The 60,948-nt window shown below is 33.0% G+C and overlaps 2 protein-coding genes and 1 long non-coding RNA gene across 3 annotated transcripts; 2 read left to right on the plus strand and 1 right to left on the minus strand.

Annotated features, from left to right (window-relative positions):
• The first annotated feature begins 3,299 nt into the window (after positions 1 to 3,299).
• LOC105789309 (protein PTST, chloroplastic) lies at positions 3,300 to 7,881 on the plus strand. The gene is made up of 8 exons (XM_012616659.2): positions 3,300 to 3,382; positions 4,659 to 4,692; positions 4,824 to 5,133; positions 5,334 to 5,423; positions 5,881 to 5,949; positions 6,871 to 6,976; positions 7,060 to 7,261; positions 7,644 to 7,881. The coding sequence occupies exons 2-8, from the start codon at positions 4,673 to 4,675 to the stop codon at positions 7,744 to 7,746; spliced, it is 900 nt and encodes a 299-aa protein (XP_012472113.1). The 5' UTR covers positions 3,300 to 3,382; positions 4,659 to 4,672; the 3' UTR covers positions 7,747 to 7,881.
• Positions 7,882 to 8,883: 1,002 nt separating this feature from the next.
• LOC105789297 (uncharacterized) lies at positions 8,884 to 10,043 on the plus strand. The gene is made up of 2 exons (XR_008197973.1): positions 8,884 to 9,060; positions 9,739 to 10,043. It is a non-coding gene; the product is annotated as an uncharacterized LOC105789297 (long non-coding RNA).
• Positions 10,044 to 37,483: 27,440 nt separating this feature from the next.
• LOC105789285 (DELLA protein GAI) lies at positions 37,484 to 39,588 on the minus strand. The gene has a single exon (XM_012616615.2). The coding sequence runs from the start codon at positions 39,394 to 39,396 to the stop codon at positions 37,750 to 37,752; it is 1,647 nt and encodes a 548-aa protein (XP_012472069.2). The 5' UTR covers positions 39,397 to 39,588; the 3' UTR covers positions 37,484 to 37,749.
• Between the last annotated feature and the right edge of the window lie 21,360 nt (positions 39,589 to 60,948).

Here is a 60,948-nt window from a genome sequence, read left to right on the forward strand (position 1 = left end):
TTTAGGGATGGCTAGAATTCGTTTGCATATGCCTCTTAGGTTATAGTGACGACTATTCCGCCAGTAAAGGTTGTTTTCAATGTTCACTATCCACCATAACTTTTCATATAGTTTAATCCATCAGTAAATTACTATATCATATACTGACAAATTTAACAGCGGTTTCTGTCGGTAAAACTCATTTTGAGTTTTTTATTTTTGTAATCTATTATCAATATATAATAAAAATCTGATAGTAAAGATGAATATTTTATTTTTTCTTCATTTTTATTGCCTTATACTGATGGTATCTACCATTAGTATAGATTTAAAATTAATCAATAGAATATCTAAATAGTTTTTAATTAATTTTAAAACATTCTTCATAATTAAATTAATTGTTAATATAATAGTAATTATATAAATAATATTAAATGCAAGATACAATTAAAGTGTTCATATAATGATGAAAATATTGTCTTATAATGAATTTCCCGGAGTTAACTTAATTATTAAAGACAAACCATAAATCCCAAATGTAACGTACTTGGTGACATCTCTTTTCTCCGTAGCTCATACCCCACAAATTGATCTATACATCAAGCAACATTTAGTTTATTTTCCTACATCAAATACAACAACAAATCAAAGGATTACTTATTTGTCGTGTAATCTATTATAGTATTCTTACCTATTATGCAAACATAGCTGTACAAGTCCAGGCATATTAGATTAGGGCATCTATAAGCTAGACTCAACGCTCCTATATCACCAACATTATCACACCAAATTTAAAGGTTGCAATAGTTTACAGTTTTTCCCAATAGTCTGTGCATGTAATCAATTGAAACAATTCATTTTTAGTTAGCAACAATAACTATTCAGAGTACTATTCATACCTGCAATGCATGGTCAGTTGTAGCTCAAACACATCCATAAAGATTTAGTATTTTAAGTTTTTGACAAAAGTTAGTCAAATATTCAAGAGCTTCATCACTAAAAGATGTGCAACCACTGATTAAGCTTCGTAATGTTAGGACAACCATAGGCCAATGCGTACAAAAAGTGATCACTAAGCTTGAAACTTTTGCTTAGGTTCAGCTCCTGTAGATCATGACAAAAGTTTGCAGTAGTCTCGATAACATTGTCTTCAAGTTGCTTGTCACATCCCAAAAATCGGGTTAATATAATCAAGTTTGTGAACCAAAAGTGGTCACACCCCGATTTTTGAGGTTATCTTTGTGTGTTTTTTTAATAAAATGAGTTATTGGTTTAATGGTTAAACGTTAGTGAAATTGTCTTTGAAACCCAAATTCGAATCCTTCTTTCTCTTTTTCTTTCATTCCTCATCCAGCTTGCGCCACCCTATTTTCTACTCCCTTGAGTTGAGCCGCCTTTCTCTCCTCATTACTCCACATTATCGCCACATTGCCACCACCTTACACTGCTGACCTACCGCACCACCATCACCATTTTTCTTCCTTTCTCCTCCCATTTTATTTTCTTTTTCCAAATATCCTATAACTATACAAGAACTCTGTTGAGTTTTTCCATTCCAATCTATTTACGAAAGAGTTCAAATCTGGTCGACTCGTATTATCATTGATTATTGGACTAATCACATCGTAAATCCCAAATTTTAACATAGCATCTTGGCAAAATCTGACCAGATTTGCGTCATAGGAGTACTAAGTGTCGAAGTTGTACATCGAATTTGCAATTAAATGTGTGAGTTCTAACCAATTAAAGACTGTGGATGTTCTATCCATAAATAATATATGTGTATATTTAATAATAATATTTGTAGAAACTCTTGCTGTACTTATGACTAATCAGTTGCATAAGTATTCTTGGTGAAGCGATCAATGAGTGATAAATCCTTTATTAAGATTGGCTAAAAGTAAGTACCCCTGATTTACGAAACTTGTAATACCAATCATGTGTGTAAGGACATTAAATGATGCTATATTGTTTTGGTGTGATATGTGATGCTAAAGCATGTCACAGTTCTGTTATTGGTATTGATAGCATGATAAATCATGTTCACCGATACTAATATATCTAAATGCATGTTGAAGACATGCCTACTGTTTCTGTTAAAATCGATAACATGATAAAAACATATTTACTGATACTGAAATACTGGATGCATGATAATTCATGCCTACTATTTTTGCCACTGATCGCATGTTAAAATCATGCCTATTGTATTGTTTCTAGTATTGTTATTACATGTCATACTGCATTTCATTGGGGTCAGGACGATTTTGAAGTATGGTATTTTGTCAATGGCTGCTCTCAACACATGACAGGTAATCAGTCTTATCTCACTAATTTTGAAGATTCTCCTGTTGGAAGGGTGACTTTTGGTGACGGGAAGAAAGGTCAAATGCTTGATAAAAAAACCTTGAATGTTCCTGGCATGCCTCATTTGAAGAATGTGTTGTTGGTGAATGATCTCAAAGACAATCTAGTGAGCATCAGTCAATTGTGTGGTCAATGTATGTTTATTACTTTTACAAAGGGCAAGTGTATTGTTACTACTAAAACTAATGAGAAGATCATAGAGGGTGCTCCCACTTTAGATAACTATTACAAGGTGGTGCAATCAATCAATTGCAAAAGAGCTATTGTATCAAAATTAAAGTTATGACATAAGAAGTTTGGGCCTGATAACTCTAAGCCAGTCAATACACCAATATTTGTTAATGAAAAGTTCTACACAAATGCTAGGGAGTGGTCACTTCCCCAACCACATTTAGAAGCATGATTGGCACTCTACTTTATCTCCAAGTTAGTCATCCCAATTTGGGCTTTAGTGTTGGTATTTATGTTAGATATCAGGTCAATTCTAAGGAATATCATGTCAAGGTAGTCAAACAAATTATTAGACACGTGCATACTACCTTTGATCTTGGCATTTGATTTATTAAAGATAGTACAATGTACTTAGTGGAATACAATTATGTTGACTGGGTTGAGAATATGGTAAATGCAAATATTCGAATTTTTAAATTATAATGGCTCAATAAGCATGTAACATTTCTTAAAAAATATCATATTTTAAATTAATATTACATCATTTAATTAAATCTATCTCAAAAAAATAAAACTTTTTCTCAAATATTAAAAAATAAACTAATTAACTGAGTTTACTAACTAATTAAGTGATGTTTAACAAACATAATAACAACTTAATTTAATATCATTCGCATATTCAATTTTCACTAGATTCGGCGCGTGTAAGATTTAGATTCACACGTGCAACATCGCACGTATTCAACTTTTTGTATGCCAGATGTCAAGTAAAGAAGCCTTAACACTTTTAAAGCTGAACATTCATAAATACTCGTCCAACAAAAAGCTCTCCTCTCCACAGTCTCAGAGCTAACTCCGATTCTCTGTAAGTTCTCTTTTTTATTTTTGTTAATTTTAACATTTTATTTATGTAAATGCTTACAATCAACTTAAATTTTAGTTCTTAATTTTTTTATAATTACTGGATTAATTGTTTTCAATGTGTTTGATTAAATGCCAACGTGGGGAGGATTGAAATTTGGAAGCTGTTTCTTTTTCATTGTTCTTTGAAGAAAATTAGGGTTTGAAAGATATAGATTAATGGGTAGGATATCAATTTGGTAGGATTATACTTATTTGATGCTTTAAGTGCTGTTAGATGCCAAGATTTATGTAAAAATTGCTATAAAAATGATATATTTATGTCTTTTTGTTAATTCCTTTGAACTGCAAATATCGTCTGATTTTAATCCAAGAAGATAGGTTTACAAGTAATGAGAATTGGGTCTTGGACTTCATTTTAGTTTTACGCAGGGACAAAGCGAAGTTTATCTTTGGGGGAGGGGGCTCAATTAAATTATAAAATCTTAAAGAGGTCAAAGTACAATTTTATCTCTGTATATCCTTGTTATTTTAGAATTTTAAAGGGATTAAACTGAATTTTTTTAATCTTTGGAGGGCCAAAGTGTATTTTTACCATTAAATTAACTTATAATTTAAAAAACTTGAAGGGAAGCATTGGCATAGTTGTGGCTAGAGTGCCCTGTAGGGTAATTTTGATTTATGTTAGATACATCAGTTCCTCCATTTGGTTTTCTTTTAGCAACAAGCGCAAAACTTAAAGGTCGAGTTGCATTAATTCCTTGAGAAGTCTGTAGCATTATAATATTCTCTTTTTTGGGTATTCTTCATTCCGTTTTACAGTCCATGTTTGGGGTTCGTGGCTGCCCCTCCCGATAATGTCTTCTCCAAGATTTGAACCTGCGCCTCCCCTTGAATGCAATGTGTCTTACCATTGCACCCAACACTTGTTAGTAGCATTATAATATTCTCTGATTAATGATTCAATCCACTTTCATGTGTAAATGTTTTGAGGTGTGGTGATTGTCACTAATAGAATTATGGCACAGAAGAAACGGTACTGTTATTAGCATTTAGCACTCTGTTATGGTGTCTTATGTTATATAACTGGGGAAGCAAGTATGAATATAGCTCTGCCCTTTTGGAACTGTCGTTCTGTCCCAAGTTTTCATTTTTTTGATGCTTTATTTAGAGATGCATTTGTGAACAAAAAGGCTTCTTTACTTGTGGTAACAATTTTTATTTTACTTTTTCTGATAAATTTCTACTTCTAAGCTTTGTTTTTGGTCATTTTCTCTTAGGAAAATTCCTTGGAATGGAGATTGCTACTACAAGGTAGGCTTTTGTGATTATTATATTAGATGTGACAATGAAGTTTTGTCTGAATTTTACTTTGCTAATTATAAATGGTTCTTGTTATGCTCGCTTCTCATTATCATGCTTACATTTCCTTGTGATTTTGTCAGGTGTTGCCCTGACAAGCAAGTGTCATGGTTTCCATTAAACCTCAGAGTATTAGACTGGGAAAATACCCACAGATTTCCATGTAATTTGAGTGTCCGGAAACTAGTGATGAGTAATCAAAGGTTGGCTTATTTGAGTATAGATTCTAGTAGAAAGCAACATAGGAGCCCTATTGTCTGTAAGACATTTGCCATCCATGCTGGTTTGGAGGAATCCTCATCTCTACAGTCAGAAGATTCTTTTACTGAAGATGAGCGTACTTCCGAAGATTCACCAGAGCAGCTTCTTGCTAAACCACTAAGCAGTGAAGAGGTAAACTTGCATAATTATTTGTAAATACACTTTTCTTTTTTTGCTAAAAAAGAAAATTTTAAAATGAATAGAAAACAAAAGGCAAATGGTAAAATCATCAACCAAAAGGAGCCTTGTGCATCATAACTTGTTTGAATGTAATTGTATATATATTTTCACTGAAATGTTTAATTTAATGTGTATATGCCATTGTGCAACAGCTGAAATCCCTACTGGCTGACTCTGAGAGGGCAAAGCTCACCAAAAAACTAAGTGAAGCTAACCAGCAAAACCGCTTCCTAAAACGACAGGTTTGTACATGTATATATTGAGTTAAGGTCTTAGCTTAGATTTGGCATCACACTGAGGAAGAAAAGGTTGGCCAGCCATGAAATAGGGATATTGCTTATTTGTTCTCCCAATGGAAATTTTCTCTCTTTTAATGTTAAAAACTTTTGTATTACTGGCTTGAAGAGAGTTCTGTTCATTTAAATGTAAATAGGAAGCACCAAGTTCAGCAATAATGTTCTGAAGAATTTTGGTAAAAGACAAATTGATGCCCAAAACACTTCATGAATAGAGTTTGATCATATTCTACAATCAAGGTTTTTATATCTCTAAACAACGAAACAAGCCAAGAAATTTCGTGACTTACGTGATATCGCTTTTACAGTGAAAATTGTTAACAGTGTAAACCTACTGGCATTAAACCCGAGCCAAAACAAAATGCCTTCACATCACAAAGTGACTTGTCTATGCTGTCTACAGTTATATATGAAAGAGGAGGCACTAGTCAACTTCAAAAGTGAACTTGCTGTCATGGAACTAGAAATTCAGGTTAATATTCACTTCAGTTACTTTTGTTTTTTCATTCTATATATATGCTCTTTTCCTTTTTCTTATATTGTGGATTGTTAATGCAATCTTATTGAAAGAAAATGTTGACACTTTTCATCAATGCCATGTATGAGGTACTAGTGATCAATCAAATTGTAAGGGTAAATTCTTCTGGTTCCAAGCTTGGAAAATTTTCTTGTCTGTATATGCTTTTAGATTTTTAGTTTTAGAAATTCGTGTCGAGGCTTAGACTTTGGAAGAGCTATTGTCACTGGTGCTGGTGAGGCCAAAATGTTTTTCATATACTTTGAAAATCGGTACTTTACAAAATTCTTCATGCAAAACTTTTCCCTTTGCTGGAATGATGATGCTTTAGATTGAGCAGTTTTTTAGTATACCACTCCTTTCATAATATGGGAGAGCAATTGCCCTTGGCTCTGTCATAGTTACACCAAAATCTTTGAGTTTTATGTATGCAAAATTGCAGTAAAACTACCATGAAGGTTCTTGTACTAGGAGTCCGATTGTATTTTGCCTCTCTGCTCAAAGAATGGGTAAATTAGTCCTTGTACGTTAGATTAAAAAGCATGTCCTTTTGTTAAAAATGTCATCCATTTCTACCGTTAAAAACTGATTTTTGCACATCAAGATGAGGTACTAGTAGAAATAACCAATATACTCTTTGATCTAATATACAGGGATTAATTTGCCCTTTTTTGTGTAAAGGGGGCAAAATACAATTTGATTCCTAGTACAAGGCCCTCCATGATGCTTTTACCGCAAAATTGCTCATTCATTATGCCTGTGATTGTTTTGTTAATTGTTCCAACTGGTTAAGTCATCTAAGCATATTTCTTGGCCAAAACCCTTTTAAAGTTAAAGCTTCTGTTATTAGATTTGCACATTGTTTTTCATTTACAGGCATTAGTCTTGCTAGCAGAAGAAATATCTAAAGCTGGCATTCCACAAGGTTCTAGAAAAATCAATGGGAGATACATTCAGTCTCATCTTCATACCCGCTTAGAAGGTAATGGTTCCCTTCTGAGTTTTGAGCAACAAAATACTCTGTTAACCAACTTTTATGATTTGTATCTTTTTCTGTGTGTGTAGCTGTACTTGAGAAACTGAAGGAACAGCTAAAGGATGTGGATGCCGTCCAATCCAAGGAAATACCCTTATTCTGGTGTGGCATGGCCGAGAGCGTACAAGTTATGGGGTCATTCGACGGATGGAGTCAAGGGGAACACTTATCACCAGAGTTCACCGGTTCATTCACCACGTTCTCCACCACATTATTTCTTAGACCCGGCAGGTATAATCGATCCCTGTGAACTCAATGCATTAGCTGTTACATATTTCGATAAAAGTACCATGAAAACCTCTATAGTAGGGAGTCGGATTGCAATTTGTTCCTGGGCAAATTAGTCCCTGTGCATTAAATCAAAGAGCAAATTGGTCCTTTCTCTTATCTATTTGTATTATGACATGTGGCGTTTCATGTGTACTTCATGTTGATATACAAGGATCATTTTCTAATAGTAGAAATGGATGAAAATTTTAACAATCTAATGTGGGGGGACTAATTTGCTCATTTTTTAGTAAAGAAAGCAAAAGGCAATCCGACTCTTAGTAGAGGTGCTCCCATCAAATTTGCTTTTAAGTATTTCTAACTTTCGATTTCACATTTAATGAAGGTATGAAATCAAGTTCTTGGTGGATGGAGAGTGGCATCTATCACCAGAATACCCTACCATTGGTGAGGGATTAATGCAAAATAACTTGCTCATTGTAGAGTAGAGTCGAGTATTGGATACAGGTTTATGTTGGACAGATATGCGTAATTTTTTTTTGTAGTCACAGTCAAATATGTGTTGAATACAAGTATACATATTATTAGGGAAAATGAAAAGATTTTAGCCTACTTTGATGCAATGATTATGAGCTTTCCAATAGTAAAAGATTTTAGAATCTTTCTAATAATAGTACTAATAAATAAAGAAAAAGAAAGAAAGGACATTTGTTTGAAAATTAGTGGAATTGAAAAGGGGGATTTTTAATAGTTGAAAAACAAACCCTTAGCTCTTGAATTTGGGAAAGCTAAAAAGAAGCTTTCATGCATTGAGGGCCCTCATTGTTCTTCTAAAGAAAAGAGGCTGAGTAGTTATCATTATGCACTTAGATCCCACATAAATGTTATTATTTTATTATCATTTTCATATGAAAATATGTGTTGAATTGAATATAAATATTATAAAAATAAACTTCAAAATTATAGATAACACAAAGTGTAAAGTGTTGGTGGAAGCCATCAAAATCAATGGAACCACAATTTAAGTCCTTGGTTGAGATTATTAATTAAGAAGATAATGACCCAGAAGCCAATGGAAATCACTAGCTTATTAAATTAAACATAAAAGTTGGATATGCTTATATATATTATAAGTTTTATCAGTGATGTATTTAAAATATAAATATAAATTTAAAAATAATATGTAATAAATAACGAAACGTCTTGACTTTTTATTTATAAAAGTGTAAGTTATTATTAAGAATAAATAATTAGTCTAATGGTTAAGTAGTATAGTAATTTGAGTTCCGCAAAATTTTCTTTTCTTTTTATCTTTTAAGCCTGTGCCGCCTATTCCCTTGTCAATTTTTAGATTTCAGTTTGACTCAAACTCTGAAACCTGATTAACTTGTTTATTCAAAAAAAGAAGAGATTATTTGAATTATCTAAAAGCTGTCAGCTTTCTTTTTAAAGATTAAATTAATATTATTTCTTCTTCTCCTTACTATTCTTTTTTTTACTGTCATTGTCACACATTCACCCTCTATTGTTGTCGTCCAATACACCACCACCTTTGCCATCGTCCCCCATATATTTCTCTTCCTCTACTCTTCATTATTTTCCTATCGTCGCAGATTTGTGTAAGTGCAGAATTTTTCAATTAAGTCTAAATAGTTCTCTTTATATTTTATATATTCTGATATGGCTGAATTTGATGAATTATCCTTTCCTTGGTGTTTAAATGTTCAAGATCTGGATCCAAATCATACGGATCAAGCGTAGCATTGGAGAGTTTGTTTGCAAGTCGTCATAAGCTAGTTTAGGTAAGTGGTAATTTTCCACTTCAGATCTTAAGTTTCAATTAAAAATTTGTTGCATGGCCGAACCCTATGAGGGCTTTAGGGAGCTGATTTTTTATGAATAATTTTCGTTGTGTATAGATCTAAGCGAGTCTTGATCAGATTTAAGTCCTAGAGCTATGGATTTAAGTTAAGGCTTCGTGTTTACATTTATTAAGTGTAGGTCTTCCCTAAGTCTAAATAACCTAAAACTTAAATAAATATATTTAAATAATGTCATTTGATTGCTGATTTTGGTTTGGTCGAATGACTTGAATGCAAATAAGTGAAGTGTCGAGCAATGTACGTAATTAAATAGAAAGTCTAATTGTTAAATGTCCTATTTGGGTGATGAAATTGTGAATGGAATGCGTGTATAGCATGCTAAATTTCGTATTACTATTTAATGTGCATGTAAATTTGCCATGACTGAAATTGTGTTATATACGTAATTATGTTACATACCATGTATGACATTGACTGTATTGAGAGCATGTACACATGCCACTGATTCTGTTAATTGAAAGTATGCAAGGCATACCTCGATATTGTTTACCGAAAAACATGATAAGCATGCCATTGTACTGAACTATTATTGATAAGCATGATGTGCTTCACTAATTGTATGCTATAATTGCATTTGCATGGGGTGGGATGGAGGAGTTTCGTGGAGAACCAGACGACATTTAAAATCCACAATATTGTTGTCAGTACACTACACCGGAGATTTGAGGAGATTGGGTGATTTATTGTGCTTTTACTGGTAACTTGTGTGCATTTTTACAAACAATTTTATCTGCATACTGTTATTGGAGTTCAGATGAGGGTTCTGGGGAACTCGTGGTGGTAATGGATGAATGGGTAGGATTATTGCATTGAATCATTTAGCATGCTATACTCAAATGTTGTAATGCCATGACAAATTGGTTGATCTGTTTAATAAATGAATGTTTGTTTGATTGATTAAATGCTTATATTGTATGGACTCACACTGGGATTTTTAAGCTCACCCCCTAGTTTACTCCTTACAAATAACCCTTAGGATTAGGCTCGAATTCGACATCCGGATCTTTCATTAAAGATTTTCTAGCATTAAAGTTTTTTTTTAATTACTTTGGTATTATTTCATTTGGGACCATAATTTTTATTTAAGTATTGACTATGGTATAGGACATTCTGAACTAGGACTTTTGCATGCATGAGTTTTAATAGAAACTAAACAAATTTGAAAATTGGTCTAATATGACTTAAAATATGGATTTTTCTATGAAAATAAAACACAATAATTTTTCGCTGCACAACAATAAAACTAAGGTTTTTTTGATGTAATCAACTAATCTTTATTTCAACTAGTCTTTCTCGACTTAAAATAAAGGATTTTTCCCTTATTTTTTATAAAACACAGTAACCTTCATCGACTAATCTTTATCGAGTTGTTATTGACACAATAACATATGATATAATTTCAACTAATCTTTATCAACTTAAAATAAGGGATTTTTCTAATGTAATCAACTAATCTTTATTTCAGACGGCAAGACCTTTTAATAAATTGAGCTTAACAGGGGACGACCTAATTAACCGGTGTTTTTAACAAGTTTTATGCAACCATGCTAAGTTTTCCGGAAACTTAACAAAATAGTGATTTTACAATCGGATATTTTTTCTTAGCCATTTCGGTGGCTAATGTAACTTTCAGAATTCAGTCATAATGTCTAGGCCGAGTTTGGGATGTTACAAAATTAATTAACAATAATGCATTCAATATGTATGATATTAAAATAAAAAAATAAATTAAATAATAAATATGCATGATACAATTAAAATGTAAATATTATCTTAAAATAAAGTTTTGCTTTAGTGGTAAAGTAGCATAGATTCAAATTCTATCATATGTAAATTTTTATTAGGTTTTATAAAAAAGTAAAGAGACCTCTTGAATAATATAACTTATTTTAAATATGGAAAGGCATTTTCGTAATTTCTCTAATCGAGTTAGTTTCTAGTTGACTCAGTCAGAGACTTAAATAATGATAGAGATTTTTTAGGGATAAATTCCTTGAATTTAGCAACCTCCTTGAAATCTTTCTTGGTTCACATTACTCATGAATTTGGTAGTTTTTTTCTCAATTTGATCCTTAAATTTGTATTTCATTAAAGTATGATGTGACACTTTAAAATTCTAGCACGTCTTTATTTGAAATTTTTTTTAAAAATTTATATAAAATCACAATTTTTCATTATTCGGACCCTAAATTTGAATTCTATTAAGGTGTAATGACGTGGCACTTTGAGATTATGCCACGTCATCATACCTTAATAAAATCTAATTTTAGAGACCAAATTAGGAAAACTTGTCAATTTCAGGGGTTAATGTGAACCCAAAAAAAGTTGAGACCAAGTAAAAAAAGTTATCAAGGTGAATGACTAATATATTTAGCTGCATGTAAATTGTTAAGTTGTGCCTCGTATTCTTCTCCTAGTTAAACTCTGCTCTATTTTCCCAGTTAGACTCTAATTATGATGCAATTTTCCAGACTTGAAAGGTTTGAGAAATGGCTCAATTGGGTTGGATCGTCTTGAAAGGGTTCAATGGGTGGAAACCTCGACCCATAGTAGTAGTAGCTAAAGAACCTTAGCTATATTAAAGCTAAGACCTGCTTAACTCACAAAGCTACTAGAACCTAGGTATAAGTGAAGTCGCCATACCTCGGGATGGTGAACGGAGTGATAAGACAATTTGAACGCCACGAATAAATTTTAATTCTGATATATTGTGTCTTCACCTTACAAAATGTTCAAGTCTAGCTTTATATAGACCTATAGGTGACCTTTCAAATTCGACACCTAATGTATACAGAATAGCTATTAACACATTCATTCAAAGCAATTAAAGGTTTGATAAGTTTGGTTTAGTTCAATGAAGAACCGAAGAGAAAATTTCTCACACATAAATTTTAATTCTGATATATTGTGTCTTCACCTTACAAAATGTTCAAGTCTAGCTTTATATAGACCTATAGGTGACCTTTCAAATTCGACACCTAATGTATACAGAATAGCTATTAACACATTCATTCAAAGCAATTAAATTCGGTCATGACTAATGGAAGATATTTGAAAGGTCATGTCTCTTCACTTGTTTCGTGTATAGTTGAAAAGTCATGTCTCTTCACTTGGTCCATATGTATTTGAATAGTCATGTCTCTATACTTGATGAAGGCTTAATGATACTTTAATGAGCAGTTTTGTTGTCCCTTCATTTCTCTTTTGTTGTCCCTTTGTTTTCCTTTTGATTGAATGCCATAATGTTTGTGCAAAGATCTCTTAAAATGGCATCATAATGAGCTTTGAAGGCACGAAAACCAATTAGATTGAAAAGCCATCTTTGTCCAATGAATAATCACCTACAACAAGAGTAAATAGACTTTAGACATTTGCAATCTTTTCATATTCTTATTCATCTATAATCTTCACATTAACATACTATAACTCACGCATTTATGAAGAGAAACAACCAAAATAAATAACACACTTCACAGACTTAAGAAACAAACTCATACTTAACATAATTAACATGTAAGATGCATAAATGCATGACTTAATTAAAATGCAAACTTATTTAACATATGAGTTTCATAATGCATGACATAATTAAAACACAAACTTAATTAATATATGAGATGCTTTTATGCATGACTTAATTAAATGCAAAACATATAATGCAAGACATAATTTAAAGATGCAAGCTTATTAAACTGAAAACTTAATTAAAAGTCCTTTAAATTGTCCCATGATTAATCAAACCCAACAAAGGTTTTATCCAACTCTTGAATCAACATTTGAATTTAACTTGGCCCAACCAAAACAAGAATAATTTGAACTTGATTCAAACGTCCACACATAGACCCGATAAGTTCTTCTTTGACCCATTTGGCTTGGTCCCCCATAGTTGGCCCAATTGGAAAATGTAAAAGTTCAATCTTGGATTTGAACACTTCTTGAATAGCTGGACCTAGAAAATTTAGTCCATATTCATCTTGTTTCATCTCATCAAGATTGGATTCAGTCTTCATGCGCGAAATCATATCAAATTATTCCAGGGATATTTCAGTATCATTAGAACTATAATTTAAGTCTATTTAAAACGGTCATTGTATCTCTACTTTGATGTGCCAATTAGCAAGAGGTTTTTTTAGAGCGACAAGATGTAGTCGCATAAGTGTTTTGGTTAGAGTTTTGTGGTAATTATGGAGAGTATTTTATACCCCTTTTGTGAGTGCCCTATAATATTTAGGGTTTTGTTTATCGATTTGCTCTTTAGGATTTTAAGCTTTGTGTTTAGAGTTTTGGGTAATGTACATGTTGTACATTTAGGTTATTTTCTCCATATTGTACTATCGTTCATTTAATCATTTAGTGAAAAGTTGAATCCTCTTTTGTTCGTAGTTTTTTATCCTCTACGGAGGAGTTTTCCACATGAAATATTTTTGTTAACCCTTTTTAACTTTTCTTGTTCGTCATTTATATGAGTTGATCCCCAAAAAATTGGTATCAGAGCTATGGTTCAGCTTCCACAGATCGACATGTTCGATGGCATAATGTCTTTGGATATCGAGAAGTTCAACGAACCACAAATTTTAGTTTTTGACAATTTCAAATAATTATGGAGGTAGTTGATGTGGCCAATAACAAGGGTGATGATTCATTGTTCTCCACATATAATTCCATTGAAGAGGTAGTCGTGTCAGATGTCAGAATGTGCCTAATTTAGAGAAGAATTTCATCCCCTTTTGGTCTTTAGGACTCGAATGGTTCATCGAATGTTTTGAGGCAAGGTTGGTCACAGAGGGTTACTCTCAAGTGGAGAGAGCTAATGTTTTCTCTCTTATTCGGGTATTAGTGGCTCTTGTTGCATTACACAACTTTGATTTGAAGACTTTGAGTCTTTCAGTTTTCAAGTTCGAGCATGATTTAGACTTGGTTGACATTCTCTAAAATTCGAGTTAGGCCCGTGACGGGACATGGAAAAGGAGGCATGGTAAATACGAGTTAAGGTGGAGATTTGCAGGGTGTGCCTCGCATTCTTCTCCCAGTTAAACCCTGCTATATTTTCCCAGTTGGACTTTCATTATTCCTAAGATATTTTAGTATGATTAGAACTCTAATCTAAGCTTATTTAAAAGGGTCATTGTATCTCTGTTTTGAGGTGCCAATTAGCGAGAGCTTATTTTTTAGAGCGACAAGATGTAGTCGCATAAGAGTTTTATTGAGAGCTTCGTGGTAATTATGGAGAGTATTTTATATCCCTTTTGTGAGTGCCCTATGAGATTTAGCGTTTTGTTTATCGGTTTGCTCTTTGGAATTTTGAGCTTTGTATTCAGGGTTTTGGGTAATGTACATGTTGTACATTTAGGCTATTTTCTCCATATTGTACTCTCATTTGTTTACTCATTTAATGAAAAGTCGAATCCTCCTTTGCCCATAGTTTTTATCATAGAAGTATAAGTTGCCAAAATGAAAATAAATAAAAAAATTAGAGGGGGGTCAGTCAAACTTCTGTAATCTGTAATGTAACTTGAATGAAATAAATAGAATTTGAATGATGAATGAAAAGAAAATAATAAAATCGAAATCATAATAAAAAAATATAATTCTAAATTATTAAATCAATAATTTATTTTTCTTCGGTGGAGTTTTCTACGTAAAATATTTGTGTTCGCTCTTCTCTACTTTTCTTGTTCATCATTTATATGGATCGATCCCCAACATAAATCCAGATCCTGCATGTGAATTAAAAGCCAATAATATAAAAAAAAATGTTTAAATTTGATACTTTGAGAGAGTAGAGGATGATATATATCAACAATTTTTAAAAATAAATACAAATGATTTCATTTTAATATACCTTATCAGGTATTCTTTTTATAAAAAATAAAGTCTAAAACTTAAATATTCATTTTAATATACCTTATCAAATATTCTTTTTATCTGCTTTGCAATGTGGACCTTCATAATTCTCTTTACTCCATTTAGGTTTAATGGATGAATTGCAATAAGTTATAAAATAAAGTCATATCACAATTAGGAAGCCAAAGTGTCAAAATGTAGAATTACAAGCTTTAAAGGTTGTCGGCTCCTACGGCACTAATGTTACAAATAATAGGCTGCATTCATAATGCCAAAGACTTGGCTCCAACATCTACTGGTCAAACTAAAGGATTCTGGTATGTTCCTCGATAATAAGATTGAGGTTTTAAAAACTTTAAAATGCGATTAAATTGGTAAGATAAATAAAATCTTATTGGTAAGAGAAAAATAATATCATTAGGTAGTAATTGAAACCAATGTTAATTATGACATGTGGTTGATTGTTTATTTTCAAAGTGACACTTAGATTAACCTCAATATAAACCAATCATTCACTCATTCTAACACTATAAATTAAAATTAATTCCTCATTTCCACTTTTAGTTAATTAATAATAAATGTCCTAACAAAAAAAGGTTAACCTTTTGAATGAACTTATTTACATTTGGTGCCTCTCCACTTCCTATAGTGGTGGAATTAATTTAACAATTCTACATTCAAAACACTTGAAAAATACATCATAAAATGTATTATGATATAAATACAAACAAATATATGTTATATGAACCTTTATGCCATTTTATTTTTCTTTTACTTTTCCTTCTTTGAAACACTACTTTAAGTTTTTTTTTTTAATCTTACAAAACCATATATTTATATTTTTGCAAAATTTTATATATTTTAAGTATTTTAAAATTTTCTAAAATGACTTATTTTAATGAGGTGTTATGAAACAATATGTTTACTATTAGTAAATCAAATATAAATAAAAATAAAATAACATTTAGTCCTGAATTTGACATTTTTTCTCAACTTGATCTTTAAATTTCTTTTGTCTACATTAATCTCAAAACTTGGCAACTCTTTTTCAAATTGATCCTCAAATTTGGATTCCATTAAAGTGTGACATGGTACTTTGAGATTGTGTCACATCATCATATAAAAGTTTTAAAATTTTATAGAAAATCTAAAAAAAAAATTCATATGATGATTTGGAACAATATCAGAGTGCAACATCATCATATACCTTAACTGAATTCAAATTCATGGAATAATTTTGAGAAAAGCTGTCAAATTCCAAGACTAATGTGAACCAAAAAATTTAGAGACCAAATGTGAAAAAATTATCAAATTTAAGGATTAAATGTTAATTTACCCCGACTACTATTACAGCGTTCAGCTTTTTATACAATGTCATTCATCATCTAAAACAGTGAAACTAATGAGCTAAAGGGCTAAAACCGAGAGATAAATTCATGAATGGATAAATCTTATCTTCTTTTCTTTTTCTTTTTTTTTTTTTTTGTCATAGCTATTAGATAGTGTTACCCCATGGCCACATATAACCTTAACACTAACCTTTTACCTTTTTTTAAATAATAATAATAATAATAATAATAATAATAATAATATCTAGGACTAGGTTTTTTCTTTTAGGACAAATCTTCCCTATAATTAATTATTTTGTTGCTATTATTGCCAATGCTAGTACGGAATGTGTTGCCATTAAGTTAGCTAGTAATTTAGAGTGATGTTGGAATCGGATTAGATTAAGTACTTAGATTAATTGAATCGAGAATCATTTGGTATATCAATCTAGACAAAGGGATTGAATCAACCTTTGAATGAATCGTTCAAAATCATTAAAAAATCGAAATTTGGGATAGAAATAAGTGGTTGAATCAATTTATAATTTTTTTAATTGTTTATTTAATTATCGTCAGACCAACACTTAAACTAATTGAATTGACTTGGTGACCTGACTGATTCGATAATTGATTTTATTTTTAAAACATTGCTTAGACTTGGCTCAAATGTAACCTTTATTGACGTTTCCATGGTTTCTTTTTTTTATGTTTTTCTTTCAATTTGTGATTAAATTTTGGGTCTCAATTTTTTAACACCCAAACCCGACCTAGTCGTTATGGTCGAATCTGAAGAAGTTACATCAATTCGCTTGAAAAACCAATTTAAAATCTAGCTTAGAAATCGTGTGATCTAAAATCTTAATTTAGCTAAGCTCATCCAAGTTTCAGGAAATTTTCAAGTTTTAAAACACCTATTTCCAGCCCGATCTCTTAATTAAAATAATTCGAACCATCTTATATGGAAAACCAATCCGAGCTCCCGCATGTCGTCCGGTTCTAAACTTGTTGGTTACCTGAAAGAATAACAAACAAATAGTGTAATTTACGAGCTCTGTGTGTAACATATCCCAAGCAACAAATCAGCTATACATAAATAAACAGATACATTTTCATATACAAATTCAAACATATTCTCATATACTATTTAGATATATTTTCATAATAAGATACATATTGGAAATCATCCATATTTATAGAAAGTCAAAGATATGGATATCAGAAAGATATGGGTATCAAAATCTGAGATTTAAGGCACCAAAAGTGGGATTGAGATTTGGCATAAGATAATTGCAATTTTGATCCCTGAACCTCAACTATAAATAGGCCTAACCATTTCTCTTCTTCATCATCCCAAATTTGCCATTCTCTACTTAAGGCATTGTTTTTCTCTCTCCCTCTTTGTAAATTCTCACTTGTATTTTGGAGTGAAATATATTTGGTAGTGCTAGAGGATGTAGGCAAAATTTGCTGAACCTCGTTAAATTCTTGTGTTCTTTATTGTATTATTCTGCATGAATTGTGAGTGTGATTGTAGTGATTTATTGTGCTATTAAATTACGATTGAGGGATATTCTGGCTAGGAAAGACCTGGTACTTAAGCGATCCTTGTGATCCACCTCTCTTTCCTGGGAATTGAACTTAGTGTGATTTTTTAATATAATAATTTTACTCTTTTACACACTTCCACACAACAATTGGTATCGGAGCTTGATTCGTACTTGGGGAATACGATCGTTCACGGCATTGTTCACGTACAATAGTTGGGATTGAGGAGAAAAATGGAAAAGGCATCGCCATCAGCAAAGGTTACTGTGACTAATGCAAAATTTGAAGTAGAGAAATTTGATGGTACCAATAATTTTGGTATGTGGCAATGTGAGATCCTGGATGTCTTATGTCAGTAAGAGCTGGATATAGCCCTTGAAGAAAAACCTGACAAGATGGATGACAAGGAGTGGGCCAAGATTAATAGACAAGCATGTGGAACAATTCGCCTATGTTTGGCCAAAGAGCAGAAGTACTTTGTCATGAGGGAGACATCAGCGAAGAAGTTGTGGGATACACTAGAAGAAAAGTTTCTAACAAAAAGTCTTGAAAATAGGCTTTATATGAAAAAACAAAATTTATCGATTCACGTATTTATTTTAACAGACTTGCTAAATTTAGATGAGAAATTTGAAGATGAAAACTAGGCATTATTGTTGTTGAATTCTCTTCCTGATGAATATGATCATCTTACCACCACATTGCTTCATGGGAAGGATACGATCACATTTGATGCAGTCTATAGTGCGTTGTATAGATCAGAGACTTGAAAGAAAGATAAAAAAAGATCACAGAGATACAACTACAGAAGTCTTAACAGTAAAAGGTCGTTCGCACAACAACAAATCTGGTAGAAGGAGTAAGTCCAAAAGGAGACTTGCCAAAGATAAATGTGTTTTTTATCGTGAGAAAGGGAATTGGAAAAAGAATTGTCCTAAGTTACAAAAGGGCAAAGCTATTTCTGATGCATGTGTAGCAGAGCATGATGAGGAGTCAGACTTTAGCTTGGTTGGCATGGCAATGGCATGTCATACAGATGAGTGGATTTTGGATTCGGGATGTACTTACCATATGTGTTCTAATAAGGACTGGTTTTCTAGTCTTAAAGAACTAGAAGGTGGAGTTATTTTTATGGGCAATGACAGCGCTTGTAAGACAATGGGAATAGGTACAATCCAATTGAAGAATCACGACGGTTCAATTCAAGTCTTGGCAGATGTTCGCTACATACCTAGCTTGAAGAGAAATCTCATCTCATTAGGGGTCCTAGAATCTAAAGGGCTCACAATCACTTTGAAAGATAGATTACTAAAGGTAGTAGCTGGGGTATTGACGGTGATGAAAGGTACAAGAAGGAATAACCTGTACTATTTAAATGGAAGTACAGTTATTGGATCAACATCAATAGCTTCTTCGAAGAATGCAGATTCAGAGGCTACCAGGTTATGGCATATGCGATTGGGACATGCTGGTGAAAAAGCTTTGCAGAGTTTGGCGAAGCAAGGCTTGTTGAAAGGTGCAAATTCTTGCAAATTGGAATTTTGTGAACATTGTGTTCTGGGCAAGCAGACGAGGATAAAATTTGGTTGAACAATTCATAATACAAAAGGAATTCTGGACTACGTTCATACTGATGTGTGGGGACTTACTAAAGTGGCTTCTTTGGGAGGTATGCACTATTTTGTTACTTTTGTTGATGATTATTCAAGAAAAGTATGGGTGTATCTAATTAAAAGGAAAAATGAAGTTTTAGATGCATTTCTGAAATGGAAGAAGATGGTGGAGACCCAGACTAATCGAAAGGTTAAACGACTTCGATCAGACAATGGTACTGAGTACAAAAATGATCCATTTATACAAGTATGTCAAGATGAGGGCATTGTACGACACTTCACTGTTTGAGATACACCACAACAGAATGGGGTGGCAGAACGTATGAATTGGACTATACTAGAGAAAGTTTGATGTATGTTGTCCAATGCTGGATTGGGCAAAGAATTTTGGGCTGAGGCAGTTACATATGCGTATCATCTAATTAACCAGTTGCCATCAGCTGCAATAAATAGAAAAACTCCTATGGAGAGGTGGGCTGGTAAACCTGCTACTGATTATGATTCTTTACATGTTTTTGGTTCCACTGTATATTATCATGTAAAAGAATCTAAGTTAGACCTAAGAGCAAAGAAAGCATTATTCATGGGTATAACTGGTGGAGTAAAAGGATACCGTCTCTGGTGTCCTGATACAAGGAAGATTGTTTTCAGTAGAGATGTGAATTTTGATGAATCAACCATGATGAAGAACAAGGATTCACAAAAGGATAAGAAAACCAGTGGCACTTTGCAGCAGGTGGAGCTTGAAAAGGTTAATGATGATCCAGCTAATATTGAAGGAACAAATGATGAAGAAGTTTCGACCCAAGAACTTCTACAGCAATATGATTCAATTGCATATAGGAGGCCAAGAAGAGAGATTCGTATGCCTGATCGCTTTGATGATATGGTGGCCTATGCACTTCCAATTGTAGATGATGATATTCCTTCTACTTACACAGAAGTAAGAAGTAACCCTGATGGTGTAAAGTGGAAGCAAGCTATGAATGAAGAAATGCAGTCTCTTCATAAAAATAGGACTTGGGAGTTGGTGACACTACCCAAAGGAAAGAATACAATTGGATGCAAATGGGTATATGCAAAGAAGGAAAGATTTCCTAGTAAAAATGAAGTTCGATACAAGGCTAGATTGGTAGCAAAGGGTTACGCTCAGAATGAAGGAATAGACTACAATAAAGTGTTTTCTCCAGTTGTGAAGCATTGGTCTATTCGGACTTTGCTAGCCTTGGTTGTGCAATATGATCTTGAACCAGTTCAGCTGGATGTGAAGACCACATTTTTACATGGTGATTTAGAAGAGGAAATTTATATGACTCAGCCAGATGGATTCAAGGTTGCTGATAAAGAAAATTGGGTTTCCAAACTGACAAAGTCACTTTATGGATTGAAACAATCGAGGCAGTGGTATAAGCGATTTGATTAGTTTATGAAAGAGCATGTTTAACAGTTGAAGAAGGCACTATCAAGTGTTGTTGACAAAGGCAGAGAGAATTGTATGAAGATAAGATTATTCGAATCAAATCTTTAAGGTGGAGATTATTGGAAATCATCCATATTTATAGAAAGTCAAAGATATGGGTATCAGAAAGATATGGGTATCAAAATATGAGATTTAAGGCACCAAAAGTGGGATTGAGATTTGGCATAAGATAATTGCAATTTTGATCCCTGAACCTCAACTATAAATAGGCCTAACCATTTCTCTTCTTCATCATCCCAAATTTGCCATTCTCTACTTAAGGCATTGTTTTTCTCTCTCCCTCTTTGTAAATTCTCACTTGTATTTTAGAGTGAAATATATTTGGTAGTGCCCGAGGAAGTAGGCAAAATTTGCAGAACCTCGTTACACACCAATTTCTTCCAACTAATCACACCAATTAGGACTACAATAGGCCATCAATCCAATCACACCGAGTCGTGGTGGTTTTCACTCATAAAGGTGCAGCTGAGCTGTCAAACATATATTGCGGTTTAACCGCCAAAATTGCAGTAATACTGCCAGAATACACTTCCTCCATCACATATCAAACTCATCCCAATGCACGTGCATAAATAAACTACCACATATATTCCATAAACAGATGTCATGCATACTTTTCATACATAATCATGCTTTCGGAGTTATCAGAACACAAATCGTACATATATTTTTCAAATGTCTTACTTGTATCACATACAGACACAAATCAACAGATGTCACATTTCAAGTCTTATTTAAGGCAAGCGAACCCCACGAAAAATATAATTACAAATTTTGGAGTCAAACGACCCAACTGGCCTAGCCCGTGCGGTCCACATGGTCGTGTGACCCACACGGTCTGGCACACGGCCGTGTGATGTCGACAGAATGCTTTTTAACTTTACACCATTTGTTGTTTTTTCGAGTTTTCCATTACACAACTGAAGCAATTTTTATGCTAAATCAACAATTGCAATTACTGGACCTAAAATTAAGAGTTAACACGACAAATTAGCCACAAGGAAACAAAACCAAATCACTAACTCGACTACGAACAATTGATCACTCACTTCTAATTTCACAAACCAACCCTTCAACACACGAAAACTTACCCAACAACAGTTGTAGCAACCCCCAAAATTTCCTTCACTTGCAGAAAAGAAAATCGTGTGCCTCACAGATTTCTCCTAACAGAACAAGAAACACTTAGATTGCCCAAATGATCAATCAATCAAATCACCCTTGAAGATAACGCCCAAAACAGAATTTTAAATGGATTACGCAAAACTTACCAAATGATAAAATGACCGTAAGAGAACTAGCACACTCGCACAATACCGCAAAATAGCCAACTGACAACGGATTTAAAAGTCAAAAAGGAAATAATTGAAGAAGGAAAAAGGAAAAAGAACAATGGCAGAGAAAAGTTTACTTTTGCAATAGCATTAAGCAAAAACTGAAAAGAAAAAAGGCAGGGTAATGGGAATAGAGAAAATTGGAGAGAAAAATTAGGAGATTATTCTCTTTTTTTTAAAAACCACTCACTCACTCCCAAGAAATTTGATTAGTTATACTTATTAGATTTTCCCCAAAGTTATAAAAAAATAATTTTCACTTTGCACACAAGACCACTAAACTAAAAAGCTCATTCCTATCATAATTGAGCAAAAATAGTTTATTAACCAAATGTTCAAATATAAGGGTTGGGACAAAAATAGCAAAAATTTGATGAAAATGATTCAAACCCAGAACTTCTTACATACAAGCACAACACTTAACCACTATAACAAATCAATTCATTTGACAAAATTCCTACAACCTGAATTCAAAAATAAAATCTGACCACTCCTGATTTTACTAACCCAATCTTTTTTAACCCAATTTTTAGGATGGGACATTTTATATTTAAATATGAGAATAAAAAATTATAAATATTAAAATTGAATGTTAAATTTATTTTACTCTCACAAATTTGTATGCATAAAATTGATATTTTAATCTTAATATTCTCCTATGCTTCAAAAAAGGTAATTATTTGAGTTAAATTCGATATTCAACCAATAAAGGAAAGTGAAAATGTATATATGAAGGAATAGTCAAAAGTTTTAGTTGTTGAAATAAAGAGGGTGAAGTCAAGAGTTTTATAGTGAAGGGGATAAACAAAATTATAAAATTTTAAAAGGATTAAAATTTTAAAAAAATTATGGTAAAAGAGTTTAAATTAGGCATTTATTTTTAGGAAGAGCTAATTGAAGAGATGCACTTCTATAATTTAATTAAGATATTTAATTACGAACAATGAGTTCTCTCTGTGAAAACTCTGACTTTGAAAAATCCATTACTGAGGAGTTGATCCCTAAGAAAGTTCGTTTCAGAGGCGGAAATGTTGGTACAATAATAATATGTTGATCAACTCATCCCTGGAAAACCTATCTTGTGGAAGGATATGCTTGTCGGCAATCGTCAAAGGATACTTTTAATGATTTGGAAGGAAAAGATGATCTAGATATTTTGGACAGGGACATTCAAAAAACATTTTTGAATGGCGTACCCTCCATTTCCTTCTCGGATAGGATTCATAAAATCCTTATTCAAGGTATGGAGAACACAGTGATTTTAAAGCTTCTTGGTCGTAACATTGGTTTTTCGGTTTTGCAGAATAAACTGTACAATCTGTGGAGACCTTTAGCGGCTTTACATATGATGGATATAGAAAATGGTTACTTCTTGGTTAAATTCCAGAATAAGTTGGACTGTGAAAGGGTGCTTTTTAAAGGTCCTTGGATCATCTTTGGTCAATATTTGACGGTTCAACTTTGGACGTTAGCCTTTGATCCTACACAAGCTTACCCTAGTGTTGTGATGGCATGGATTAGATTTCCTGGTTTACCTGGTTATTTATACAATCATAAAATCATCACTGAGATAGGGGAAACGGTTGGAAAAGTGGTTAAATTGGACATGAACACGGATAGTAGGACTAGGGGACGATTTGCTAGATTGGCTGTTTATGTTGATTTGGAAAAGCCGTTGGTATCCCATATTTTGATCAACGGTCGAAAGCAGAATGTTGAATATGAATCTTTATCTACAATCTGTTTTCACTGTGGGAGATATGGACATGTGGAGAATTCTTATCCTTTTAAAATTTCTGAAATCCCTAGTGAAAAGGAGAATGCCCCGTCAAAAATGTCATCGGAGATTCAAAACACGGTCAAGGTTGGCGCTGAGAAGGAATACGGGAATTTCAGACCATGGATGATCGTTGAAAAGAAATTAAGGCAGAAAATTAGAGAAAACGTGTAAAATTCCTTTAATAACCAATAGATTGAAAAAGAAGGATCCTGATTTAGAGTCCTTAATAATAAAGATTTGTACAAAGAGGATTTTGAGGGATTTTTGCCGGATACCAGGCGTTATAAAGGAAAAGAAATTTCACATGGCAATTCTATGGGGAAAGATTCTGCTACTTTCTATAATGGTCGAATAGAGGGTAAAAAATAGTAATAATAATAGTAATTTAAAGGATGTGGGTTTGATGGAGAATGGTGGCCCTATTTTTAAAGTAAATGGTAAGCCAAATTCGGAGCCCAGTAAGTCTAGTTCTAGTTTGAAGGAAAATTTACACAATATAGAGAAGTCTGTTAGTAGTTTGGCATTGGGGTCATACCTGTTGGTTAGGCCCGGGGAGTTTTGGATCTTTCTGATCCGGATTTGGTAGCCCATCATTCTTCTGCTGCTGATGGAAGGGACAGTCAGTCTTTTACAGCAGTTGAAATGCAAACAACCCCAGGTGATGGTATGGGTCTCGGACTCGAAGGAGAAAGCTCTAAAAATCGGCCAGTTTTGGAGGATACAAGGCGAGATAGTATTGTTGTTTCACTGGATGTTGGAAATCTTGACTCTGGTAGACATTCGGCGGTTGTATTTCATAAAAGCATCCAAACCAAGGAAAATAACAATGCTCATCCCCCTAATAATTTTGATTCTTCTCTAGTGCTCTCCTCTGGTTCGGGTAAAGCTTTTAAAAACAGAGGTAGAGGTTAAGCTAAAAAACAGTCTAAACTTCTTCATGGCAGCAATGCTCGCTTCAAAATTTTAGGAGTCCAGCGAACACCCTTGAAGGAATCCATGGAGCATCTCGCCGAGAGCATTTCGACCTTTGCAACTTCTAATCTTGGGGTTGTAACTAGTGTTGAAACTGGTGCGCAGAAAGAGGGAGATAATGTCCCTGGACAGTAAGGATGTTCTTATAACCCTTATTTGTTTTGTTATTTTTTTGATAATTTGCTATTGGGGGTTTTGTATATTTTATTTTATTATATTTTATTATGGTTTTAAATCTAAATTTTTTTTCATGGAATTGTCAAGGGTGCGCTAGCAGGAAGTTTTTATGAGTCTTTCAAGAATACAATGCAGAGCACAGGCCTGATATTGTTTGTTTGGTGGAACCGAGAGTGAGTGGTAAAAAGGCTAATCTTATTATTGAAAAATTGGGGTTTAACTATTCACATCGAGTTGAAGCTGTTGGTTTTTCAGGTGGTATATGGATTGGATGGAAGGAATTTATCCAAATTCATATTGTTCGAAATCATCCGCAATTTATTTTCTTACGTGTTAATAATCTTATTCCTAATAATTCCTTTTTTATTTCCGTTGTTTGGCAATCCTGATAAGTCTAAACAAAAGCTTCTTTGGGAAGACTTAAAATCAGCTAATTCTAATCTTTCTTTTCCTTGGTTAATTATGAGGGGTTTTAATACTATCTTATCTCCTTCAGATAAAAAGAGTCTTGTTTCTATTGGTAAGCGTTGTGATTTTTTTGGTAATTTTGTTGACTCTTGTGAGTTGCAGGATTTAGGGTTTAATGGACCTGCTTTCACTTGGCAAAGAGGCGGTACTTTTGTCAAACTTGATCAGGCCTTAGCTAATGACGCTTGGGTGTCTGCTTTTCCATAATACTCTGTCCATCATCTTACTCGTATTAAGTCTGATCATAGGCCCCTCTTATCTACTATACCTGACCTTAGCATTTCTCAAGGCAGACCTTTCAGGTTTTTAGCGGGATGGACGAAGCATAGTGATTTCTCCAACCTTGTTAAAGAAAGGTGGAATTTTGCAGGTAATATGGTTGAATCTTTGAATAATTTCACATTTTTTGCTAAAGATTGGAACAGAAATATATATGGCTTTTTGGGTACTCGTAAGAGAAATCTTATAAGATCGCTTAACAATATCCAAAAAACCTTGGAGCATTCTTCCTCTACGTTTTTAGCAGGAAAAGAATTGGAAATTCGGGATGAGCTGGAAAATGTACTTGATCATGAAGATTTACTTTGGAGACAAAATGCTCTCTGTGATTGGCTTTAATTGGGGACCGTAATACAAAGTTTTTTCATAGTCCCATGTTGAGGAGAAGGAAATTCAACCGTATCACAACCTTACGCATTGATAATGGGGAATGGTGTACAGATCAAGGCATCCTGCAGGCTAAGGCGGTGGAATTCTTTGAAAGACTTTTTCGAGAGGCTTCTTCTACCTTGAGGGATATTCCAAATGTTGGTTTTCCTATCTTTAATTCTTCAGAGATTACTTTCTTGGAGGCTTCTATTACTAATGAGGAGATTAAAAGGGCATTGTTTGACATGGCTCCTTTGAAAGCTCTTGGAAGTGATGGTTTCCATGCTCACTTTTTTCAAAGTCAATGGGATATTCTTGGGAATGATGTGTGTCAGTGGGTTAAAGATACTTTTGATAGACGTCTGATTGAACCAGAATTGAATAATACGCTGATTGTGCTGATTCCTAAAAAAAAAAGCCTTGAGGACTTTAGCCACTTTAGGCCCATTAGTTTATGTTCTATTCTTTACAAGTTGGTAATGAAAATAATTGCGAATCGGTTCAAGGTGATCTTTCTTAAACTTATATCCCAAGAACAAGCTGGGTTCATAGCTGGGCGTAACATTTCTGATAATATTATTTTAGCTCAAAAGATCATCCATTCTATGCGATGCAATAGGAAAGGAAGGAAGTGGATGGCGATTAAGTTAGATTTGGAGAAAGCCTACGACAGAGTTAGTTGGGACTTTATAAGTGCTTCTTTGGTTGCTGCTGGAATCCCTGTCTCCTTAAGGAAAGTAATCATGTCAGTTATTTCTTCCTCTTCTATGCAAATTCTATGGAATAGGAGACCTACTCAAAAGTTCAAACCCAAGAAAGGAATTCGTTAGGGTTGTCCTTTATCGCCTTATCTATTTGTGCTTTGCATGGAATGGTTAGGACATTTTATTCGGACTGAAATTGACTTTGGAAAATGGGCCCAAATTCATCTTTCTCGCACAGGCCCTTCAGTTTCTCATTTGTTCTTTGCTGATGATTTAGTGATCTTCTATAAAGCTCAGCTTGACCAAGCTCATCTATTGGATAGCATTCTAACTAAATTTTGTGAAATCTCAGGCCACCAAATCAGTGTTAGGAAAAGTAACATATTCTTTTCCAAAGATACAAAAGCTAATGTTCGTAATCAAATCAACCAACTTTTTGGTTTTCAGGAAGTCTGAAATCTTGGCACCTATTTAGGTGTTCCTCTTTTACACGAAAGCATTACCAAAAGTACCCTGAGCTTTATTGTGGATAAAGTGAGGAAAAAATTACAGAGTTGGGACGCTAGGAAGTTATCTATTGCAGGAAGAATCACTTTGGCCCAATCAGTTCTTCTTTCTATTCCTAATTACTTCATGCAGTCCTTGATGATTCCCAAAGGTGTTAGTGCTGACATTGAAAGATTGGTCAGACAGTTTATTTGGGGTAGTAATGATGGGCATCCCAAAATGTCTTTGGTAGGTTGGAATTTTATTTTCCAACTAAGGGATCGGGGAGGCCTTGGGTTCAGACATTTGGAAGATCAAAATTTATCATTTCTTATGAAGAATGGCTTTAATCTAGTATCTAAAAGTAATGCACTTTGGGTTCGTGTTCTTCGTGCCAAATATGGTTGGAAAGATCAATTCCCAGATTCTATCAACAGAAGCCAATGTTCTCATTTATGGAGGGCACTTTCAAAGATATGGCCGCTTCTTCGAGAAAATCTTGCATGGTCTATTGGAGATGGTGCTAGTGCTTGATGTTGGAAAGATCCTTGGATTCTAGGTATGGGCCCTTTAATCTCAAAAATTCCTTCTTCTGCTAACTTTGATTTGGATTGTTGTGTCAGGGAGATTGTCAATTCTGATGGTAGCTGGAATTTGGATTTGTTTCGTGTTTGGGTGACTGAAGATATAATAAATAGAATCATTAGTATTCCTCCTCCACACCCTGAGTCTGGTTCGGATAGGATTATATGGACTCAGTCTGCTTCTGGTGTCTTCTCAGTTCGCAGTGCTTATTGGTATTTGAAAGAGAATTCTTGGAATTCTCAGGAGGAATATTGGAAGATTTTTTGGAAATATCCAGGTCCTCAGAGAGTAAGAGTCTTCCTTTGGCTTGCTTTCAAACAAAAACTTCTTACAAATTCGGAACGAGCTAGAAGGGGAATCAGTCATTGCAACTCATGTTCTATTTGTAGTCATGATATTAAGGATTTGGTGCATGTTCTCAGAGATTGTCTTTTCGCGCAAGATGTGTGGCGACTTGTGATTCCAGATCAGTTAAAACAAAGGTTTTTTCTGTTTCTTTTCAGGATTGGCTTACTCTTAACCTTTGTTTTCATGAAAGATTGCAGGGTTATGGTCTCATGTGGTCCTGCCTGTTTGGATTAGTTGCTTGGCGTATATGGAAGAATAGAAATCTTTTTATCTTCCAACACATATCTTGGACAGCATCGAAAGTGGTGAAAGTCTCCAGTTGCTGGGGTCGACACTACAACTCTCATGTTGGAGATCACATTAATAACAAGCAAGGCTCTTCTTTGATAGTCAATTCAAATGACAATTGGGTGTTTTTATCCACTGATGGAGCTGTAGTCAGAGATTCTGGTTATGCTGCAACAGGAGGCGTGGCTCATGACCGGGATGGAAGTTGGATAGTGGGATTTAACCGATTCCTAGGCATGTGCTCTCCGTTCGAAGCTAAAGTTTGGGCTATTCTAGATTGAATCCTCATTTTATTTAATAAGGGCTATAAACGAATCGTTATTATGACAGATAATCTTGAAGTTGCCCAGATCTTGACTGATATGGATTTGGAAGATTCAGGGATCACTGTGCTCCGAAGAACTCTTCGTATCTTGCATTCAGAAGGGGAGTGGAGGATAAAGCATATACCAAGAAATCAAAATTTGGTAGCAGATCGTCTTGCTAAACTCAGTTTGAGTTGGAAATCAAGCTTACAAGTTATTGATGAGGCTCCTAAGGATCTTTTAGATTTACTACAAGTAGATAAAACGAATGGTTTCTTTATGTAATTGATGTTTTTAATTTCACCAAAAAAAATTAAGATATTTAATTAGAGGTGTTTGTAGCTTAATTAACTTAATCAGCTTTGAATCAGGTTTGGGTTTAGATTTTTTAATCTTAAATCAATCTAATTCGTTTTACTATTTAAAAATAATAAAATGTGATTAAAGCGATTTGGTTTCAATCTCAAGTCCGATTTTTTTAAAATTTAACTTCAATTTAATTTGATTCAATCCATGAACACTTCTAAATTTAATGTCCCTATTTATTTTAATTTTGCCCTCAAAATAATCAAATAAGAAGGTAAGATTAACATGAAAAGTAAAATTATTATTTTAAGTGTAGAGAAGGCTTGAAGAAGATATTTAATTTTTTTAAGTTCTAAGGTATATTAAACAATTATGCATTGCAACCCAAAAAACTAAAAAGCATGCAATTAACTTCAAAGCCAACTATTTGTAAATCATTACATCCCACCTAATAAATTGAAGACATTATAAGTAAAAAGAGTGGCTTAGTTCAACCCATTTGTTACTAGAATTAACTCTTAGTTAATATATATATATATATATATATATATATATATATATATATATATATATATATATATATTATGAAAGGTGATGCTTTCACACCTTCTAAAAATCACTCATTTTATCTTAGAAATTTTTAAGTAGTTACAAGTATAAGTATAATCTGATTGAATAGTTGTAATTAGAGTTAAAATAATACAAAGTATAATTGAACTAAAAATTGAAACATATTAAGATTTATAATTTCAAAAAATTTAAAGAATTTACAAATATAATCATAAATATATATAGAATTGCAAATATTATATGCTTGGATAATTATAATTAGAATCAAATCAATACAAAATACGATCAAACTGAAACTAAAATATATATTTATTTGAATGTATATTAAAATAAATTTGGATAGAGAAACCACATGCTTATGGTGAGCCTTGAACTTTGAAAGTTAAGATTCCCAAAACTTCAACATTACTATTCCATTCAAAATTTCATTGACATATACATAGTGGAAGAGAACTGACATGGTTGTAAATAATTAATAATTTTGCATCAAATAAATAACTAATAATATATTATATAGTCGATTGAGTCTTACATTAATAAATATCATTATTGCTGTGATATCTTAAAATATATAAATTTAAATTTATTCAAGCACATAATATTATTTATCTTAAAAATAAGATAGCTCTGAATAGTTTAATAAATGTATCAAAAATATATATAATGTAAATACATAAATATTAAATTTTATATTATATAACAGATTATGGAATTAGACAGGACAATTGGGCAGGTAGAATCAATATGAACCAGGTTAATGTGAGTTTTTAAAATTTTGGATCAATTTTGATTCCAATCATTTTGAGTTGAATTACTTGAGATTGGGTCATTTTGATTTGTAGCTTAAATAGAAGTGTTAATGTGTAACAACTTATTTTTCAATGGTACCGGAAACGACGGTTTTGGATTCCCGTTTTCCAATGATCGAGTCAGTAAATATTATCTTTTAATATTTATGAGTCTATTATTTTGTTATATTGATTTTTTGTCCGGTAATTTTATTGAATGGTTAGTAATTAAGGTACAAAAACTAAATCGTAAAAATCATAAAAATTAATCGCTATTGATTTTTATCAGTTAAAAGGCTTAAATAGAAATTTTTTAAGGACTTAAATGGAAATTACACCATAATATATTAGTATCGCATGATTTTAACAATTTTTTGTTAAAAATTAAAGACAAATCAATGAAATTAAGGCATTAATTAAAAGAAACAAAAGTGGAAAGAATGAGAATGAGTTTCATTCTCATCTTCTCCACCGAATATCACCATTGAAGGAAGAATTGAGAGCTTCAAAAATTCCCTAGCATTCGGCCCTTGCATGTAAGTGATTCTAAAATTTGTTTTTTCGTAAATTTTATGTTTTTGCTATTGTTTTATTTCGATTTAGGTAATTCGAGTATTAATTCGTAAAACTGTTAAAGTTTATAAAAGTTACCATTGATGAATTTTTGAAACTTTTGGTGATTAAATGTTAGCTTTTAAGCTTAGAAATGAAAAAGGGATTAAATTGTAAAGTTTAAATGCTAGTTTTGAGTATGAGGACTAAAATGAAAATAATTCAAAATTAGCATGAAAATTCTGTAACTATAGATATTAGAGGGCTGTAGGATGATTTGATTGAAATCGAATTGCAAAATGAGGCTTAAATGTAAAAGATATGATTTTGATTTTATGGACTAAATCAAATATAAAATGAAACTTTGGGGAAATTGTGAAAAGTAAAATTAATGTCATATACATGGAATGGGATAGTATAAGTTATTGAAACTAATAAATTGAAATGAATTACTGAATAGATCAAGATTTGAAACAACCAGTGGATAATCAAGAAAAAAAGGAAAATTACAGAGTAGTCCTCGACTGTAACGCCCCAAAAAAATCCCTTATATATTTATTTTTGTATGTTTGTGACACAAATATCTGTCAGCTTTAGTGGTTATGTGCTCTGGGAGTGTTTGGGAGGTTCTAAGTTTAAGCCTCGGGAAAATTTTTTTCGTTTTTAAATGAATAAAACCCTATCTTTGATTAGTAGGCTTATAAATAGATGTTGGTAAAATATGTCAGAATGGGTCTACTAGTCTAGTGGTTAGATGGGGTGTAAATATACTGGAGGTCTTGTATTTGAATCTTTGTGCGATCAAAGAGATTTATTTTATTACTTGTGCCGTGTAAGGTATTTTGGTCCAGTCGAAATACTGAAGAGGTTGACTGAGGGTTGGTTTTGGTTGTTGAGAGGTTTATGGTGGGTTTAGTAGTGAGGATTTTAAGGAGAAATTTTAGGGATATGAAGTGAGAGTTAATGCCGAATTGAATTTCTTTTGCTTTCTCAATTTTTGGCTGGGGATTGGTTTTTCTTTTCATTTTGTTTCTATCGATTGTTTTCCATTCTGGAGGGCCGAATATTGCTAAGGGTTCCTACTAGTTTCTTTTTTCTTTTTCTCTCTTCTCTCTTCCGACTTTGTTCTTCTCTACGGCAAAAGTGCTCTTCCCCAAACTGTTGCTGCCGTCTACTTTTTCTTTTCCTCCATTACTTTTTTCCTTGTAACATTTTGGGTTCTCTATACTTTTCCTTCTAACATCGATTTACCATTTCTCTGCCAAAATATTGTTGTTTTCTTTCATTGATTTTTGTTTGGTTCGTCCTTGCTACCGGAAGTGTGGTTGCCTTCTCTTTCTTGGTTTCGTTTGTCATCATCTGCTACACGTTCTTTAACACTCTTTCGGTAAGTGTTCGTTTCTTCACCACTCAGTTACTTGAAGTTAGTTTTTAAAGGGTTGTGTATTATTTTGATCAAGAGTCGACTAAGGGACTGGGGACTGTCGTTGACGCATTAGGGGGTGGAATTTTTTTTTCTGTTATTGGATTGACAGTATAGATTGTCCCATTGGAAGTTGGATAACTTGTTTTGGTTTAAGATTAAATTGATTGTGTAGTGAATAATTGAATGGTATTTTGATCAAATATTAGGTACTTGGAGTGTTCGCGTGGGGTTAGGCAACAAAAAACAGGCTAGGTGTGTAAACACAACTCTGAAAAACGGAAAGTGGTGAAAAGCTGAAAAGTGGGGCTGTCGACACCACACGGGCATGTGGCCACCCATGTGATAGGCCGTGTGACTGAACATGGGCGTGAGATCGACGAGGCTGGCCATGTGTGATTTATAGACCGGACGTTGAGCCGTGTGGGCCACATGGGCGCATGGGCCCGCACGGGTAAACCACACGTGTGTGTGGAACGTATTGGGCCAGGTCATATGACCCACACGGCCAAGGCCATTCTATGCTGTGTGGGCCACACGGGCGTGTAGGCCCACACGAGCCGACAACATGGGCATGTGGGCCCATTTTTCACTATTTTGATGTTAAGGTTGTACAGGTCGCCCGAGACAGCTGTGAACCTTCTGTAGGGTCGGTAAGCTTACCTAGACCCCTAATTGATTGAATGACTATTATATCCATGTACGATATATATATTTATGACTGTATGTTGAACATGTTGTAAAACTGTAATGAATGCATGTATGATACCATGATTTGACATGACATGATTGTATGATACATAGCATGGGGATGGGTTATTATTGATCAGAGGAAGTGTACTGGAAGTCTTCGAGCCTAACTTACTGGCTACTCAGCTGTATGTTACTGTATAGTGCCGCAATCGGTACTACTTAGAGTGTAGGGATGGGTGGGTTGATTATATCCCCACATGGAGTGTAGGGTTAGACGGGGATGGTGTGTAGAAGTAGGCTGGGTAGGGCTTGTATACTGCATAATTTGTTACTGCACTGATTGCTGACATTGTAATGGGCCAAGGCCCAAATACATGATTACTTCTGTATTGAGATGGGCTCAAGCCCAAACCGATACTGTCACTGATACTAAAAAGGGCTTAGGCCCAGACTGAGTTTATTTTGTTTACTATCTGATTATTCTATATACTGTATGTTTGTTTACACGAGGAATTACACACTGAGTTTTGAAAACTCACCCTCTTCTATTAATCTATACAGGTAATCCCCAGTCATAGGCAGATCTGTGCGGTGGAGGACTCAGCGGTGGCCACACAACTCCTTTTTACTGTTTCGTACCTAATTATATTTATTTTTAAAGCTTTATTTGGGGTTTTTTATCTGTAATAATGGCCGCTATAGATTTTTGTTTTAAATTTGGATTTAACACTATTTTATGTTTTATATATGCTAGAGGTAGATAAAACACTAGTTTTTAAAAAGAAATGCATGTGTTTTAGCAAAATACCCATAATGACACAAACTGTTTTAAAAAGCTTCTGCAACGTATAATGTTTTGCAAACTAACGATTGAATAAAAAACACTATTTTAGGATTAACAAAAGATAACGACGAGCTCTAAACGAAAAATTTTTAAGTAAAGTTACATTTTTTTCAACACGAGTTTCGGTTTTCAAACACACTACCATGTAACATCGCCAGATTCAGCCATAATATCCAGGTCAGATTTGGGGTGTTACATCGACACCTCATTTACTATAGTTTTTGCCAAGTAAGTTCATATGGTATAGTTCTATATGCAAATGTAATGTATGTGTTTGAATTATAAATTTATGTTGTGTGAATGTATTTTGAATTGTATAAAAATTAGGATAAAAAAGGTGAAAAAAAGACTGAATTGTAAAGAAATGAACTAATGTGCTAAATGTGCTCGGTTGAATGTAAGAAAGGATATGATACAATTGGTATGCCAATAGGATTATTTTTGCATTGTACGGGATATGGTATGTGATGATACTGATGTATAAAGAATTCACTATTTATACCAAAATCCAACATTTATTGCGAATTATCGAGCTTTGTCTCTACTGAGACCACTGTTACTAATTTTCTCTATGGAGACCATTGTTACTGATTGTATCTATAGAGACCTTGGTGTGTTCTAGAGGGATGTAATGTCTTATGACATATGATGCATCCAGGCTTAGCACTTCAGTGCTCAGGTGTATATTAGAGTTATCGCTCGAGCAAACAGTTTGGTGTGTTTTGGTGGTTACCCATGTATCTGTATCTATTTTTTATAGTTCATCGGGCTAAATGATTATGGCAACAAGGTAATTGAATGAATGGTAATATGTAATGTGATAGAAATGGAAAAATAAGATTGAATGATTGAAATGATGATATATATTCTGAACTGATATGTTATATAATAATTGAATAATGTAACTGAAGAATATATATTTGATGATACTGATTGAATGGAATTTAATTTTATCTTATAGATTGAAATGCTATAAGACTTATATCTAATTATCTCACCTTATGGATGTTAAATGTGAAAATAGGAAAGTGGTATAGTTAGTTAATTCGTTTTGTTAATTGTGAATTGATGTGAGTTTACTGTTTTGACTTTTATGAACTTATTAAGCATCATAATGCTTATTCAGTTACGTTTCATGTCTTGTAGTTGTCTTGTAATTGTCTTTTGTGAAACACGTTGATCAGATCAATTCGGAGTCCACACTATCCAGCTTTTGACTCGATAGATTTTTAATCATTCTGAACTTGGTTATGTGGCATGTATACAGGAGTCGTAGTTTATATGTGTCAATTTGATTGCTCATGAATTTGAGCCTAGTGATACCTGATTTTGAATGTTTACATGTTATGTATATAAATGTGTATGATGGCCAAATTTTGAATGTGGAGTGGTTAAGGTAATGCTATGAGAATAATATAAATTTGTTCAATATGTGATGGTTAGGTGATAGCTTAATGCAATATCTTAAATGGCATCCAAATGGTATTTGTAGGTATAGTTTGGTAAGAAAACATGATGTTGTGAGATGTCAAATTATGATATTCTGGATCATAAATATGGCTTAGACTCTGAATGACTATATATCATATATATGTGTGTGTGTGTGGTTGCTGGAAATGCCTCACGCGGTGAAAGAAGCATTTGTTTAACAAGATTGACATTGTTATGCTTGAATACTTGGTGAATGTATTTAGGTCTTATTAGGTATATATGATTACTTGAATATGTAAACTATCATTGTATTTGACCTGTAAAATAATTATATGCGAACTCTGTATAAATGGTTATGAGGTGAATTATGACAATCCATAAGTTGTGTTTATATGCTAACTATGTTTATATGAGAGCTATGTTTATATGTAAGTTGTGTTTATATGCGAACTATGTCAATTTGTGGACCGTGTAAATGTGTGAGATATGTTAATGTGCGAACTGTCATTATAACGTATGTGTAAACTGATTCTGTAAGTAGTCATGCACTAACTGACTCTATGATGTATATGCAAGTTGGGTTTGTCAAGTGTGTACGAACTGATTTATTAAAGTTGTTATGTGTGAACTGACTTTGTAGGGTGTGTATGTGCGAACTCTCTGTAAAGTATTTAAGTGCGAGCTGGTTTGTAAAGTAATAGTATGTGTGTTGTAAAAATCTGTGAGTTGTATTGATGTGCGAATTATGTCAATACGCGAGCTACGTCAACATGAGTGTTATAGTAATGGTGCAAGTTGAACTGTTGTTGTATCCTATAGCTTAGGTCCGGCGACCAGATCGGGCGAGGGGTGTTACATAATGGATTGAACTTTGTAGGGTGTGTATATGCAAACTCTCTGTAAAGTATCTAAATGCGAGCTGGTTTGTAAAGTAATAGTATGTGTGTTGTAAAAATCTGTGAGTTGTATTGACGTGCGAATTATGTCAATACACGAGCTGCGTCAACATGAGTGTTGTAGTAAAAGTGCAAGTTGGACTGTTGCAGTATCCTATAGCTTAGGTCCAGCGACCGGATTAGACGATGGGTGTTACATAATGGGTCGGATCAAATTGGGTTTAAGAATGATATTAACACATTTTACACTTGCCCAAGTTGAGCCTGACCTGAAATATGAACATAAAATTTTGCCTAAACCGGTCCATATTTGTAATTGGTTAACTTAAGCCTATTTTAGGTATTTATTATTTTTTAAACAATATTTTTTTAATTTAATATTTAATAATGTTATATTCTTTTTCCATTTATTAAAATTTTATATATAGTCAACTTAACAACTTTTTAATATTTGCATTACAGTGTATATGAATATAAATTTAATTTTTATGTGTTATAAATTACATAATATATATTATATACTTAGAAAATAAGTCGAACGAGCTAAGCTCAAGCCTTGAATATTTAAGATAAACCCAACCTATATTTTAAACAAACTTTTTTTTATTGAAATCCATTTTCGAGTCTAATATTTTTATAAAAAAACGTCGTGAATTATAAATCCAAAATTTTGAAGTAAAATGATTAAGAATTCAAATCATTCGTTTCTTATGACTTAAAATGTGAAGTCATTTACGATTGATTTCAAATTACTTGGAAGGAATGTTATTTTCCCCTAAAAAGGTCAAAAACATCACCATACAAAATACAAATTTTGCAGGCCAGAAAGGGCATGCAACTGCCACAATAATACAACTCTTTTTTTCTTTTTCTTTTATTTTTTCCATTATGCTAACACCCAATATTTTATGAAACAAATAATAATTTAAAAATATTAGTAATAAAAAGATATGCCTTCACATTAGATCCAACCTTGAAAATTACAAAGGCTCCCCATTAAAAAAAAATCTACCCTAAAAGAAACTAAAAACAATACTAAAAAGTGGGAAAAAAAAAATAGAAAAAGAAAAAGAAAAACTAGAATTACACACTTGGACTGGTTTTTAATTTACCCTCATTTTTTTCATTCACTCGTACATTCTGCAACTCAGTTAAAAGATAGACCCCACTTATTCTTTTCAACAGGTTTTTTACTTTTTCTCAACTCAGCTCCTGAGTTAACTCACTACCTGACTCAGTACCAGCGAGTCGCCAAGCCGAGGTGGCGATAAGTGGCCTTGTATGCCACCCAAGCATTAAACACCCATTATTCTCCTCCACTCTATACCCATCGCCGCTGGCGAAGAGGGCCAACAACATACTAGCTTGTTTATAAGCATTGGAACCCAAATGAACAGGGCTAAACCCGGCCGTTTCCATCCGAGTTCTCCACTGAGTCAATGGCTCGTGTCGTTCAACTCGGTCCATCCCTTCACAAGCAACCACGTTACAAATCTGTCTTCCTAAGTATAACTCGGACATAGCCAGGTCTTGACTCGGTGGCGCCACCCCTGAACCTTCCAACGAGTCGAAAAGGGTAGAATAATAATGGAGAGCTTCAGTAAAACGGTCTAAGAAAACCGGACCGTTGTGATTCGCTTCTTGTTCAACAACCGTGACAATCTTGGGTTTCATCGCTTTAATAGAGGAAACAACTTTTTCGATCCCACCCGGTCGAGCTAACAAGGGATGAAGCTCGAAAACAGCGTTCACCGCTACTACTTCAATCTCGGGAGGACGAATATCGAGCATTTCGGGTTCGAGATCGGCTAAACTATTAGCCACGAATCCCCGAAACTCGAATTCGATCCCGATGCGTTCGGCCAATTGAGCTAGCTTCCACCCCACTTGTTGCAACGCATCAGTATTATCCGGTTGAGGCGGTCCAATTCCGGTCAATCGAAACGCCGGTGGTCCACCGTGTCTTAATGCAAGTGCTTGCATTAAAGCTGGCCATTGCATACCTTGTTTTAGCCCAAAATCAATAACATGAACTCTACTAGCCATTGAAAAAGCTTCCAATATGGCTTGATTGGCTGTAAAATGAGCAAATTTCAAATAAGGACAAGTTTCATAGAAGGGAATTTGTAACTTATCATTATATGATGGATCAAGTGAATCTGGTGGGAAAATTCTATAAATTCTTCGAGCTAAAGCTTCAGCAAAATAAGTAGCAACTTTTCTCATAGCACCAGTTTGTGATGAAGCAAGTAACCCAATATGTTTCACTAATGCATCAGCTAGTTTAAGATTATCTTGTTGAACAGCTTCAGCACAAGCCATTAATGTATGAACGAGTCGAACCCCAGTTTCTTGTGAGTCAATCAACACAACAGGACGAGTAGTTGTTGAAGATGATGATGAGGAGGACTCAGTTTTAGCTCGTTTCCGGGTATTTTCTAGACCCGGATCCGATTTCACCGGTGGGTAAGCGGCGACCCCTGGTATTGCTCTAAGATCGTACTCAGAATCATCGTTGAAATTGGGATCTGGGGTTGTTGTTGGACCGTTGAACTCGATCAACAAATTTTGAACCCAACCGGATAGATCTGAAGGATTAAAATGAACAGTATCACCAAGCTGTGAAATCCCATCTTCTTGAGCAGTACCCATAACTTTCTCCAGCATTTCCAATTTTTGAGCTACATCCGCCATATCTGATGACCGAACTTTGTAACCCAAAACAGCTAATAACTCGTCGTCCATGCCACCAGCATCTGGATCTTCTTCCCATAATTTCCCTTTAATGGATGAACTCTCAGCTGGTTTTGAACCACTCCCAGAAATTTCTTGATGATCTCTCTTCATTTTTTTTGCTAGAATTTGGTCATGGAAAAGAAAAAACAAGGGGGGGGTGTTAAATTGGGGTTTTTGATTTTTGTTGGAATTTAGAAAAGGGAGAGAATATGGAAGAAAGTGGAGAAAATTGGTGGGAGGTCTAATGGAGGAAACAGGAGGGGACTAGGATAGAAGAAGAGATAAGGAACAATGGAGGCCATAATAATGGGATTGTTTTTGTTTTTTTAATTTTCCTTTTTGTTATTTAATAAAAGAAAAAGAATAAAAAGTGGTCTATTATTAGTTGAATTCACACATGTTAAATGTAAAATTTAAAAAAAAAAATTGATGAAAATAAAGTAATGGGGATGAATGGATGTAAATATTAAGGTAAAAAAAAAATAGAAAATAGAGATAGTTTGATGATTAAGGAGAGTAATTTTAATATTTTAAAAATAATAACATTCGATTGAATACTTCAACAAATACCCTAAAATCAAACCTCATTTCATTTTTGAAATTGAAAATAAAATAAATCAGCTAGCCCCGCCTTATTACGCTTTATATAATATTTACTGTGGGGTCCACTTGTTTATTCTCCTCTCCCATTCTTTTCTCCATACTCCCTTCCTTTGCTCCTCTTCTTCACGCTCATATCTTTTCATAATTTCTTAAAGTGATGAAACTAAAAACACAGCACATTTATATTTTCTTTTATCTTAAACTTTAATCATTTTGATCGATAATAATCCGGAGAAGCAAAAACTGTCAAAGTATTATGGAGGTTAGATTGCATTTTACTCTCTTTGCCCAAACAATGAGTAAATTAGTCGTTGTATATTAGGTTAATGAACAATTTGATCCTTTTGATTGAAAATTTCATCTATTTTTACTGTTAAAAACTAAAATTGTTGATAGAATAATCAAACAGTAACACGTGGTGTGTCACATGTACCTCATGCTGATGTATAAAGGCTAATTTTTTAACATTAAAAACAAATATAATTTGTAATAGAAGGGCCATTTTACTCTTTAATCTAACATATATGGACTAATTTGTCTAATTTTTAGTAGAGGGAACAAAATGTAATCCAACTCCTAGTACAATGACCTTCACGATACTTTTATAAAAAAACAACAATTACTTTGCTAATAGATATTTTATCTATCGTTTTACTTTATAATTTAGATTTATATTTGATACACCAATAATATATTAGTCCATACACTATCAATACACAATACTTATATCTAACTTGTTAGATAATATATTATTATATTTGTTTGTAATGATCTTTAATTTATTAATAACATATTAGAATATAATTCAGTTATCCGATATATCAAATTAAATCAATATAATTTATTAAAAAATGTATTAATTGGACTAATAAATTTTTTTATTTTTAACATTTATTTTACTATTTATATTTAAGGTTCATAACTACTTCTCTCAATAATTTTACCTCAAAATTTTGAACTTATGTCTTTCATTAATAATGTAATATTTTTTATCATTGCAGTTGTCAGATAACAAAAATTTTAACAATGGAGGAAAGTGCAGTCCACGCTCTCTTTCATTCGAGTGATCCAACTAATTATCACTTCGTACATGCTCACATGAAAGAAATGTAGTCAATTTGAACTCCCTCCATAAAAACCAACCACGAGTGTATCCACCCTCCAATCAACGAAGCCTTTAGATTTATTAAACCCAATCATTTCAGCGCGTCATGAACACACATAACAAAGAATGTGATGAGGTTTTGTCGGTGGGTCCCATTTAAATTGAGAAAGATTAGATCAATGGAGAAGGGATTCAGATGTCAACATCGATTTTAGGACCATCCACTCATAGGGACCCACGTGAACACATCGCCGTTATTTTTAACGGCGTTTAGAATAATGGCTAAACACCGTTTAAGTTTTTTTTTCCTTTTAATTTTCTAAGAAATATATGTTGGAAGGGAAAAAGGGGCAAGGAAAGGCCACAATCATAAAATTGACACATCAAGTTTGATATTGGTCCAATTCCGACCACCCTATGATTTTGCCAAATTGCCCTAATGTCACCCTCTTGATAGCTATGCATTTTCCTTTTTATTTATTTTGAGGAATTTTATTTATTTTATGTGAAAATTTTCATATTTAATTATAGTAAAACAATGTAAGTCCCAAATTCGTAGAGGTGACAAAATGATTTTGCTTTTATGGACTTGTTTGATAAAACTTTAGAATTATATATGTTAAAATTACAATTTTTATTAAAGTCTTGGTATTATTGATTAAAGTTGAGGGTTTAAATTTTCGAGTATCTAGATTCAGATTTCACCGTGCGTAATGACGATGTATATCATGTATTGCTTAATATTAGTTATTTTGAACCTACAAAAGAATGGTAAAAGTACCATAAAGGCCCTTGTATTGGTAGCTATATTTTATTTTGTCTCTTTTACTCAAAAAAGGAACAAATCGATCTATGTATATTAGATAAAAGAGTAAACTAGTCATTGTGTTAAAAATTCCATCTATTTCTATTGTTAAAAACTAGTTTTTATACATCAGAATGAGGTACACATGACACGCTATGTGTAACTGTTTGATTATTATGTTACTCACACTGGTTTTTAATGGTAAAAATAGATGATTTTTTTAAGAGAAAGAACCAATTTGTTATTTGATTTAACGTATAAAGATTGATTTGTTCATGTTTTTTAGTAAAAGGGAATAAAATACAATTTGACTCCTAGTACCGAGTCTTCCATGGTACTTTTATCAAATCTAAATTCAACCCAAAATCATATTACTTCCTAAAATAATTATTTAGGGTTTGATTAGTGGATGCTTTACTTTTGTTTTTTCCAGTACATTGTTAGTTTCTTTCTATTGGAATGATTGGAGAAAGAATTAATGGAAAATCATTTAGGTGGTGATAATAGAAGGATATATATATATATATATATATATATATATATATATATATTGAAGGAAATTGTACAATTGGATTTGATTTTTTTTTTGGGGGTTTTTGTTTTGCTTGCTTCTACTTGGTTTTTTGTTGATAAAGGTTGAATGAGTTAATATTCTCTCATGCTTGTCCAAAACCAAATAGTAGATACAGCATGCTAAAACTAAAATGATATTAGTTATCAAATATGATTTTTATTAAGAGAATGATGAAGCATAAAGTAATTGGGTTAAATATGATTTTTATTATATGTATTTCATTAAACCATACTTTAACTTTAATTTTAATCTTCCCATAAAATTAGGTTTAGATTACAACTCTCACTTGCTAACCATCTAGGATGGTCATAAATATTTTCCCTCATTTTTTTTCAATTTGCATATATAATAACTAAAGTTTGGAATTTTTTAAATTGAATTATGCCTAATGTTATTAAACTATTAGTAAATTTACATTTATGTTATTCAACTTCAAAAAGTTATAAAATAACTATTGAATTTTTCGAAAGTTTTCATTTTTAAGTCATTGGGCTATTAAAAATTTTGCTATATGGCATTCTCTGTTCACACTGTCTGCACTAATCGAAAACTCTCTTTCTCTTTTAAAGTTCAGTTTTTTTTTCTTCATGCAATAGATTTGAACATAACGAATCTACGAACCAAATTCCTTCAATCTTCACATCGATATTATTTTTAAAAATTTTCGACCTAGCTATCAAAATATATTGTATAATAATTGCAATATTGTAATGATAATATATGTATATAATAATTCATTAAATTGTAATTAAGAATTACTTATTGGTGGATAATAAATTAATTTAATTACTTTCGTAGGTAGTAGTGACTAGTACTTAAATGAATATTTTCCCAACTCCCAAGAAATCTTTTGCACTTCGAATGTGTATTGAACACTCATATGTTGGGGATTTATTTTGAAATTATATACTACATATTTAATAAATATCATATAATATATTTTAATGTAGCTTTAATATATATTATATTTGTATTTAAAATTTTAACATATACATATTTTATTTATAACACAATATAAAATGCATACACGAGTTACAAAATCACGTCGAACCAAGCCTATTGAATATTTATTTAAAATTATATATAAAGAAAGAAAGAAAGAAATTTGCTCCAAACTTCAAAAATTCTCTATTTTATAAAATTTGAATTAAAAAGGAAAAAAGGCGCCTTGTAAAGTGGAAAATATCATCTAGGTATGGTAACTATAACACATAAATATTGTTCGTACACGAAATAAAATTTTGGAATACATGAAAACTTAATGGCCAGGAAGAGATTTTAAAATTATGAAATCTCTACTTCAAAACTTTAACATCAATTTTACATTTAAACACATATTTGACAAATTTTGTTATTACTTTTATGTGTGTACATATAGGTAGAAAATTGTTTTAGGGGATGAGAAATGGACATCAAATTTTTAGAAGGTTAAAGTGTAATTTTATAAATTTTGCAGCAACTAATAGCAAATTTATCAATTTGGGGAAGGCCACTATTTCCCCTTGGTTGATGGTGCAATTACAATCTTAGTCCCTCCTAAGTATAATAATTCAAATTAATTCCTTTTAGTTTTCCATTAAATGAAAATTTTTCATTTTGACCCTCTCAAAAGTTAAAAAAAGTTCAATTTAAATTATTTTAATACAATTTTTTTTAGCTTTGGCTCTCAAATTTCTTTTAATTCTATCTTGGTCCCCGACACATAATTTCAAACTTCACCTTAGCATTCGTCATGTGCCCTAAAAAATGGAAAATTGCAACTTTTACCCTTTAAAATGTATACAATTATAAATTAATAACGGTAATTTTACATTTTGTCCCTAAAAATTGATAAGATTTTAACCTAATCTTTTAAAAGAAATTATAAAACTATTAGTTAATACAATGGTAAAATTGTATTTTGACTCTTATCAAAATTTATAACTTAATTTCGACCCAAAACCTTTTCTATGTATAACACTAAAATATATTGAATATCCAATAACAACACCTACACAGCACATAGCAAAACTCTAATTAATTTGAAATTTGTCATTTTGCACCTCGTGTAAATAACAAGTCAATAAGATTTCTTCAAAGGAAAAAAGAAACAAGTCAATAAGATTCCTTAATTGAAAAATTAAACATCCTATTTGTAAACCATGTTGTCTCATTGCGTAAATCCCCATATATAATTTTTGCAATTTGATTAACACTATCCGTGCTTAGAGCCATTAAATTATTATTTAATCCCTAATGATTTCTTAGATTATTGCTATCTAAAGCATTCATGCCGGCAATAAACGATACAAACAAAGTACATACAAACAATTAATTAAGGACTAAATACTTAAGTTTTTTCTAAACTAAGCTTTTCTTTGATTAATTAATACTAGTTGTTCGTTAAACATTGACGTAATTGATTTCTTTTTATTATAAAGAAATCTCCATGATTGAAGTGATCACTTTAAATAATAAAGGAAGAGCCGAGTCACCCTCATCATCCAAGATTTAAAAATAATTTGGATTTTTTAAAGTGATTACATTATAAACGAAGGGAATTTGTTACAAATACAAGATCAAATCTTGGATCTAAGTCCAATTAAATTTAATTTCATGTAAGTTGGTTAAAATATGTTTCAAGTTTTTATTTTTTTTTGTATACTTGGAATTTAGTTTCTTTACTTTATGAATTTAGAAAATGTAAGCTTAATTGTTAACATTGTTAAAATTCTTTTGCTAAATTTAAGTTCAGTGTCAGTTTTTGTTATATGGCTACAAAGGTAGTTGTTTTTTAGGTCAAAAATATTACATTAGCGAATTTAACAAAATAATTTTTCTGGTGTTAACAATTGGATTAAAATTTAAAATCTGAAAAGTTGAGAGACTAGATTCTTTGAAATTAAAGTAGGAGGAGTAAATTCCAAATATACTAAAAGTTCAAAATATTTGAAGTCCAACCGACTGATCATATCGCTTAACCACAAGGCTTCTCCTATATCCCATCCCCCTGTCATCCGACGCTGCCTTTCGCCTGACGGCTCCTCGCCAAATTTCCTCCTCCCCCTCACTGGAACTAATATGCCACTCGTCAACTTCCCCACCCTCTATGAACAATGCCGCCAGAACCGCCACCATAACCACTCAACAAATCGTCGAACTGCGACTTTATCCTCTTTCTCCCATACGCTTAAAAAACCGAAAAACTAACCAAAACCCAAACTATATATAAAAAAGAAACGTAACGCTTTTTTTTAAAAAATCTCCCTAATGAAATAGAATATATGAAATAAAAGTCAAAATTTTCAATGATATTAATTATATAAACTAAATTGTTTTGCCCAATTCCACTCAGTTTGTACTTTTATCCGATTAGAAATTAATGTCAATTTACTAAAAAATTAAAGCATACCCCATCTTGACCTAACTCGATATTTCACAATTTTTATTTTTCTCAAACATTTTTATGAAAATAAAATAATAATTTCCAATGTTTTATTATTTTTAATAATACTATTACTATTTTTATACAATGATGTATTAGGGGTACTTGTATTCATAGAAACTTTCATTTTCGTGTTTATCCTGATTGTTGGTTCAATTTATGCATGGTGAAAAGGAGCATTAGAATGATCTTAATTCCTGAATATTCAGATGATAAACAGAAAGAAAAAGTAAAAATAATAATAACTTGAGTATGAATTCCATCGAATTTCCCTTGAACGAACAACCCAAAATTCATTTATTTCAGCTACATTAAATGATCTCTCAAATTGATCAAGACTCCAATTTATAGACGCTTCTTTATAGTACTAGTTATTACTTTATTGAATTTGCTTCATTAGTAGTCTCACGATTCAACTTTGATCGATATGGGCTAGTACTAGACCTGTCCATGGGTCAAGTCGGGTGGTCCGCCCGAAAAGTGTGACAGTTTGGGTAAAAATATAGGTTCGAAAAATGGGCTTGGACAAAAAAATCGGCCGGTTTAGAAAACATGTTGGGCCTCGGGTAAGGCTTTCTTGGCCCGAGCCTGGGCTGACCCAGCCCGAATATGACAACAAAAAAAAACCTGCTTTTTTTTACTTTTTTTTTAATTTTCTTGTTTTTTTCCCCACTATTTTGCTACTATTTCACAATTATGTTACTACTATTTTGTTGTTATTATTTGGATATTGTATAACTCTTTTTTTATTGTTACTTTTGTTACTAATTTTCACATTTGCTTGTTAAGTTGCATTTATCTTGGTGTTATTTAAGTATACATATATTTTTAATTTATTTTCAATTTGTTGGGAAACATTTATTTTAATGTTTTTAGTATTTTTGAAAGATAATATTAAAAAATTAATAGGGGCTAGCCGGGTCAGGCTCGGGTTTTAGTATTTTTATACGGGTCGGGCTTGGGTAAAATTTTAGGCCTATTTTTCGGGCTGAGCCAACCAAAATAGGCCTAAATTTTTTGTTGGGCCCAACCCATGGGCACCTCTAGCTGGTACCAAGATCGAGTCCTAAACAAACAAACCTAATTTTAACAATTGGAACAGTAACAATGAAAATGGCGCCCACTTTAGTGAGATTATATTTAAATAAAAGGATAAAGACATAACATTTTTGGCCCTTCAACTTTTTCTTAAAAAAAAAGTCATTTTAGCCATCCATTTAATTTTTTGCCTCTTTTAGCTCTTGAATTAGCATTTTTTGTCATCCCAAAATGGATGGAAAAGTTAACATTTATTAACTTTGCTGACGTGACTTATATGTTAATTGCCACATGGATGATATATCAACATTTAATTAAAATTTTAAATTTTAAAAAATATTCTTTATGTTTTAAAATAATTTTAATAAATTTTTTTATTTTTTAAAAATAAATTTAATAATTTTTTTATTTTTTTAAAAATAATTTTTATATTTTTTTAAAATTTAAAAATTCAAAAAAAAAATAATTAAATGTTGATGTGTCATCCACATGACAATTCATGTGCATGTCACGTCAAAAAAGTTAAATAATGTTAACTTTTCCTTCTATTTTGGCGTGATTTTAGTAAAAAAACGCAAGTTTAAGGGTTAAAAAAGATGAAAAAATAAATGGAGGGCTAAATAAATAATTATACCAAGGATAATCATGCTTCAACACACTCGAATCCACATGCTCTTATGCTAGCAATAATGTTGATGCTTTTTAAAAAAAAGCAATAATGCTGATGCCAATCAAGTTAAGACTTAATCGACTTACTATTGACTATTTTTAAGTATAATTGTGCTAAAGCAAAAAGTAACATAAATTTTATTATCATATGTTTTAAACAAATAATATATATAAGGGTATTTTGATAATTATCTTGAGGCGGGACGGGTTTTTCATAAACCTAATCTCAACTTAGCTAATTGAAGAATAAAACTTAACTCAACTCGAATCTTGATTTAAAAAAAAAAAAACCAATATTAACCATATTTGGTTGGATTGAAACCTATTAAGTCTATTTTTTTTTGTCATCTCTCATTATGATAGACTCGAAAATGATAAAAGAAAGGTAAAAAAAACAAAAATCAAAATCAAAATCAAAACAAAAAAGAAAAAGAAAGAAAAGAGACAAGCATCGGCTTCTTCGATAGCAAGATCTCTTTACATGCATTGATGCATTACCTTTCTTGGTTTCCATAGTTCTACTTAGCTACTAAGCAAAACAAAGTAAAAAGAAAAGAAAAGAGGGGCAAAAAAAAAAGCAAAACAAATATCATTTCATCTATAAATTAGCTTTTTATTTTTGCTAAATCTATTATTGTACAACTTCATATCATCATTTGCTACCATGGTTTACAATCCCAAAAAAATGTTATCCATTTCAAGGTAATAAAAAAATTGTGATAATAAAGTAAAATGAAAAAGATATGGAATAAATAAATTTAAGTATCTTTATAAGATACATAATGAAATAATTATCCTTCCTATTACTTTCATATTATATTTTACTTAACATATTTATCTCTGATAATCCTAATATATTTAAAATTATCTTATCTAATGAAAAAAATTGAGGAAATTGAATCACTTAGGAATTTTAATTATCTGGGTTAAGAGGATGCGAAGTTGGTGTCAAATCAAAGAGCCCATTTTTTCTAAAACGCTCACATTGCCTCAATATAGTGGAAGTTGAAGTAGTAGCATTTGCTTTACACTTTAAAAAAAATTAAAATCGAAAGAATTACAAAAGGTATACATCTTTTTCGTTTTAATTATTATAATTACAATACACGTCTAAATATATTTCCCAACAAGTAAATTTTGAATGAATTCTGTCGAAACCGTTTTTTTGAAAACAAAAATTTAAGTTGTCGACTTTAAAAAATAAAACTGGAGTCGCCACCGATCCTTTATTAAGGTGTGACCGCCCACCTCAAAAATCATTTTGGTCTGCGAATTTCAAAACAGTTCGGAGTCGATTCACATGACGAGGAAGGGTTAGCACCCTCGTAACGCCCAAAAATCGGTACAAAATTGACTATTTAATGTCTTTGTGTCGAAAGTTAAAAAAAGATTTTAAAATAAGCTTGAATGATGAAATTGGAAAAAAGATAATCAATTGTTCAAGTCATGTAAAGAAATCGAGTCCCAACACGTTAGGGTACAATTCCTCATAATCCCCAAACTTGAATATCACTTTTATTTTATACGAAAATCTTTATTTCGAGAAAGTAACATGCCACACCCAATACGTTAGGGCACAACAAGTTAAGTTCCCAAAATGATTTTATGCATTTTGAATAAAATATTCTCGGTCATTTAGGATTGACAAAGAAAATCGAACCCAATACGTTAGGGCTCAATTCCCTCAAAATCCCAAACTTCCAAAAATGCTTTCATTCAAAAACCTTTAAATCAAAAAACTTTGATGAATGGTTAAAACCAAAATATATTTCCAAAAGGGTATGTTAAAGTTGATGTATAATATGAAGCAAAAACTTTAATTTAGAACGTATATGTATTTTCAAAATATAAGCATGAGACATAAATAAATTTTGAAAACATGTATAAGCATATGTTAAAACAGTATATATATATGTACAATGATAATATAAATAATAGAGTATATAAAATGTTTTAAAAGAACTCAAAAAGGTACCACAAAAAAAGAAAATATATATATATATATTTTAAAATGTGTATTATATATAAAAATATGTGTTTAATACATAAAAAATGCATATATATATATATATATTGTAAAAAAACATGCGTATTTAAAACACGTATGTGTACATAACTTTAAAAAAGAAATGTATAAGTATATATGTATATGTATGTATATGTATATATATAATGTGTATTTTGACAAAATTGTGAATATAAACACAAATGTGTACACAAAAATCACGAAAATAAAATTTAAAATATGAATATAAAAAAGTACGATACAAGAATAAATTATAGGTGTATATATACGTATATATAAAAATATGAAAATAGAATAAAATAAAAAAAGTATATATATAATATATATGTATTTAAAGCGTGTAAATTGCATATATGCGAATATGAGTATAATAATAATAAATAATAATGTACAACAATAGAAACAATGATAATAATAATAGTAACAATAAAACAATATAATATAATATAGCATAATTATGCAAAAAAAACACAAAATAGATCAAATTGAAAAAAACGAATTTTGAATAAATTTAAAAGAAAAGGGCCACTTGAACACGCCAGATTACAACGGAGGACCAAAAGGGCAATTTACCCAAACCTCCAAAACGCGCGCAAAAGGGATCAAATTGAAACAGAACTAAATATGCGCCCAATTTTAAAACCAACAAAAGAATTTAATTGGCATGCGCAAAGAAAAGAGAGGGACTAAATCATAAATTCCCCACCGACGTCAGAGGCTGCAGATCCTCCCTCTGGTCGGGTCACCGCATGGTCAGCCTGGAAAAACGACGCTTTTGAAATTGTTATTTAAAACAATTTTTCTTTCTAAAATCATTTTAAAAGAATGAAAGAAAAAAACAAAAAAACCCTTTTTGCTCGCTAGGTTTCACCCTAGCGTCCTCGCCGCTCACCGCGCCACGGCCTCCGTCGACGGAGAAGACGCCGCCCGTCGACTCCGGTGACTGTAAGTTTCTTTCTCTCTCTTTTACTTTAAATGAACAATAAAATAAAAAAACTAAAAAAAAGAAACTCAAAACTGAAAAATGGAAAAAACCTTTTGTATTCGCTCTATTTCTGTTCCTGTTACACTGAAATTTTTCCCCCCCAATCATCGATATTTCACGGCTTTAAATAGCCGAAATGAAAAGAAAAAAAAATAGAAAAAATCAAAGACGAATCTATTCGGTTGTTTTGTTCCTATTTTGTTGCCCGATTTTGCTTTGTTCTAGTTTGTTGTTGCAGGTGAGGAGCGCAAGGCGCGGAGAGGAGCGGCGCACGTGGGGGAGGCTTGCTCCGATCCTTGCGGCGGCTGGAAATTTTTCTGCTTAGGGTTTCTATTTTTTTGTTTGTTTTGGGCTTGTTGGGCTGTCATTATTTTGGGCTGTAATTAGGTTTAGGCCCGGGCATTATTGGGTTTGTACAGCTGCCCCTCTTTGCTCATTGTCGTGTAACGGGAATAGAGCAAAGACTAAAAGCCCAATTGTGCCCGGTCTTACTAAGCTTCGACTTCTTCAATGCTTCTATTTTTTAGGTAGCCTCGTTCCATCCTACTGCATCTTCAGAGGTATAGGAACTAGTGCTTCGAACCACTCCACTGCAACGTCAGGGAGATAAGATTCGTACTTTGTGGCTTCTCAAAAGAAAAATTTGCTATCTTTAGTCTGCTCCACTACAACTTCAGGGAGATGAGACCTATAGCTTCAACTAGTTCTGCTACAATTTAAGGGTAAATCTTGACGCAATCTGCTCTACTGCAACTTTAGAGAGATGAGATCTGCGATTTTAATCCACTCCATCGCAACTTCAAGGAGATATGATTGGTTACTTTTGTCTGCTCCACTGCAACTTCAGGGAGATAAGACTTGTATCTTTGATCTACTTCACCACCAGTATGGGAAGACAAGATCTGCTTTCTTCGATCTACTTCACGCCAATACATGAAGACAAGATCTGCTTTTTCAATCGATTCCACTGCCGACCGGGGAGGTAGAATTACTGGCTTCAATATACTCCACTGCAACTTCAAGGAGGTAAAATCCGCCATCTTCGATCTGTTCCACTACTGCTTAGGGAGGCAAAATCTGTAATCTTCAATCTATTTCACAGCCGGTATGGGAAGATAAAATATGTATATTCGATCCACTTCGCTACCAATATAGGAAGACAGGATCTGCTGCTTTTCAACCTGCTCCGCTGTTGCTCAGGGAGATATGGCTTTATGATTTCGTCGATCTATTCTCTAGGGAACATGACCTGTATAATTCTCTTATGAACCTAATTATGCCTAGTGATTAGGATGTCATGATCAGAATGAATCAAATGCCCCTAACTAGACATGTATGAATGACATTTGAATGAATGCAAAATGTCATGAAAATGATATTTTAACGATCGAGTTATCATTACTCCAAGTTTATTAAGGTCTTATCGCTTATGTGCTGTAGCGCTCTTTATCCTAGGCTGAAGAACCCAATAAGCATTTGACCAAATTGCCCCCCACTGTAAACCTCCAAGTTTGATCCACTGAGATGCAAAAAATTGTACCATTTTTTCCGTTGTAACCCAAGAGTAAAAGATTTGGCCTTTTCTCAATCCTCTGTTATCACAATACAGGATGTGAAACTTTTTGGTCTCTTACACCATTCCCAGGGTGTTGTACCAAATGCTCATGCACAAATGAAGAAATCTTCTCCAAAAACAACTTCCTCTTATTATTCGGTGATCATTGCTTTCTTGTTCATTGAAGCTTTGTCACCAACACGATATCTTGCCATTTGTTGGACAAGAAAATTCAAAGGGATAATCTTAATTTAGACTCTTCTTTATCAGATTTCCAACCTAGTGCGTTCTAAACAATAGTCCTATTTAAGGTTCCTATATTATTCAGAATTTTCTAGAGCAATAAGCAAAACTTCCCTTGTGAAAGTTTTATTAGTCCATTAATCATTATTCTAATGCAACATGCTTGCAAAAAAGATTATGGATAAGAATAGAATTGGTTCTGAGCATAGCTTGAAATGAATAAGTTGTCAAAGATAATAAAGATAAATGACAAAGAAATGGATTTAGAAATGTGTATCTTGAAATGAATGAAGTGTTCCAAGAATAACAAAATGGTATAAGGATTAGGTGCCCCGGATATCGTAACTTGAACTTTTCTGCATAAACTTGTCAAGACCTTTCGGATTTGGCATGTGTTTAGGAGATCTACCATACTTTATCGATGCCCCAAGATGTCGATACCCTTTCCTGCTGATTCTGGTATAGCAAGACCACTACATATCCCATTCGATCAAGATTTGAGCCGCTCGATTACTTCATGCCCCATTCGATCAATATTTGAGCCGCCTTTTCGGGTTTTCAACTCAAATCCCTTTGGTCTAAGGCGCCTTTATGAAGTTTTCACCTTAGCCTCTCCATTTTTTTTTACTCAAGGCTCCTTTGTAGGGTTTCACCCTGGTCTTTTTTTTTTTTGACTCAAAGAGCCCCTTTGTAGGGTTTCACCTTGGCCTTTTTTTTTTTGACTCAAAGCGCCCTTTGTAGGCTTTCACCTTGGTCCCACCTTTTAGGAAAAGTACTTCCGAACGAAATTTGAGTTTACAGAGCTTGGAAAATCTTTACCATCCATCTTACTCCGGATCAAAATTTTCCCTAGAAAAGTCTTTCTTTATGACATATGGACCATCTTAATTTGGCATCCGTCTTCCTCTAAAATCCTTTTGTATAGGAAGGATTTGCTCCCCCTTGTGAAATTTTCTAAGACTAGCCTTTGGATTTTCCTCTTATGATAAAAATGCAGAGAAATGACAATTCGACTTCAATGAGCAAAGCTATGATAAACCAAAGTGAAAGACATTGCCCCAGTAAATGTAATGGCCTAAATTCAAGGTTATCGGAACAGTGGTTTCGGGACCACAAATCCGATGAGGAAAAATTTATTTTTCTTATATTTTTATGGTCTATGATTTCACGGAATGATTTTGTGAAAATTTCATTCAAAAATTTCGACGTTTGGGCACTCAATTTAGTCAAAAGGACTAAATTGTAAAAAGTGCAAAAGTTGAGTTCTACATGTTAGAGGTGTCCAATTGTTATGAAACTTTAAATTGGAGGTCCTTATATGGTAATTAGACCATTGGTAACTTGGTAGACAAAAATGGACATGAGATAAATGAAATAGAAAATTTTTAAGTTAGGGGCAATTTGGTAATCTAGTAATAAAAAGAATTAAAAGGGAAAAAGATGACAAAAATCATCATCTTCTTCATGGTGAACGAAATCAGCAAGGGGGAAGCCATAGTTAGGGTTTTCAAGCTTCCAAGCTCGATAGTAAGTGATCCCAAGCCCCGTTTTTAATGTTCTTTACGTTTTTGAGATCCCGGTAGCTTAATTTAGCTTATTCTAGCAATAATTTAACCTAGGGTTTATATTTGGAAAAATACCCATAGGTGAAAAGTGTTTATTTTGATGTTTTATGATATAATATGAAGCTAGAAATTATGTTAAACAACTTTTGTTAGCTGATTTTAAGCAAAAACGAGTAAAACGACATAATCGGTAAAAATACCTAATGTTCATAAGTACATGTTAGAGTGGGAATTTGATGTTGGCATAGAAGAGAAAAATGTTCATCATGTCATAAAACATAAGAATAAGGGATGAATTTTAATTTCCGAGCCTTGGGTCAAAAATGTAATTATGTAAAAGTTTAGGGGCAAAATTGTAATTTTTGAAAAAGTTAGAGTCAAGGGCTGTTTTGTTGAATGTGAGTATTAAATAAGTTAAATTTGCTATTTTAGATCAAGAAGAACGAAACTCGAGGTTAGACAAAGGGAAGAATAAAGTTGAAGACTAAGTTGTTGAATTGGACTATATTTGATACCGAGGTAAATTTACAGTAAATAAATGCAATATTTCAATATTTATTATCAATGCTGTTATTTTCCAGCAACTATGAATTTATTTTATAAATTTAATTGATGATGATCTAAGCATGAAATGATAGAGAATTAAAATTAAAAAGTCCCGTTGATACATAAGGATGGTACTGGATACGAATGTCATGACATTTGGGTAAAGAGGTCCTATGTAAGACCATGTCTGGGACATGGCATTGGCACCGAGATGAGAGGTCCCATGTAAGACCATGTCTGGGACATGGCATTGGCACCGGGATGAGAAGTCCCATGTAAGACCATGTCTGGGACATGGCGTTGGCACCGAGATGAGAGGTCCCCCGTAAGGCCATGTCTGGGACATGGCATGGGCACCGATATGAGAACATCCCATGTAAGACCATGTCTGGGACATGGCTTTGGCGTGTTATTATCAGAAGAGACCCGAGTATCCTTATTATTCCAATGTAGCTCAACGGGCTTGTAAACGAATCATGTTCATGAAAGTTCAGTTTAAAGCATAAATGGCAAGCTCGTAAGTTATAAGAGTTAAGAACTTATTATACTATCAATTGGTGTTCAACGATGCAGCAAGAGTTGAGTAAGTTATGTACACAAGTATTCTAAGTAAACAAGCAAGAGAACTAGTATGAGATTAACTAAAGAGTAAACTAGAGATATAGACATTTGAGTTTAATTATTTAAGTTAAATATTGTTATTTATTTGCTAGTAAACTTACTAAGCTTTATGCTTACTTCTTTTATTTCTCTTTCTCTTATAGTATTGCAAAGCTACTTCAAGGATCCTAAAGAAGTCGGAGATCGTCCACACTATCAACCACAATCGCTCGGTATTTTATATCGAAACACGTTTGAGTTATGGCATGTATAGGGATTTAGTTATTTTGTATGTTTGTGATTATGATTTTGCTAAAGAATGGTGTGTAAGTATTTGATGATGTATGGTTATTAAAATGGTTAAGTATGAAGGTATTTGTTGTTATAAGAGTCTAGGTGATAAATTATGTATGGAAATCATGAAAGGATGAAATTTTGCAAAGAAACAAAATTCAGGCAGCAACAGTGACATGACTTTGAAAAATCACCCAAGATAGTATAAAATGAATTATAGGGTAAATGATATATGGAATTAAATCTTGTTGAGTCTATTTTCATGGAAAAATAACAGTGTAGCAAAAGGAATTTTATATTTTAAGATATGTGAATTTTCGTGAGACAGGGTCAGAACAGTTTTTGGTGTCCCCTGTTTTGAGTTTAGAAAATCATTAAAAATTGTACAAAAATGTTTATGAGTTATAGTTTATATGTATAGATTTCTCATTGAGTCTATTTTCTGTAGAAACAAGTAAGAACTTCATATGAAAATCCTACAGTGAGAAAACTTATTTTTAGTGACTAGAGGTCAGGGCAGTCAGGTGGTGAAACAGGGGAGACTTTAACTAATAAACTGTACTAATTGGCTAAACCAAAAATTCTAAAAATTTTATGGTGAGTAGATATATGAGTCTAGTTTCAGGGAAAATTTACAGAATTAAATTTCGAGTTCTTTAGCTCGAGTTATAATTAATTTAGTAACTGCTGCGCGATTAGACAGATTTGCTGTAAATAGTGAAATGAATTTTCAAACCTAGTTTGTACGCTCCGAATTGGTAAGATAAGCTAAGTAATGCCTCGTGCTCGATACCGGCAACGGTCTCGGGTAAGGGGTGTTACAGTAAAAGAATTTCACTGAGCATATCCGGGTATGACCACGTGAAGACATCATTGAATTCCTAGGGTAACTCATAAGGTCTTGCTTTGTTTCTTCAGTCATACATGTTCCCTCAAGGTCATAGTCTTCATTGTCTCTTCATGAGGTAAAATTTTCTTCCTGCTCTACCATCCTTAATAAGTCCAGAAATGAGCTACGATCCATGTCATCTTCAAAGTTGTGAGATTCCTCTAAACACATGTCTCACTCAAAAGGAGATTCTAAATCTGTAGCAGTGTCATTCATGTCATTGATATTTGGGGACCCATAGTGGGTACCAAAAAATATAAAAAAGAATGTATGAATAATATGAATGAACGAATGAATAATTTGGCAGGAGAAATCCAACAGAATGAAGAAAACGTAAAGACTGAAAGAACATTTGCTCAAAGATGATTGCAATAATAATGTTCAGACATGAGCCTATTTCACAAAGGAGTTCTTATTGCTTCTAGGCTAAAAGCAACAAATGTGTTCTGAACATTACTCTAACAGACTCTAAATAATATAGGGGTTTCCTCTGCAGTCTCATTATTTTTAACACCTCCCAGGCGAATATCTGACCAGAAAGCATTGCATTCTCTCCATTATCAATCATGATTGGGTAATGGATTTTCTGCACTTGATGAGTCACCAAACTTGACAACACCCATGTCGATGAGTCTTTCAACTTGCTTCTTGAAGGCAGTGCAATTCTCAATCGAGTGTCCCATAATTCCCGCATGGTACTCACATTGCGCGTTCGCATCATACCATTTGGGATACAGAGGTTGTAGAGGCTTTACAGGAAAAGGGGAAACAACATGGGCATCAAACAGATTTTGATACAGTTTCCTATATGGTACTGGAATTGGCGTGAATCGGGGCCCCTCTGTATTTTATCTTGTACCAGCTTCCTGTCTCGATGAACCTTGCTGGTTAGCAGCCACCTTTCTTGGCTGACTTACAGTAACTGATTTAGAGTAACCCATGTTGTTCACCTCATCTTCTCTTCTCCTTGAGACTGACCTCTTGTTACTCTCTCCTGCATCGATCTTTCCATTTCTTATGGCATTTTCGATCATCTCGCCGTTCATGATTATGTCGGGAAAGCTTTTTGTGGCACTCCCCAACATATGTGTAACGAATGGTGCCTTCAGTGTGTTAATGAACAGCATGGTTATTTCTTTTTCCAAGAGCGGCGGCTGAACTTGGACCGCGACCTCCCTCCATCTCTGCGCGTATTGCCTAAAGCTTTCGCTCGGCTTCTTCTCCATATTCTGAAAGGTGATTCTATCAGGAGCCATGTCTGTTATATGACTATATTGTTTCATGAATGCTTGCGCCAAGTCTCTCCATAAACCAATCGTGGCACGGCTCAACTGATTGTACCACTTGGATGCTGCCCCTGCAAGGCTGTCTTGGAAGCAATGTATTAATAGCTGGTCATTATTAACGTATCCAGCCATTCGCCTGCAGAACATGGTGATGTGAGCTTCTGGGCAGCCTGTCCCATCGTACTTTTCAAATTCAGGCATCTTAAACTTATGAGGAAGTACTAAATCTGGTACTAAACTCAGCTCTTTTGCGTCAATGCCTCGATAACTCTCAGTGACCTCCATCGCCTTGAACTTCTCCTCGAGCCACCTACACCTTTCCTCTAACTGTTTCGGTAGCTCCTCCTTTATTCTTTCTTTTTCAGCCACTTCATCGAACTCGGGAATGGCAGAGTTAACAGGGTAGTTTTCGGGGTTAGAGCCCAATCTAGCTTGAAAGTTCGAAGCACTGGCCTGGGACTGCTGAGGCCTGATTGTGACAGTGGGTTTGTGCGGATATTCAGCTTGAGTTCGCATATGTGGAGGGGTGAAACCTGGAGTGTAAAGAATTTTATCATCATTTCCCTCATCGACATTTGCCATGAGACCCTTTCCTTTATCACTTCCCTTAGTTATCAGTTGGGTTAACTTTGCCACTATATCTTCTTGGGATTCTCGCATCTTCTCAGACATCTCTTGTTTCATCTTGTCTAACCGCTCCTGCATTTGTAGCTGAAGCCGGTCTTGCATCTCATTCTGGTACTGTTCGAGCTTTTCTAATCTCTGATCCATATCTTTTGTCTTTGCTCGAGTGCCGTATCGGTGTTGGGTTGGTTGGTTGGATTCCAGGTTAACTGAGCAATGATTTTAGTTAATTAGGATCTTTGAATAATCTTTGATGCATATGATGTAATGAAATGCGAATGCATGAAATGAATGCATAAAGAGACGTTGATTCTGATTCAATTCCATTTAGAAAACCTTACTAGAGGACAAATTTCTTTACATAAAGCGGATATATATACGGCTTTGCCCTCATACTCGAAGCAAAGACATCTTCTCCTTTTTCATCCGGATGTTAAGATAAACCTCGCGAACTTCCAATGGATGTCACTGCTAGCTCCTTCTGCTTGATTCTGGTCGCAATCCGTTGTCTGCCTATGCTCGTAATGCTCATTAGCTTCTTTAAGAAATTTGGAATGTTGAAAGCTCTTAGACAAATCATCTTGAATCCTCGGGCCCCAAAGTAAAGTCACGAATTCTTCCATCGCCCTTCTTGTATTTCTTGGAATATATTCAGGCTGCCGTACTATTTTCTATTTTATCAAGAAAATCGTTTTCTTATGATAGGCTTTCTAAATTAGTAATCAAAATTGAATCAACATCTCTTTTCCACAATGCAAATGCAATGCAATCATAACCAAAACAAAACAAAACGGGTTAGTATCGGGTATAAACATTAAATCCAATACAATCAAGAAATAATAAAAACTCCTAGTCAGGTATCTACTAAGGTTTAGAGTAATTCTACCTAGGGTAAGTTCCTAAGGTTCACTATATGCGGTTTGGCTACTAAGGTAAAGGTACCCGAACCAGCAGATTCCTCGATCTTCACCCATTATATGCTCATATGAATCGAGTTCAGTTCAGGGGAATACATTTCCCTATGGCTGCACGGAGATGAAAATCTCACGAAGACATAGGTACGGATGTATCCCGGAAGCGGTCCACTACCCTGCACGGAGGTGAAAACCTCACAAAGGACTAGTTTCTCGCTCCCACTTAAAGGGTAAAATGCAAAATGCAAATGCAAAACTACCAACATACCAAGATGAAAAAAAAACAATAAATGCGAAGGGAACTCATGAATTTTTTAAAACTTTTGATTTTCGACACAAAGGCAAATATAATCAGTTTATGGCTCGACTCTCAAATGTCCCCAGCAGAGTCGCCAAGCTGTCGAAACCGTTTTTTTGAAAACAAAAATTTAAGTTGTCGACTTTAAAAAATAAAACTGGAGTCGCCACCGATCCTTTATTAAGGTGTGACCGGCCCACCTCAAAAATCATTTTGGTCTGCGAATTTCGAAAACAGGTTCGTGAGTCAGTTACGCACGAGGAAGGGTTAGCACCCTCGTAACGCCCAAAAATCGGTACCAAATTGACTATTTAATGTCTTTGTGTCGAAAGTTAAAAAAAGATTTTAAAATAAGCTTGAATGATGAAATTGGCAAAAGGATAATCAATTGTTCAAGTCATGTAAAGAAATCGAGTCCCAACACGTTAGGGTACAATTCCTCATAATCCCCAAACTTGAATATCACTTTTATTTTATACGAAAATCTTTATTTCGAGAAAGTAACATGCCACACCCAATACGTTAGGGCACAACAAGTTAAGTTCCCAAAAATGATTTTTATGCATTTTGAATAAAAATATTCTCGGTCATTTAGGATTGACAAAGAAAATCAGAACCCAATACGTTAGGGCTCAATTCCCCTCAAAAATCCCAAACTTCCAAAAATGCTTTCATTCAAAAACCTTTAAATCAAAAAAACTTTGATGAATGGTTAAAACCAAAATATATTTCCAAAAGGGTATGTTAAAGTTGATGTATAATATGAAGCAAAAACTTTAATTTAGAACGTGTATATGTATTTTCAAAATATAAGCATGAGACATAAATAAATTTTGAAAACATGTATAAGCATATGTTAAAACAGTATATATATATGTACAATGATAATATAAATAATAGAGTATATAAAATGTTTTAAAAGAACTCAAAAAGGTACCACAAAAAAAAGAAAAATATATATATTTTAAAAATGTGTATTATATATAAAAATATGTGTTTAATACATAAAAAAATGCATATATATATATATATATTGTAAAAAAACATGTATTTAAAACACGTATGTGTACATAACTTTAAAAAAAGAAATGTATAAGTATATATGTATATGTATGTATATGTATATATATAATGTGTATTTTGACAAAATTGTGAATATAAACACAAATGTGTACACAAAAATCACGAAAATAAAATTTAAAATATGAATATAAAAAAGTACGATACAGTAATAAATTATAGGTGTATATATACGTATATATAAAAAATATGAAAATAGAATAAAATAAAAAAGTATATATATAATATATATGTATTTAAAGCGTGTAAATTGCATATATGCGAATATGAGTATAATAATAAAAATAATAATGTACAACAATAGAAACAATGATAATAATAATAGTAACAATAAAACAATATAATATAATATAGCATAATTATGCAAAAAAAAAACACAAAATAGATCAAATTGAAAAAAAAACGAATTTTGAATAAATTTAAAAGAAAAGGGCCACTTGAACACGCGCATTACAACGGAGGACCAAAAGGGCAATTTACCCAAACCTCCAAAACGCGGCGCAAAAGGGGATCAAATTGAAACAGGAACTAAATATGCGG

The sequence above is a fragment of the Gossypium raimondii genome, chromosome 7, assembly GCF_025698545.1.
Source record: "Gossypium raimondii isolate GPD5lz chromosome 7, ASM2569854v1, whole genome shotgun sequence".
NCBI classification, from domain to species: Eukaryota; Viridiplantae; Streptophyta; class Magnoliopsida; order Malvales; family Malvaceae; genus Gossypium; species Gossypium raimondii.

Excerpts from the sequence above, each read along its gene's own strand:
- LOC105789309 (XM_012616659.2), top strand. The coding sequence starts at position 4,673 with ATGGAGATTGCTACTACAAG. Across the intron at positions 5,424-5,880 it reads ACCGCTTCCTAAAACGACAG|TTATATATGAAAGAGGAGGC; the intron begins GTTTGTACATGT and ends TGCTGTCTACAG. Across the intron at positions 7,262-7,643 it reads TTATTTCTTAGACCCGGCAG|GTATGAAATCAAGTTCTTGG; the intron begins GTATAATCGATC and ends CATTTAATGAAG.
- LOC105789285 (XM_012616615.2), bottom strand. The coding sequence starts at position 39,396 with ATGAAGAGAGATCATCAAGAAATTTCTGGGAGTGGTTCAAAACCAGCT.